The 70,766-nt window shown below is 37.2% G+C and overlaps 6 protein-coding genes and 1 long non-coding RNA gene across 8 annotated transcripts; 4 read left to right on the top strand and 3 right to left on the bottom strand.

Annotated features, from left to right (window-relative positions):
- Positions 1–22,140: 22,140 nt before the first annotated feature.
- Positions 22,141–37,015, bottom strand: LOC107583756 (kinesin-like protein KIF23). The gene is made up of 24 exons (XM_016270059.1): positions 36,882–37,015; positions 36,332–36,395; positions 36,128–36,256; positions 34,023–34,128; positions 33,795–33,931; positions 33,598–33,710; positions 32,652–32,819; positions 32,292–32,336; positions 31,940–32,052; positions 30,561–30,682; positions 26,950–27,052; positions 26,779–26,858; positions 26,580–26,699; positions 26,332–26,491; positions 26,008–26,169; positions 25,425–25,591; positions 24,951–25,124; positions 24,650–24,832; positions 24,073–24,372; positions 23,321–23,554; positions 23,151–23,239; positions 22,980–23,055; positions 22,742–22,812; positions 22,141–22,646 (listed from the first exon to the last, which is right to left on the bottom strand). The coding sequence occupies exons 1-24, from the start codon at positions 36,893–36,895 to the stop codon at positions 22,631–22,633; spliced, it is 2,946 nt and encodes a 981-aa protein (XP_016125545.1). The 5' UTR covers positions 36,896–37,015; the 3' UTR covers positions 22,141–22,630.
- Positions 37,016–37,042: 27 nt separating this feature from the next.
- LOC107583864 (membrane progestin receptor gamma-A-like) lies at positions 37,043–37,964 on the bottom strand. Its single transcript, XM_016270217.1, has 5 exons — positions 37,816–37,964; positions 37,595–37,721; positions 37,420–37,464; positions 37,245–37,341; positions 37,043–37,099 (listed from the first exon to the last, which is right to left on the bottom strand). Exons 1-5 carry the CDS (start codon positions 37,955–37,957, stop codon positions 37,043–37,045), a joined length of 468 nt encoding a protein of 155 aa, XP_016125703.1. The 5' UTR covers positions 37,958–37,964.
- An 882-nt stretch (positions 37,965–38,846) lies between these two features.
- LOC107583908 (uncharacterized) lies at positions 38,847–40,709 on the bottom strand. Its single transcript, XR_001609078.1, has 3 exons — positions 40,541–40,709; positions 39,096–39,322; positions 38,847–38,928 (listed from the first exon to the last, which is right to left on the bottom strand). It is a non-coding gene; the product is annotated as an uncharacterized lncRNA (long non-coding RNA).
- Positions 40,710–41,147: 438 nt separating this feature from the next.
- On the top strand, positions 41,148–46,613 carry LOC107583755 (DNA damage-binding protein 2-like). 2 transcript variants are annotated; one of them, XM_016270058.1, is made up of 12 exons: positions 41,148–41,291; positions 41,398–41,559; positions 41,712–41,833; positions 41,911–42,102; positions 43,841–44,007; positions 44,355–44,454; positions 44,541–44,718; positions 44,824–44,969; positions 45,097–45,252; positions 45,893–45,938; positions 46,027–46,303; positions 46,503–46,613. In XM_016270058.1, the coding sequence occupies exons 2-11, from the start codon at positions 41,412–41,414 to the stop codon at positions 46,278–46,280; spliced, it is 1,509 nt and encodes a 502-aa protein (XP_016125544.1). In that variant the 5' UTR covers positions 41,148–41,291; positions 41,398–41,411; the 3' UTR covers positions 46,281–46,303; positions 46,503–46,613. The 2 variants fall into 2 exon arrangements, with proteins under 2 accessions (XP_016125544.1, XP_016125543.1); XM_016270057.1 differs by lacking the exon at positions 46,503–46,613 and having other exon boundaries at positions 46,027–46,496.
- A 5,025-nt stretch (positions 46,614–51,638) lies between these two features.
- LOC107583754 (kelch repeat and BTB domain-containing protein 4-like) lies at positions 51,639–57,264 on the top strand. Its single transcript, XM_016270056.1, has 5 exons — positions 51,639–51,738; positions 52,233–52,697; positions 52,794–52,935; positions 53,039–53,145; positions 55,386–57,264. Exons 2-5 carry the CDS (start codon positions 52,245–52,247, stop codon positions 56,244–56,246), a joined length of 1,563 nt encoding a protein of 520 aa, XP_016125542.1. The 5' UTR covers positions 51,639–51,738; positions 52,233–52,244; the 3' UTR covers positions 56,247–57,264.
- A 1,390-nt stretch (positions 57,265–58,654) lies between these two features.
- Positions 58,655–63,985, top strand: LOC107583863 (43 kDa receptor-associated protein of the synapse-like). The gene is made up of 8 exons (XM_016270216.1): positions 58,655–58,659; positions 58,763–59,007; positions 59,861–60,199; positions 61,768–61,926; positions 62,590–62,739; positions 63,112–63,165; positions 63,333–63,532; positions 63,608–63,985. Exons 2-8 carry the CDS (start codon positions 58,783–58,785, stop codon positions 63,678–63,680), a joined length of 1,200 nt encoding a protein of 399 aa, XP_016125702.1. The 5' UTR covers positions 58,655–58,659; positions 58,763–58,782; the 3' UTR covers positions 63,681–63,985.
- Positions 63,705–66,040, top strand: LOC107583862 (43 kDa receptor-associated protein of the synapse-like). Its single transcript, XM_016270214.1, has 4 exons — positions 63,705–63,752; positions 65,187–65,240; positions 65,408–65,607; positions 65,683–66,040. Exons 1-4 carry the CDS (start codon positions 63,705–63,707, stop codon positions 65,753–65,755), a joined length of 375 nt encoding a protein of 124 aa, XP_016125700.1. The 3' UTR covers positions 65,756–66,040.
- The last annotated feature ends 4,726 nt before the right edge of the window (positions 66,041–70,766 follow it).

The raw sequence follows: 70,766 nt of genomic DNA, 5'->3' as shown, positions 1-70,766 counted from the left end.
ACCCTACATTATCTCTTGGGACCGCAAAGGAAAACTATAGGTCACATCAAAATGCGAACCTGTTTTATCATGCCATAGAATCTCTGTTTTGATTTTATACAACCTCTTTTTAACTCTGTTTTCATAAGAGATTTCAGTTATATTTTATCGACTGATCTGCTGCGTGCTGCTCAGCTTTGTTCTCCTTTATCTTTCATCTCTAGTCTGTCAGTCGTCACTCATCCGAGGGCTTGCGGTGCAATTAAGACTAATGCCAGTGGCCATTACACATTCCTGACCTGTGACAGCCACTTATTATACACTTACGATGTGTAACAAACCATTGTCTTAAGATTTATTTCCCAGTCTCACTCTGGGGGAAATGCCAGAAGATGTCTTTCACTTTACTCAGACTGAAAGCAAGCCAAATGTGTAAAAATTTAAGCTGCATTTGCAGGTAATCTTAGCTTTTAGTGTCTTGTTTAAGCAATAACACACAAACACGAGCTGTTGTACAGAACACGGCTGTGATTTGGCCATAGGTAATTCAGCACTGCAGCATGTTTGCTTTTATACAGTTTTATACAGAAAAAAATCTTGAATTAATATTTTTCATGGAGCTTTTTATATAACTTTATAATAGCAAGCATTCTGTAGAGTATTGAATATTGACAGGCTATCAGTTTGTGTGTTCGTGGTAGGAATTTTTAGTGGCTCTTTCTGCAGGTAACAATAATACTTTATAAGTGAGTCTTTGAATCATTCAACTAATTTTTTCAAAAACACTGATTTGTTTAGAAACTAAACAAGTGACCGGCTACATCCAAAATCACATAGTCTCTGAGTAGGTACTTCTTTTGAATAAGTAATTACTTTGTGACTGTTAAAAAAGTATGTTCTATTCAGTATAAATGTGTATAGTATGAATATAATCCGGACATACTACATTCATCATGTTGTCATTGTCATGTGATTTATGGTGTTGCATTGCTTCTCTGCTATTCACTAATCCGTGGGTTCATGGGAGTGTCCATAAGATGAGCACTACAGGATTTCTCCAGAAGTAGTAGGTCATCTGGGTGCATTTCACCTACTGGTTTTTTTTATGAATACTGTGAATTTGGACATACAACTCTTTTTTTTTTTTGCCTACATATACAGTAGAGAAGTATGCATATCCAGTTTGTTCAAAAACACTAATTTGTTCAGGATTGAACAAGGGACAGTCTTGAATTATTCCAATAGTCATTGAATTATTCACTCAATCGATTTGTTCAAGAGATTAAGTAGTGCCACTGTTGTGTGTTGCCTGCTTATGCAACAGTAAATTGTGCTGTGCCTTTGTTTGAAACTATTTTTGTTGGAGCAAAAAAAAGTGTCTAAAATGTAAGTTACTCACTATTAACTTTCGTTTTAATTTAACTTGTATAAAAATCTATATCGATATCACAAAAAATCTGCACTTTTTGCATGTGATATTGCTTTACAGATCAACAGACATGAGGTATCCTGACACAGTGAAAATTAAATCAGGTTAAACTTTAATCAGGAGAAACAAAAGGTTGTAATATGATAGACAAAACAGCCCCATGCAAATATCTCTGTAGATCTGCTTCCCAATACGTCTAACCAGTGCAAGAGCTGATAAACACGCATGACGCATGTCAGTTTTTGCATGCCCGGAAATAGGAGATATAGAAGAAACTTTTTCTTGGCACAGATCTAGAGATGGGGAGAAAGATATAAACAGGTGTTTATGAGAGCTACTGAAATGTGGTAACGCAGGTGAAGTGAATTACTTGTGTTTTTACTCTAGGTTTAAATGAAGCCTAGCGAGGAAAAGCCAGTAAGCCTGGAGGCTTCCTACGCCCTCTCTCTACAACACAAGAGTACACACACCCAACCCTGTCAGACAAGCACTTCATGTAACTGCACATTCGCACGCACACACACACACACACACACACAAAGATACACAGAATGTGGGCCTGGACGGATCTCTCATCATAGACTTGTTGGTTATTTTGGCAACAGCCATATAAGAAACGCAAAGACGACACACTTGATAACAGACAACAGCTCACAAAGAGACTTGTCATAATGATAAATCTTAGCATAGTGTTTTGGCATCTGCTTCCGACAGCCTCTTCTGTTTGTGTGTGTATCTGTCTGTCTGTCTGAAATGGCTCATTAGGAACTAGCCCACATATGAGACGCTGCGGAGATGCATTCCATCACACCTGGAGATGGGCAGCACTGAGTAATGAGTTTGTCTGAGTATTCAGGTGGTCACAAAAGAGAGTGCCAACTGCCCTTGCCTCAGGTTGGCTTTCTTCAAGAGTGTACTTGAGCGTGTCCGAGCCCATCCCTGGCACTATATTTAGCAAACTTTGACTACTTATTGTGGAGCATGCATTAGTTTATAAAAGGTATGTGTGTAGCAGCACTAATTGTGCAAGGGGAGTTACGAGCCAAAGGGTGGTTGTGAAGGTATTTATTACTCACCTGAGACATCAGGTGTGTGAGAGAGCTTGAAGCCTCGGCACTTGGTTGAGCCAAAGGTCTACTATGAAATTGCATGTAGAATATTGAAGAATTTGTCTCTGTCACAATGATGTATACTAGTTTTGATTTTTGTTTTCCTGTCTGTTAATTTATTTTTTTAAATTATACATACGGTGACTTGAATACCTGTTATGTTTAAAAATACATTTTTGAATATAATTTTTAAAAATTCTGTCTAAAATGTAGGTATTATTAGTTATATGGATGTATAATTATATGAATGAATAACTTTTAGAACTAACAAGAAAAATACTTTTAAACATTTATTAACCATTGTTAATTTTAATATAATATTAAAATGTTAATGTAATTTAATGGAACTGAGCTGACATGAACTAACAATGAACATTTGTATTGTTAACTATCATTAAGAGAAATTAATAAATGCTGTAACAAATGTTTTGCTTCTTTTTAGTTAATGCATTAATTATTGTTAACTATGGGACCATATTGTAAAATGTTACACTATCATTATGAAAAAAGGAATTTGATTTTAGGGAAAAGGGTCGTTTTTAAGAAAACGTTGTTTGGCGTAGTCCATCATTGTAGTTTCAAAAAATATATATTTTAAAATGTATATAGAAAGATATAAAGGTGTATATATACACATGCACATTTTAAAATACATTTATACATTTTTTTTTCGATTTTTCTTTATCATGGACACATTTATTTGTCACTGACCCTTAATCTTCTTGCTAGACATAAGTGAATGTCTTTGAAGCTAATGGATGCAGACATATTAAAAAGACCTCAATAGGTTTTATGGGATAAAACAAAATTGTGCACTATTTGGGTCAGAAGCCCTTGAGTGTATAACCATCCTGTAATATAGAGGAATAATAGGGCCGGAGGGACAGAGAACAGAACTAATGGGCGGGCGTTGATCTGTTGGCCCCAAGAAACCTGTATTTAGTGACGTGTGAGCTACGTGATTGAACAGAACACAGCGACCCAGCTGTGCCACCGCATCATTAGGGAGGTATGTAATCTTAGATTTCATCAGATCGCATAGTCTGTGTGTCATAAACTGTGTGCCTCTCACACCTGTTTTCCCAGGACACACTGAGCGCGCAGGCCTGTAAATCACTTTCTAAAGACTTTCATTTGTTTAGGACTTTAAATGTTGCTGTTTGCTTCTGGCTAAGCCAGTGGCTGTCATAATGAAGTTAGTATACACACATTTCAGCATGACTTGATGGTTATGTTGTCCTTCAGCTATGGAAGGGATATATGGCAATTGTTTGGATGGAAGTGTGGCTGTGATTGTCAGGTGAGAAGATTGTTCCTCAAACAGACATGTTTTTACAATGCTGTGGGATTTTTCATGCCTGAATGACGGAGCAGTGATTCAATCTAATCCTCATTCCAGAGCGGTTGTTTTTTTGTTTGGAAACTATCCTGAGTTCCTGTTAGTTCAGTGAAATTAATGCTCTGTGTCATTCTGCGTTACACTTTTAAGTTTGCAACTTACAACCAAAGTGTTTTGGTTTATTCTAGGCCACAAGCACTAATTCTTATTTGGAAGAAATAAATGTGCCACTTCCTCTTATAGTCATTTATCATCCATCTGAGGTAAGGATGATGATGCACACATACACAAATCCACCCAGCATGCTGTTATTTCACACACACATATTTCACAAGAATCATATTTTATTGGAGGAGACATTTTTCACACTTGTATGTAGCCAACCGATTTAATTTCATAAACACTTTTGCCAAATCATATATTGCTTTGCACAGGTAAAGTGCAATTTTTCCCACAACGCCTCTTTATTTCACAGTGGCTCTTTAAATAAACCACCTTGCACAATGATAACACTGTTTCAATTATTTACCAGGACAGATTAAATTGTGGCCTACAAATTCTGTAGCGTACTGTTGTAGCATGGAAACCAAAAAATATGAGATACATAGTTACAGTGGAAGTCTATGAATAGACAAGCAAGACTTGATGTCCCATAGACTTCAGTTAATAAGAGTATTTCTGTACACACATTTTGTTGTTTGTTTTTATAAACTGGAGTACAACTTATTTAGAAAGTATTTAATTTATCAGTAGATTATATTTAACCTGGAATATTCTTTTAATTGTTCAGATATAGTTATAGTTCATTTAATGTGTCCTGGTGGAATATTTCTTTACTAAGAACAGAACCATGATCTTGGCATTTTAAAAACATTTAATTCCAGAACCAAAAGCATTTGATATGTCCACTCAAAGATCAAAAGTAACAGCTTGGCTGATTTAAATTTTCAATGAAACATGAACATCGGCTCTTTCGTTTCTCAAACCTCGACACTTAGGTATCAGATGGCACTGTTATTATTGTATCTTGGTGAGACATACAGGCTTTTCCGATTAATCACATCAAGCTTTGAAACCAGCAGGCGTGTGAGAACAGGGCAGTAGGCGTTGAAGAATTGTTGAAGATTAGATTAAAAAACATTTGAACTCTGTCGTCTAGCTTGACATTAGAGAATAAGTTGTGGAGAGGCATGTTGGCTCATGGTCAGCGTAAATCCAACCCTGTTTTTCCTTCTTAGCGAAGTTCCATTGCTTTGAAGAGGTAGAGAAGCATATTATTCATAGTGCCCAACCACACCATCTGCCAGCCCACATCCTGCATATTACACCTCTCCATAGAGAAAATCAGTTTGCTTACCTCACTACAGTCTCCTCGCACTTAAATTAGTCCTTTGGACATTATTGTACTGTCGTAATTCATTGTAATAATTTGTTGAGTTGGCTCATGCAAAAGTGTAGCTTAATTTGTTATTCAGATGCTTCACCACCTGTTTGCGAGCCTGTGATTCTTGGTGCGCTGCCATGCAAGAAAGGCATTTTAGAACACAAAGGAACCTTTCGTCTGTCACAGAGAGCTAGTTATTAGCGTTTCAGGATGGGAACAGTCTGAGAAGAGGCCAAAGCCAACCAGTTTACCAGGCTGGAAAATAGGTTGGACACCTGCAGCCAAAAACCATGGTGGCTATTACTGTATGTGGGCGAGCAATTGATCCAAAATAGCACCCATACACCACCAAAACAAGGGGAGGTATGGTATGAATCAAATGATTTAAGATGTATTTAAAGAACAAAAGGGCATGTCATTAAACACTTTCTCAATTAGACATTAGTTACAATATTGTATTTATACCATTCTAAAATTAGAGGTTGGTAAGAACTGTTGAAAGTAATTAATACTTTTATTCAGCAAGGATGCATTAAATTGATTAGAAGTGACAGTAAAGACTTTACATTGGTACAAAAAAAAATCTGTTTCCAATAAATGCTGTTTTTTAAAAACTTTCAATTCATTAAAGAATTCTGAAAAAAATGAATCATGAATTCCACGAAAATTAACAAATCTTATCAGCCCCAAACTCTTATTTGTTTTTAAGTTAGTTAGATCGTCGGCTATAATGCTCTTTGATCATTCTCAAATCGTTCTGTTTGACATGATCACCAGGTTTTTCACAAACTTGTGGAGTTTGTGCATCTCGATTGCTGCTGTCGTTAAAGCAAAAAAAGAAATTGTAATATTCATTATAATTTTTCAATTGAACTTTTCACCTTAAATTGTAATGATGATAATAACATGCTATGTAATGTAAAAAATGATATTAAAAAGAATGCAAAGCATTATGTACTCAGATTGTATATGAATTAATGCCTGTAATTTCTCAGGATCAGAAATCATCCTGCCCGTACAGGCTTTTGGGGAGTCTCAAACATTCGGTCTCGGTCTGAGACAAGCCTGTACATCTGAGGAAGTGGAGCTGATCTATCCGTCCCATCAAAACAAAACACTCAGTTAAAAAGCCCTTAAGCATCCGAGCCAGGTATGGCATGGAATTCAACTTCAACCGCAATGCCACCCACTCGCTTTACCAGCGCAAAGACTGTGAATCAAATGAATTCGGAAATGTGCAGTTTTGTGGCTGAGCTATTAGTGGCTTTCGGAGCTGGCAGTTGTGGAGATAGATGGATTAGCTGACTTTAATAGCTGGCACAGCAGCATTAGGGCCGAGCTGAAGCAGAAGAAGAGGAACAATACGGCACATTAGAGAGGCAGCCAGCAAACATGAAGCTAGTTCTAATTAGCATTCATTAACTGTAGGGGAAAGAGCGATTATGGTCTTTAAGATGTGCATTAGCTAATGTTGCTTTTCACATGTCAGCAGATCTGAACTGGGACCGTGTTGCTACATCAAAAGGTATTTGCGTTACGCTCTCGAAGTTGGGTGGTGGGGGGGTGTTTGTGCGGTTATATCAAACAATGCTCGGCCTTTGTTTATTTGGTTTTAAAGCTTCATATGCAACTCAAGCTTAACTGGAGGCTTAGGATTGACCCCCAACTTAAATGTTACACCTGCTTATCCATATCAAATGACCCAAACCAAACACACATGCAGGAAAAACGAAAGCAAGACTTTGCGGTACCTGTAATATTCCACACCTCCCAAAGCCGGACCAATTATTTGCCCCAATTAGCCCCGTCTGACTTATGCATATCAGAGCAAACCATTCGCAGTTTGCCCCATGCTAAGAAAATATATTTTCTTTTGCGTCATGTTGACAGTTTTCCAGTGCCTTGAGGAAATTGCTTTGGGTGCATGTATTGCTGAGTGAGGCCTATTCCCAGACGGTCAATATTTGTCTGTTTGTTTGCCAGCAAGACCCATAGATTAAATGGGACAGGTTAGCAAGCCTCATCTAAACAGTGAGACACTGTCATTTGAGAAGTTAATCTTTTCTCCTTATTCGTATTCTCTAATGAGACGCAAGTCAAACATTAGTCAGTCACTTGTTGTTATTGGCGCTTTCACCTGCACAATCACTTCTATGTTAGATTATGATTCATGCGGAAAGCTTTCGGTGCGTTTAGGGTCACATGACAGCCACTGTTGATTCTACCAAACCAACTGTTTGCACAGCTCTCAGGGCACAAAAGTGTCTGTGATTACGGAGCAGACGTGTTGATACGGCCGTAGGTGCGGGGGGCGGGGAGCTAATGATTCAGTTACCTTTGTAAAGACAGACAAAGAGCTGACCTTGGGTCTGTTGTTTGGTCTCCTCGACAAATTGACCTTCCCCTGCAACCCTGAGAAGACACAACCCTCATTAATCCCACAGCACCCTTATAATAGGTTGTAAATAAGTGTGATCTAGATGGAACAATGGGAATCTTTGACCAATCTTTGTTGGATCACTGGCTCCTTCAGCGAGAGCCAGGAGCAAAAGAAGGAGAAGAATGCTTTGCTAAATTCCTGTCATCTCTTTATCCCATGCTTTGTTGCCTCTGTTGTGAACGGTCAAGGTTCACCAAGAGCGCACACTAGGCCCCCTCACACACACTCACAGATGGTGCGCTCCCCTCCCCCACCTTCCTCCCGCCCTGTGTGCTCAGCTAATATTGACTCTCCTGGCTAACACTGCCTCTATTGAGCTGAGCCATTCACAATAATGTTTGACCAGCATTAGAACATCATTGAGATAACAGGGGAGGCGAGGACCAGGCCTCGCTAAGGTTACATGGCTAATGAAAACCAGAAGGGGAGTAAATGACAGGGGAACTGGGGGGGAAAAACCTCAAGATGAATATGGCTTCAAAACCATACTATATTTGCAGTGTTGCGTACTGCGGCATTTCATTGAACAATAATAATATACAAACAGTTTTACAGTGGCTTTTCCATCCCATTCCATGTCATTTGTAGTTGTGTATTCACATTTCAGCATTTAAACCAGGTCACAGTATGCTTCCATTGCCCTCTTGGACATATTTCAAAGCGCTTCTTATCTGTAATATTGGATCATCATGTCATGTTTTTTTTTTGCTCTAAGAATCTTAAATAGGATGATTCACTTGGTGCAAGTCACTTTAAGGCTACTCAGTTCACTTGGGGGCCACCTTGGTATTGTTTACAAGCAGCTGTTTTTAGGTAATTCATAGAATAAATCAGTGTTATTTTAGTATTATTTATATACTGTTATAGAATTTATTGATATTTTGAATTAGCTTTTATTTAAATATTTTCAGTTTTCATTTTAATGTCAGTCCAGTAATCCAATCCTGTTTTAGTAATTTTGTTCTGCTTTTATCATATTTTGTTAGGAAAAGAAGGAAAGATTGGACTGAATTCTCCAAAATAATAATAATAATAATTTTTTAACCTTTTAACCCAAACCCTATCCTAGGTGGGTAAAGTTAATTACGGGGAAGAAAAGAAAGATGATTGAATCTTTTAACTGAAAAGCGGGATTTCTATTGCTTTCAATTATAATGAGCATTATAATTTCCCTGACTGAATTCAGAATAGCATATGAGCAGCATACTAGCTTTTTAATAGCATACTACTCTTACTATTGCTGCAATATGGTAGTATGCTATTCTGAATGCCTCCCATTCATTTTTATACAAGTGGTCCATCTCCTCCCCCTTTCAATGTTTCTACCCAGCAGAGCAGAAATAAGGAGAGGAGATGGAGGAGAGTTCTGCCATCTCATGGCCACATACGGTCTTGCTCCTGACTGCTGCTGGGCCCCAGTTCATACCGTGTTTGAATGGCTTCAGGTTATATTTCCTCTCAGCCATGTAAGCTAAATGAAGCATATATAATGCAGATGAGAGACTGAGCGAGGGAGAGAGAGAGGGAAAGAGGGGAGGTGTGGAGGAGAGTGATAGCACAACAGCCGTGTGTGGCGTAGCTGGTTGAGGCAACAGAGGGAGATGTCAGCATCTTTTTGTTTGAAAATGTCATTGTTTAGGGGGGAAAAATACCTTTTAGGATTATTTATTGAAAATGTATAATTTATATTTTCTAATAATAAAGCCATTTTATTATGACATTAATAAGACCATAGAAGATTTATCTATAATCTAAAGCATTTGATTAATTTCAGTTCTGATGTCATGTTTTAGATTTCTTAACACTATATGGCACAGGGAGTTTTATATCTGAATAGACAGCTTGAAAACATGGGAATAATCTGGAATGGCTGCGTGTCAGCTCAGGTGATTGTTATTTAACTTGACTTGGCAAGGCTTCCTCTGTGATATTTAGAATTAATTATTCTAAATGTCCGTCAGCAGTGTTGGCAGACCATATGCGTGTATTGGACAGGTATCTTGCGTAACAATGCAGATTTGGCCTCGTCAACAACCAAGTTTGTCAGTTTCTGAGATTTAAGAACTGACTACAAGATTCTAACATAGCCCTATGCACACCATGCAATAATACAAACTGAACACACAAAATTCTTTATATTATATATTTTATAATAAATAAATAAAATGAAATAAAACCAAATGGAAAACAGAAATACACTAAGTAATAATTATGAACATTAAGTATTATGAATGTACTTTTTATTGCTGGTATTTTTGGATATATACACAGTACCAGTCAAAAATTTTGAATAATTACTTTATTTTTATTTTTTTTGAAGTTGCATGCTCACCAAGTCTGCAATTGTTTTTATTAAAAATACATTACAATTGTGAAATATTATTACAGGTTAAAATAACTGTTCTGAATATATTTTAAAATGTAATTTATTCCTGTGATGTCCAAGATGAATTTTCAGCAGCCATTACTCCAGTCTTCAGCGTCACATGATCCTTCAGAAATCATTCTAATATCCTGATTTGGTGCTCAAGAAACACTTCTTATTATTATCAGTTGAAAACAGTTTTTGCTTAATATTTTATAAGATTAAAAACAAGAAGAAATGTATCATTTTTTCAGCAAGGATGCATTAACTGATCAATCACAATATTACTGTTTTTGTTTTTTGATCAAATAACTGCAGCCTTGGCGAGCATAAGAGACTTCTCTCAAAAATAGTAATTATTCCTAACTTTTGGTCAGTAGTGTATATTCTATTTTATTGTAAAACTGATTTTATATTTAATATATATTTTGTAGTGCATATATAGCAATACATGGCGAATAGCTTATACTAGCTATTTGAAATGTGTTCAATGGACCCAAAAAAAATCTGGCAGTGCCCCTGTATTGGCTTTGACAGAGATGAGAGATAACAGAGAGACATTGGCTGTTCTTCATTAGATTCTCCTCTGCCCCTCAGCAAACAGAAGTAGCTCCAGCCAAACAAGCTCAATCAAAAGAAGGCTTCACTGGACAATGTTAGCTCAGCAAATCCAGCTCTACACACACGGCTTCAAAGAATAGGCCCATCTCCTCCTAACCTTTGATGTATTGTGTATTGATCTCGAGGAGAGCAGGGAGAGAGTGATGCGATGGATGCCCTAAGAGGGATTAGTGGAGGCCAGACCAGGCTCAAATACAAATGTTCCTAAAGAGCAGCTTGGTCTCTGGGGCTTGGCCAGCTGCCCTGTCCTCTGACCAGCTCTATAGGAGTGGGTGCTTTAAAAATGCCGGATTAAAAAAAAAATAAATCTTTTAATTAAAACGGACATGCACTGGTGGATAAGAATTTGTTTGGTCTAAAGTGACTTCAGAATTGCTTGAGTGTGATTATAGTAACGGTATTACTCCATATATCATATTATTTTGCTGGTCCACTCCAAAGTGCTTCATATTCTCAGAGACTATCATGAATAAAGAGCTCTTGAAATGTAAAGGCCCAGTGATGTAACTGTTCTGGTGCCATGCAGTCATGCTTGGACAGCGCAGCACTTGTCTCCCTACTGCAGATGTCTTTATACCTTGTTTCCTGTCTCTCGTCAACGAAGTTAAGTTAGAATGGCATTGTGATTGTTGTTTCTTTGCCACCACAGACAATTGGAATGGCCCATGTTGGAACATTTTGCTCACACCTGTAACCGACAGCCAGTGTGACAGGTCTCTTCAAAGTCTGTGTTTACAGAACGGCTCTTCACGACTACATGAAAGAATGGAAGCGATGAAAATCCTCTTTGAAAGACACGAGCTGGGTATCTAAGCAGCAGCTTACGACATTTCATGGAAATAATATTTTTTATTGATAAATGCTCCCGGGGAAAGTACACCGTGCATGCTGCAGCTCGCTACTGCATACATTTTTTTTTCTGTATAGTTTCAATAAAATCAAACAGATTTCAACAGGCATAAAAAGCAAGGCATGCAATAAACAAGCATGCCAGACACTCCCAGCCTAATTTTGAGGAATTAAATACCTCCCAATACTACTTGGTAGTGCACACTACTTAGTGTACATACTAGAGGTAGTGCATATAACATTTGTAGTACAGTACATTAGCCCCCTTATTTTGCGATGCAAAAGTAAGCTATTTCCTGTAAGTGTGTGGGACTTCCGATTCACTACAGGTAAATATCTAGAGGAATAACAAGAAGAGCATTTGTGCTACAAACCAGTGTGTCTATAATTCTGATAATATATAAAAAATGTGATAAAAAAAGGTCAAGCTGAGTAATGACCTGTATTGTACAGCCTCGTACATTCAAATTACAAATCCGGTTTTATGTTAAAAATAAGGTGAGTAGAATGTTTATGATTTCTCAGGAAACTCAAAATTTTTGGGCATATATTACACCAGTACTAAACTAATTTTGATCAGTATCCTGTGAAAAGATGGGGGCTAACTTTTAGGCTATATAACACTCTTGCTCTATAGTAGCATTGTAAAGTCGGATTCATTTTTTGTAAAATGGTTCATTTGATTAGTTTGTTTTGATGAACCGGTTAAAACCAGGATTCACTTATTTGGCATTAATCAAAAGTTAAGTTCCTATGTGGTATACATGTTTGGTTGAAATTGCGATGTAGCAAATGAGGCAATTTTTTTTTCTTTCTTATCGCAATGTACATACAAGTGAAACACTTCAAATCCATCAGTTGTTGATTGGATGGAGGCAGATCTGAATACATGCTCAAAGGTTTAAGTAGACTAAATAACTGGAGAAATCTGGCATAAAGCAACAGAAAGTCGAGTTGACATTTAGATTCATTTTTTGTAAAATGGTTCATTTGATTAGTTTGTTTTGATGAACCGGTTAAAACCAGGATTCACTTATTTGGCATTAATCAAAAGTTAAGTTCCTATGTGGTATACATGTTTGGTTGAAATTGCGATGTAGCAAATGAGGCAATTTTTTTTTCTTTCTTATCGCAATGTACATACAAGTGAAACACTTCAAATCCATCAGTTGTTGATTGGATGGAGGCAGACCTGAATACATGCTCAAAGGTTTAAGTAGACTAAATAACTGGAGAAATCTGGCATAAAGCAACAGAAAGTCGAGTTGACATTTTAAAAAAAAAATTCTGAGCACCAAAAAAAAAAAGGTGCATGGATGAATCGTTCACAGTAGGATCAATATCATGCATTAACAAAAGATTTCATGCTGATTTTAAATGTTTTTCTTTTTCTTTTTTTAATCAGTTTTTGTGTAGATGCATTCCAGTTTGTTGCTATCACTTTAATTGAGATTCTGATTAAGATTTAGCCAGATAAAGAATTTCATTTAATAGTAGAATCGTATGTTTGTTGAAGGTAGCTTGCATGCTACCATGCAAACAGGTCTCTCGCCCACCTGCAAAAAAGTAACTGGATGAAACCAACAAGCCGTGTAACCATGCAACTCTGTGAAGGGCTCGCAGTGTTCAGCAAAAGTGAGTCAACGGGAATCAGTTCTGGCAGACTGTCACCGCTGCGAGGTCACAGCCTGTTAGAGTGTGGGCTGCACATGCACTAGACTTCAGCTGCAGAGAGTTAAAGCACTGTCAGAAACAAAGACCCTGAGGGGAAAATAATGAACAGTTCATTCATCCTCATATTGTGATACACATGAAAGGATATTTATTCTGTGGAAACTACTTTTCATATGTTGCTTATGCTGGAAGACATCCGTGTTTTTATTATGAGTTTTTGGCATTTGCACCGGATCTGTCGATTGTAACGTTCCTCTTTTTGAACAAATATCCTTCTAGTAAGAGAATCGCTGTCTCATTTTTACAAAGATAATTACATTTCAAAATATAATGAAAAGTTCCATACAGATGTCTGGCAGGAACCCATTAGCTCCATAAAATAATATTTACCAGTATCTGTTTAAGGGATAGTTCAACCAAAAATGAAAATTCTGTTCATTTATTCACCCTCATGTCATTAATTATTTAAAGCAGAATAGTTGCGTTTTTTTATAGTGAAAGTGAATGGTGACCACGGCTATCAGGCCAGATGAATTTTATCCTGTTTCTTAAACAAGCTATCATGACTCCCAAACACTTGGAATATAATGCATATGGACTTATTTTAGGGTGTTTTTGTTGGAGCTTGACAGCCCTCTGGTTTCCACAATTTAAAAAAAAAATTTAATATAGAAACAGTTTTCACTTAGAAATGTCTAGAAAATGTTATTAATAATTACAAAGAATCGACAAGTAACATTAAAGTGAGATTTTGAAGTAGAAATACTAAAATATATATTTTTTTTTGTAATACTCCAATTATTGGCGCAATATTCAAGAACAAGCAACTTGCAAGAAATTGGTAGTGAATTTGACAAATATTTATAAAGAATTGACAATTAACACATTGATTTATAGTGATTTTTTTTTGTAGAAATACTGAAATAGTATATTTTGTCTGTCTCATTTTTACAAAGATAATTACATTTCAAAATATAATGAAAAGTTCCATACAGATGTCTGGCAGGAACCCATTAGCTCCATAAAATAATATTTACCAGTATCTGTTTAAGGGATAGTTCAACCAAAAATGAAAATTCTGTTCATTTATTCACCCTCATGTCATTAATTATTTAAAGCAGAATAGTTGCGTTTTTTTATAGTGAAAGTGAATGGTGACCACGGCTATCAGGCCAGATGAATTTTATCCTGTTTCTTAAACAAGCTATCATGACTCCCAAACACTTGGAATATAATGCATATGGACTTATTTTAGGGTGTTTTTGTTGGAGCTTGACAGCCCTCTGGTTTCCACAATTTAAAAAAAAAATTTAATATAGAAACGGTTTTCACTTAGAAATGTCTAGAAAATGTTATTAATAATTACAAAGAATCGACAAGTAACATTAAATTATAGTGAGATTTTGAAGTAGAAATACTAAAATATATATATTTTTTGTAATACTCCAATTATTGGCGCAATATTCAAGAACAAGCAACTTGCAAGAAATTGGTAGTGAATTTGACAAATATTTATAAAGAATTGACAATTAACATTGATTTATAGTGATTTTTTTTTGTAGAAATACTGAAATAGTATATTTTGTAAAATGTACCCCCAATTATTGGCACAATATACAAGAACAAGCAATTTACAAGAAATTGCTAGTACATTTTTAAAAGTAGAAATACTAAAATAGTATTTTTTTGTAAAACGTTCGCAAATAATTACAAAGAATCGACAAGTAACACATTGAATTAAATGTAAAATTTTGAAGGAGAAAGACTCAAATAGCATTTTCTTGCAATACTCCAATAATAGTTTTATTCACTATAATGACAAAAGGAGCATAGAGAACTTCCACAGAAGAACGTTAGTGCTATATACGGGTTTGGAATGAGGAGTTTAGTAAATAATGACAATTTTAATTCTGGACAAATTATCCATTTAATAATCAGTAAAAAGAGTGGTGGAAGTGTTAAACTTACACCCTTTTTGTTTCATGAGAAACTAGAAATAAAAATAGAGCATTTTTAGATGGTCACATGCAGCAGAGGCAGTTCAGGCGATACAGAACACATTTTCAGTCAGCGCTCTGAACGCGCCTCAGGACAAGGCAAAATAGACTGACCCGGTGCAGCTCATATTAAAATGCAGCTCATATCTCAATTTACCCTGCATATTGGTATGCGTGATGATGAGCAGGAGCCAAAGAGGAGTGAAGCACCACAGTAAAGTGAGATGAGACCCCGAGGAGGACATGAAACGCGCTGAATGACAATTGCACCCGACTGTCAACACTCATCTGCATTTTAACCTCCCTTTGGACTGACACGCTGGCTCACACGCAGCCACGGTCCTGACATATCAAGATGTAGAGCGGGTACCCTGCTCTGGGTCTTCATTAGCAAAGCGCCGGGCTCATGCAGTATTTACGGAGTCGTCCACTAATTGAGTTTTAATGTCAGTGACTGCTCCCCAGGACACATCAGATAGGTATATGGGCCTTTAAAGGGCAGCCTCATCTGCGGTTCAACCGCCACCAACCACAACATGCCTTTCTAAACAACACCGCCCCTGATAGGAAATTGCCATCATGATATGAGAGAGGAAAAACCGGCTCTCCTCATTTAATTCAGCTAAAAGGCTGCTAGAAAGCCTCCTCAGCTGACCACCATAACCAGCCTTTGTGCCGGTGGTTAAATGATTAACAGAGTCAGCATGGCAGACTTGTTTACAGCATGTGAAGGAAAATTTCCACTGCATAATGCCAAACACTGAGTGTTGACAACCCACTCCTTGAGTGTCTACATGATTCATAACATCAGCCAAAAATGGGAAAACAGCAACAGCCTGTGCGCCAGAGACGACTCCACTGACGTGACAGGACGTGAAGCTCAAGGTTTACACCTGGACACCTGGTTTACATGTCAGACCAAACGCCGATCAAGTCAACAGGACATGATGAAAATCTTCCATTTTACCTGCATCTGTGGCACTGGTTGAAATGGGAGAGGAGTGATTAAGGGCAAACTGAATATTTAAACTGCAGTCATGAGAAAATAAACAGAGTACACAGGCTGATTACATACACTCTCAGAAAAAAAAGGTACAAAAGCTGTCACTGGGGCAGTACCTTTTCAAAAGGTACACTTTTGTACCTTTTAGGTACTAATATGTACAAACCCAATTCCAAAAAAGTTGGGACACTGTACAAATTGTGAGTAAAAAAGGAATGGAATAATTTACAAAATCTCATAAACTTATATTTTATTCACAATAGAATATAGATAACATATCAAATGTTGAAAGTGTAGCAATAAGAGGCCGGAAAAGTTAAATGTACATATAAGGAACAGCTGGAGGACCAATTTGCAACTTATTAGGTCAATTGGCAACATGACTGGGTATAAAAAGAGCCTCTCAGAGTGGCAGTCTCTCTCAGAAGTCAAGATGGGCAGAGGATCACCAATTCCCCCAATGCTGCGGCGAAAAATAGTGGAGCAATATCAGAAAGGAGTTTCTCAGAGAAAAATTGCAAAGAGTTTGAAGTTATCATCATCTACAGTGCATAATATCATCCAAAGATTCAGAGAATCTGGAACAATCTCTGTGCGTAAGGGTCAAGGCCGGAAAACCATACTGGATGCCCGTGATCTTCGGGCCCTTAGACGGCACTGCATCACATACAGGAATGCTACTGTAATGGAAATCACAACATGGGCTCAGGAATACTTCCAGAAAACATTGTCGGTGAACACAATCCACCGTGCCATTCGCCGTTGCCGGCTAAAACTCTATAGGTCAAAAAAGAAGCCATATCTAAACATGATCCAGAAGCGCAGGCGTTTTCTCTGGGCCAAGGCTCATTTAAAATGGACTGTGGCAAAGTGGAAAACTGTTCTGTGGTCAGACGAATCAAAATTTGAAGTTCTTTTTGGAAAACTGGGACGCCATGTCATCCGGACTAAAGAGGACAAGGACAACCCAAGTTGTTATCAGTGCTCAGTTCAGAAGCCTGCATGTCTGATGGTATGGGGTTGCATGAGTGCGTGTGGCATGGGCAGCTTACACATTTGGAAAGGCACCATCAATGCTGAAAGGTATATCCAAGTTCTAGAACAACATATGCTCCCATCCAGACGTCGTCTCTTTCAGGGAAGACCTTGCGTTTTCCAACATGACAATGCCAGACCACATACTGCATCCATTACAACATCATGGCTGCGTAGAAGAAGGATCTGGGTACTGAAATGGCCAGCCTGCATTCCAGATCTTTCACCCATAGAAAACATTTGGCGCATCATAAAGAGGAAGATGCGACAAAGAAGACCTAAGACAGTTGAGCAACTAGAAGGCCTGTATTAGACAAGAATGGGACAACATTCCTATTCCTAAACTTGAGCAACTTGTCTCCTCAGTCCCCAGACGTTTGCAGACTGTTATAAAAAGAAGAGGGGATGCCACACAGTGGTAAACATGGCCTTGTCCCAACTTTTTTGAGATGTGTTGATGCCATGAAATTTAAAATCAACATATTTTTCCCTTAAAATTATACATTTTCTCAGTTTAAACATTTGATATGTCATCTGTTGTATTCTGAATAAAATATTGAAATTTGAAACTTCCACATCATTGCATTCTGTTTTTATTCACAATTTGTACAGTGTCCCAACTTTTTTGGAATCGGGTTTGTACTGTTAAGGTACCAAAATGGACTCTTTAGGTACAAAGGTGTGCCTTTTGAAAACGTACCACCCCAGTGACAGCGTTTGTACCTTTTTTTTTTTTTGCACAGAATAAACGAAGAAATGTGCATCTGTAATGGTGTGGTGAAGAAATGATGAGAAGCTCATTAGACAGTCTGCCATACTCTGCCATAAGCTGACTAATTAGTGTGAATTCAAGCAGGCAGTTCTCCAGTATTTCTTTGTGTATTCTGCAGGTTAAGCAATTAAATAGAGATCACTTTCACTTTGTTAAAAGAACTTCCTTCCTTAGAAATGAGCCAGATAACTATGGTTGCATTCTTATTCTGAATAAAATATTGAAATTTGAAACTTCCACATCATTGCATTCTGTTTTTATTCACAATTTGTACAGTGTCCCAACTTTTTTGGAATCGGGTTTGTACTGTTAAGGTACCAAAATGGACTCTTTAGGTACAAAGGTGTGCCTTTTGAAAACGTACCACCCCAGTGACAGCGTTTGTACCTTTTTTTTTTTTTTCCTGAGAGTGTATATGCACAGAATAAACGAAGAAATGTGCATCTGTAATGGTTCGGTGTGGTGAAGAAATGATGAGAAGCTCATTAGACAGTCTGCCATACTCCAAATTATTTTGTGTCCGTTTCTCCTGCGGCAAGCGATAGACTCACAGAGGACAAAAAAAAAAAAGACTCTTTGCAGGAATTAATCATCCAAATAGCAAATAAACCATGCAATCATTTATTTTGAAAAGCCAAGCTGACTAATTAGTGTGAATTCAAGCAGGCAGTTCTCCAGTATTTCTTTGTGTATTCTGCAGGTTAAGCAATTAAATAGAGATCACTTTCACTTTGTTAAAAGAACTTCCTTCCTTAGAAATGAGCCAGATAACTATGGTTGCATTCTGGAAAGTAGTTCTCTGGCATGGTCCAATTTGTTTTATCATAGGAAATTAAATTTCTCAAGTACTTCCATTTCTTTTCTTAAGTCAACACAAAATAATTTACTTTCTATTGTGATTCATTTGTGCACATTATTGCAAACAACCTTTTATCTTGGTAATCTTTAATCAAAATATAAGAATAAGAGCTCTTCTGCTGAAATCATTTTTCTCTTCCACTTAAGTCACTTGGCTTGTTATTTCTGCATTGTTTTAGGAAACACACATTCAGGTCTTACTCTATTCTTTTATGTAAATGCCATTTTTAACCATCCAATCAGTTCGTGATTAATAAAATTAAGAATGCATCACAACACAATAATTAGACAAAATATAAAATTCTAAGTTTTGTTTTTGCAGTGAGAAACCTTTCAGACCAAATTAACTATTAGCAAGGTTAAAACATTGAGTATCAAAGGGATTATTTATTTTAAAGGTACACTTATTTTATTTATTTAATGATCTTTTCACCATGTTTCCCCATGTATTTTATTTATTTGTTTGCAATATTTGATATTTGCTGTCAGCCGTGATTCATTTATTCCAGAAATGAAAGTTACAGTAACAGGAGATTGCTGAGATAAAGTGAGTAGTAGATTCGTATAATCGCAACACATCAGCCCAATTAGACAATCCCCTTCATTTAAATTATCAATTTACTGAGTTTTTTTTTTTTTTTTTAAATGAAGGAAACATTACATGCAACTATCATAAAATTGTTTTTCAAATCTACCTTACAACATGCATAAATCAATAAGCTCACCATAATAGTGAAGGCTTTTTACAGTGCTAATAGTTCCTTTCACACCAGAGCATAAGTGAGCAATCAGTGCTTATTGGCTTGAAATTGCTATATTTTCAAGCGAGGTGCTCTCTGAGTGGTTGTCTTCTAGTCATTGCTCATGCATCTCTCTCTTATTCTTTCTCTCACTTCTTTGGATCATAATCCTAATGCAGTAATCTAAAGCTCTATCATAGCATAACGTTCTCGCTCCAGAGCCATTGCCAGCCGAGCCAAATGATTATATTGCAGTGTGGCTCATCGAACTGCGTATGGTCAAAAAGTAGAGCACTTGATGGCTTGCACAAGTGAGTTTAATGTCTACTCGTTGCTTGGAGCCCTTGACCCTCTCTTGGAGGCGCTCCATGTTGGTCAATATCTAGTGCCTCCAAATTGAAATAGAGTCAGAGGTGCAGATGAGATATCCACCATCAGGATTTGGCTGTGGAGCTAATAGAGAGAGAAACAGGGCCCATGAGCTGCTCTCTTTACAGAACTGAGACTTAGATGTGTCACAGAGGACAGTTATTGTACAATTAATGGCCAGATAGTTTAATCTTCTGAAATAAGACTAGGTTTTTATTCTTGGCTAAAAAAGAAATCCTAAACACTGCAGAAAGACATAAGAGCAGACTCGGTTACAAAAACATCCTCGAGTCAGTAGAAAAACCTTTGCATAATGTCCACTAGCTTGCTGTTGGAATGAGTGGTAAAAGTCGAAATTCTTTCTAAATAAAATTTGCAGTTCAGGCCTTGTAAGCAATCTTTTTAATCAAAAAGGTAAATCCAGGAAGGAAGTTGAAATATCGGGGAAATATTTTGGAGGAAGTTTGCCTCATTTGAAATGGAATGTCTGGGCTCCAAACTCTTTAGACATGGTCCACTTCAGGAGAACTGCTGCCGCTCCGATCCCCTTGACCAGTACGCACAGGCACACTTTTAACCTGATACAAAATTGCTTCTGCTCAAAGCAGCAAACACTCAATCACCCTCTAACATCTTACTCCCAACCAAACACAACCAACCGTAACCCACCAAACACAACATACATGCAGGATGACTGGAGTCTTACATTTTGGAAAGCTTGATGGAAGGTAACCAGAGCCAATGACCATTTGTTAACCATTTACAACCTTTTAACCGTTTAGCTATTATGCTAAAGTCTATTATGCAAAAAGGCAATTTCTGCAATATAATTCAACAATCTTAGTGTGTGAAGTACTGTTAAACTCTCAGGGGGAGCTTCATTTTCCTCAGAAACTGGTGATTTTAGTGTGAATTCTGCAACTGATCCAACAAATGAATTCCATCATAACCATCATAACATGCATAAATGTTTGTGTTCATAATATCATATATGGGAGATGTGTGAACGGTTAGACGATTCTTATTTTGATCCAATGTCTTTGTGAAACCGATACCGTATTAAATATTTCATCAAAAAGAGAAGCATGGCACCATCCAAACACAAAGAGCTCAACGACTCAAATTCCAACAAAGAAAACTGTTCTAAAGTTTTTTTTTTTTTGTTAGTGCCAAATGGGGTGAAATGGCCAAATCAAAGCTAAGCATTTAGAATCTGTTTTAGTCATACTCATGTCCACTTGTGGTCATGGTCAAACAACAGTGCATGATTTCAGTAAAACACTGATGACAATGTCTGGCACATTCACATTTCAGTGATGCATTATTTAATAAATACAATTTTATAATTTTATCAGATTATCAACTTAATTTAATCATAAGAAAAATCTGCTTAATTCTTTTGGACTGGACCTTAGACTATTATAATAATGACGTGCATGTTGTTGCTCATTAAGGCAGAGGCAACGAAAAGATATTTTGTGAGCAGAATTACAAGCTAATAACTAATGCATTTAATTAAATATTCATCCACTGACAAGTCATTTTAATACTTTCTTGCACTTATGTTCTTAATGAGTCTTACATGGGTCCTTGTAAGTCACAGTAAAGTCAATAGGGTACCATAAAAGTTTCTTCAACTACTGGCTGTGGACTAAACAGCTCTTAAAACACTTTGTCTACTAATAGTCACTGCACACACATGGACAACTAAACATGACACTTCCACCACCTCGCAGATTATGGATATTTTATGAAAATATTTTGTAATGGAAATAACACTTATACAAAATATAATAAAATTGCTAAAGCTAATTTCTTGGCCAGTATTTTATGCATATAAGATTCACACTTTTAGCGTGAAATACCTCTTAAGAAATTAAGTCACACCTTTTACATGATGACAGTTACACCTTGATGACAAAAACATTCCATTTGGATTTTTTCCTTTATTTTTCACTGTTTACTTCACAAGTCGCATACTTCTTAAAGTATCCATTATCTACATGAAACAATACTACCCATGGCCGGCCCGCTATATTTTAAACACTGCTGCCATCTACTGCTTCCTTATGGAACCATATTGAGTGCTCCGAGAACTACACCATTGCAAATGGACCAAAATGAAAAACGGAATAGCTAATGTAAAAAATAATCCACTATATGAACCAAACAAGTAGATCACATGCTGTTTATTAACAGTTTTGTCTGCAGCAATATCATACAAGTGAAACTACATGGAAAGAGTGCTTTTCCAAGGTGCTGCCTACTAAAGTCATGAAAATGACTTTTACTAAAGGATTTTTAAAGAAACACCAGCAAATGCTTTGACTGTCCTAACTGCCCAAATGCAAGAGAGTATACATACATATATAAATACACAAATACCTAATGTGCTTGACAGTTAGAAAACAAAACATTTGTAACACTTTGTTTGGAAACCCACCCAGACCCACACTTACACAAAATGTGAATTTTACATGGCAACACCCTGGTAGAAAATGCAGTACAAAAACAGCTTTGGTGAACTTGTGTAGTCCTCTATAAAAAGAATTTCCATAAAAGCATTTTAAAAAAGTTAAATATTATAAAGTGAATTTGCTATTGCACACAGTGATAAGAGGCTTCGAGAAGAAAGGACTCTGCTGTGATGGCAATACTAGAGCAGTCTCAAGGCTTTCTGCGTCTACAAAATAAAATTGAGGCACATTTTTTTTAAAAAGCTGGTTTTCACCAGTGTGACTGGAGACAAGTGAAACTGTATGCAAATAAAGAGCTTACTTTGGATATCCGTGATGTTGGTATCCAGGTCCTAGGTTTGAGCCAGCTCTCATCTCCACTGCCACAGAGCACTAGATAAAGACAAGAGACAGGTTAGGAAAAACATTTATATTATAAAATACATAAACACACACCCATTCAAAATAGCAAAAAAAGTATTTGTTGACCTTTAAATATGGGCAATTAAGTCTTTAAGTGTGCAGTGCCTGCGCCTGGCTAGAGGATATCAGTATCTTACCCTTGTCTCCACATTAGTCCAGTTTCTTTCCATAGGCTCACCATCCGGACCAGTCTCTGATGATCGTCTCTTACGGCTACAATCAAAAATCACAATACAGAACATTCACTGTGAGACCTAGAAATAATATATGCTGTCAAGTTTGAATTGTATTGGTGGTCATACAATTACCTGGCCGCAACAGGGTTTTCCTGCTTAAGCGTTTCGATATCCGTGAACTGAACAGCCTGTCCTCCACCTCTAGTTTTGAACACTTCACCCTGATAAAGAGCAAAAAAAACTTTAGTTTCAGCTGACAACCAAAATCAGCCAGAGGAAGACCACTAGAAAAAGGAAGTTACCTTGATTAGCTTGGTCTGAATCTCTCCATCTGATGCAAACTCCTGGTGTGTCAGAACGTACTTGTCACACTTGGATAGAGCTTTCTCATTGGGAGCATTCACTTTGATGGCATTGGGGATGTTTGGCTGCAGAACTGTATCCAAGTCCACATTAGTGGTGGGTTTATGATCAACCCACCTCTCCCCACCTGCGGAGTGCGAGCGTCTGTGTAGAGGCCGAACCAGCGGCCCAGTCTATTCAATTAAAACACAAGCACAGTAAGACAAACAGAAGGCGGTTCTTAAGCATGCTGAAGTGTGAGTGTGTTAGTCAATCTCTACAGAAGCACAAACTAAACGTACCAAGCTGTTAAGAGGAAAGAAAAAAGCTGAAGATACGTTCCCATTCAAACAAGCTCCAAATGAAAAAAATGCTTTTCAATACACAGATATTAAAGCTGTAAATGTTGACAATTTCAACTTTTACACAACTCAATTGCTTTTCATACACTTTAGACAAGTTAAATTATGCGAGGAGTAAGAGATGACATTGAGAAGATGAAAACTCAAATTTATTTGTCTAAAAGTGCAAAACAAAGCCATTACATGGTTAAAATAAGCAGCACACAATACCTTATTTTACATATAGATCTTCTGGGTCATAATTAATACAGCTGAGAAACGGATCAAAATGTCTATATTAGGCTACAATGAGTCTATATTAATGTCTTGTTGAAGCTCTTCCTACAACTACAGCAAGATACTCTACTGACCCAGTGACCCGTTTCCTCTAGGTCTACCTCTGCTGGCTGGACAGGCACCTCTCTGGCCCAGCACCTGCCTCTCCTCCTCCTAAGACTGTCGGGAAGGCCCTGAGCTCTTTTCCTACTGTCTGGAGGCGACTGGCTACCCTGCCTACGAGAGTGCGGGACACCCTGCTCCCACTCGGAGATGCAGGAGGCCACAGACACACTGCCTGGTCTGGGGAAGTGAGGATCTGGCCTGACCGTCTGAGAGAAGTTATATATGGGCTCCAGGGAGGAGAGAGATGACTGAGAGCCATTGTAGAGAGACTGTAAGCGACATGAGATTAGTACACACATGATTTGCATGCAACACACACCAGTACATTTATATATATATATATATAAAAATAAAAAAAAGCATTCAAATGGCATTAAAAACAGGTGGGAATCAGGAAAAAAAAAAAAAAAAAGTGCTCAGGGTAATTTTACACAGACACAGAGCATAGCAGACCATGAATGGACATATAAAGATGAGGTTTGTGGATTAGGTTAGGCATAAATCTCAGGGTCAGGCGGTCTAGAAACGCATGTCAGTTAAACGTACAGGAACAGGTGACGGGGAAACAGATCTCTTGGCAGGCACTTTGTCCTTTTCTCTGGAGGGCCGCTGTGGCTGCCGGTTCTCCGTCTTTCCCTCAGTCACAATGGCTTTGAGCTGTTTGAGTTTCTCATCCTTCACCCACAGCTTATTCTGCATTTCCAGCTGCTTAGCATTTACCCGCCTCTCCTGTGGAGCACAAACAAACAAATCTTGCATTGTATCACACCACTAACAAATTAAATTGTACAAAAAAAAAAAAAAAAGCATCTTGTTCCACATATATGGTCTATGGGAAGACACTCACACACTCCTTCTCCCACTTAAGCTTGGCGTCAGTGACGATGCCCTGCATGCGCGTTTCCATGCGTCTCTTTTCAGACATTTCCCTCTGCAGCCGCTGTTCTCTGCTCTCCAGTTCGTGCTGTAGAGATCGTTTGTCCTCCTCATAGATGTTGGTGGTTTTCTGTAGAATGTCAATCTGCATACAGAGTAACATTGAAGATGCATTACAGAGGCCACATTCAACACTTTTGTTAGTCAAGATTTGTTGGAAAAAACAGTTGTCATTCAAACCATAATTATCATAGCTTAAATTGTATTGTGAATGCCAGACTGTGTAGACAAACGCTACCGTTCAAAGTTCGGGGTTTGTAAAATGTAATCTTCAAGGGGACTCTTATGCTCAACCAAGGCAGCATTTGATCAAAAATACAACAAAAATAGTAATATTGTGAAATATTATATATTTTTTATCCTGACTCAATGATGGTGCAAATACCTTGTACTCCAGCATTTTGGATTTCTTTTCCAGACGATCAATCTCATTCTTCTGGTTTTGGATCATTTTGTCCTTTTCACCAAGCCGGCCACGTTGCTCTTGGATGAAGTTCTCCTTGGAGAGAAGGTTGCTGTCTTGCTCTTGAAGCACAGACTTCAGCATGTTGGCTGAAACAGAATTGCCACCAGAAATTTGCAAAAATGTTGCAAAGACCATTTAAACAGCTCTCAATAAAGTGATTTTACCAGTTTTATTGTACTCCTCAACCATCAGCTTTCGAATCTTGTGTCTCTTCTCCAGGGCGTCAATGAGTCTGGGCAGTGTAACATCATCATTAGGGCCAGAGATCTCACAGGGAGGAAGTGGATGGAACGACTGAAGTAGTTGGTTCAATACTGTTGGAGACTCTGTAACAGAACACATCACATAATTAACATTACCCCCCCCAAAAAAACTAACAATATGAGACTTTCGGATGGAGTCCGGCATGTTAAAGAAAATGCAAATTTTGCAGAATTGCCACCAGAAATTTGCAAAAATGTTGCAAAGACCATTTAAACAGCTCTCAATAAAGTGATTTTACCAGTTTTATTGTACTCCTCAACCATCAGCTTTCGAATCTTGTGTCTCTTCTCCAGGGCGTCAATGAGTCTGGGCAGTGTAACATCATCATTAGGGCCAGAGATCTCACAGGGAGGAAGTGGATGGAACGACTGAAGTAGTTGGTTCAATACTGTTGGAGACTCTGTAACAGAACACATCACATAATTAACATTACCCCCCCAAAAAAACTAACTAACAATATGAGACTTTCGGATGGAGTCCGGCATGTTAAAGAAAATGCAAATTTTTAATGTTAACGCACATTGTGAGAGAGAATAATATGCAAGCACACACACAAAAATACCTCCATCTACAGGACCACCACGTTCTTCCAGCCTGTGGGTAAGCTCATCTTTGAAGGCCTGGTTTCTCTGTCGGCGACCAGCAGCAAAGCCACAGATGGGCCTGTCAACAGGCCGGGCCACTTCAACCTCCTGAGTCATCTCAGCAAAGCGCATCACCAGCTACACAGATGAGAAACCAAAATGTCAGTGCAACTAAAATAAATCTGAAGTGGAACAATGCACCTTTTGACCTGTTAATATTGCTTACTAAGGTCTCCTCATAATCATCAGCTTTTGGATTTACACACACGACCATCCTCACTTTGCCTTCCCCATCAAAGTAGTTCTTGAATAGATGGGTCACTTTGGAGTCCCTGTACGGAACCATCTGAGGACAAAAGTCAAGAGAGCCTATGAGGTTTCTAACATTTTTAACCAATCATATGGTCAGTTAATCTCTCACATACCTTGTTTGTGCCACACATCTGATTCTCCCTCAGTACCTCAATACATGTGCGCAGAGTCATTAAAGATTGATTGATGTTGCCTGTGAGAAAAAGAAACCCATACCCATCATATAAACCATAACACTGAAATCCTGAAGGTAATAAAAGTAGTTCTTTGTGCTGCTGCCTGACCTGCTTCACGGAGACGGTTGCCCTCTGCTCGGGTTCTGCTGGTGCGTTCACTGCCAGCCAGATCCACCAGACACAACTGGCTCACATTTACCTGACTCTTATCCTGAAAAAGGAGCAACAAATCTTTAAGTGTTTGTCAGTGGTTTCGCTGTCACAATTGAGAGCCTAACATCTCCACATGTAGGGCCAAAATGTCACATTTGAAGGTGTAGTTCTTGCAAAAATGAAAATTGTCAATTACTCACCCTTGCATTAGACCAAATTCATAAAATTTGCATTAATGTTTTCAACACAAATTCAGATATTTTTAGCGAAACTTTATATTTCCATCACTCCATTCCAACAACACCTCAAAGAGTTCATAAAGACATTGTAAAAGGAATCCATATGAATCAAGCAGTTTAATCCAAGTTTCCACAAAGTGACAATCACTTTATATGAAGAGATTTAATTTATACATTTATTCACATATGAGCATTAATTCATGCAAACAGATGATGCAGTTAAAGAGTCATAGTTTCAGTGGAATAAACTTTAAATGGAGAGACAAAAACCATTCAGGTTTCATTAAAAATATCTTCATTTATGCTTTGAGCCTTGTGAGTTTGGAACATGGGTGACTAAATTACAATTAAAATTTTTGGGTGAACTATTTCTTTAACATCTCATGAATAATTTAAACACTTTAAAAGAATCAAATAAACAGGATTCATTCAAATGCTTTATCAGACTTAATGGGTTAGTTCACCGAAAAATTAAAATTAGGTTCTGCTGGTGCGTTCACTGCCAGCCAGATCCACCAGACACAACTGGCTCACATTTACCTGACTCTTATCCTGAAAAAGGAGCAACAAATCTTTAAGTGTTTGTCAGTGGTTTCGCTGTCACAATTGAGAGCCTAACATCTCCACATGTAGGGCCAAAATGTCACATTTGAAGGTGTAGTTCTTGCAAAAATGAAAATTGTCAATTACTCACCCTTGCATTAGACCAAATTCATAAAATTTGCATTAATGTTTTCAACACAAATTCAGATATTTTTAGCGAAACTTTATATTTCCATCACTCCATTCCAACAACACCTCAAAGAGTTCATAAAGACATTGTAAAAGGAATCCATATGAATCAAGCAGTTTAATCCAAGTTTCCACAAAGTGACAATCACTTTATATGAAGAGATTTAATTTATACATTCATTCACATATGAGCATTAATCAATGCACAGAGCACATCAAATATGGCAAAGGGAAGCCAATCTTGTGCATCATGCAAACAGATGATGCAGTTAAAGAGTCATAGTTTCAGTGGAATAAACTTTAAATGGAGAGACAAAAACCATTCAGGTTTCATTAAAAATATCTTCATTTATGCTTTGAGCCTTGTGAGTTTGGAACATGGGTGACTAAATTACAATTAAAATTTTTGGGTGAACTATTTCTTTAACATCTCATGAATAATTTAAACACTTTAAAAGAATCAAATAAACAGGATTCATTCAAATGCTTTATCAGACTTAATGGGTTAGTTCACCGAATTAAAATTAGGTTGTGTTTTACTCACCCCAGAGCCATCCTAGGTGTATATGACTTTCTTCTTTCAGACGAATCCAGTCGGAGTTATATAAAAAATTGTTTTTGATCTTCCAAGCCGTTTAATGCCACTTAGCGGGTGTTGCATGCATCAGTCCAAAAGAAGAGAAATAAAAAGCACCAATCCATAAAAAAATTAAAATAAAAGTCTCTCACATGACTCCGGGGGGTGAACAAAGGCCTCCTGTAGTGAATCGTAAGCATTGCGTTTTGTAAGAAATATATCCATATTCAAAACGTATCCAAGTTTCCACAAAGTGACAATCACTTTATATGAAGAGATTTAATTTATACATTCATTCACATATGAGCATTAATCAATGCACAGAGCACATCAAATATGGCAAAGGGAAGCCAATCTTGTGCATCATGCAAACAGATGATGCAGTTAAAGAGTCATAGTTTCAGTGGAATAAACTTTAAATGGAGAGACAAAAACCATTCAGGTTTCATTAAAAATATCTTCATTTATGCTTTGAGCCTTGTGAGTTTGGAACATGGGTGACTAAATTACAATTAAAATTTTTGGGTGAACTATTTCTTTAACATCTCATGAATAATTTAAACACTTTAAAAGAATCAAATAAACAGGATCCATTCAAATGCTTTATCAGACTTAATGGGTTAGTTCACCGAAAAATTAAAATTAGGTTGTGTTTTACTCACCCCAGAGCCATCCTAGGTGTATATGACTTTCTTCTTTCAGACGAATCCAGTCGGAGTTATATAAAAAATTGTTTTTGATCTTCCAAGCCGTTTAATGCCACTTAGCGGGTGTTGCATGCATCAGTCCAAAAGAAGAGAAATAAAAAGCACCAATCCATAAAAAAATTAAAATAAAAGTCTCTCACATGACTCCGGGGGGTGAACAAAGGCCTCCTGTAGTGAATCGTAAGCATTGTGTTTTGTAAGAAATATATCCATATTCAAAACGTAATAATTACTTTAATCTAGCTTGCGCCAAGCCGTTTATGGATGGGCGCTTATTTCACTTCTTTTGGACTGAAGCACTGCAACACCCGAAACTTTAAATGGAGAGACAAAAACCATTCAGGTTTCATTAAAAATATCTTCATTTATGCTTTGAGCCTTGTGAGTTTGGAACATGGGTGACTAAATTACAATTAAAATTTTTGGGTGAACTATTTCTTTAACATCTCATGAATAATTTAAACACTTTAAAAGAATCAAATAAACAGGATTCATTCAAATGCTTTATCAGACTTAATGGGTTAGTTCACCGAAAAATTAAAATTAGGTTGTGTTTTACTCACCCCAGAGCCATCCTAGGTGTATATGACTTTCTTCTTTCAGACGAATCCAGTCGGAGTTATATAAAAAATTGTTTTTGATCTTCCAAGCCGTTTAATGCCACTTAGCGGGTGTTGCATGCATCAGTCCAAAAGAAGAGAAATAAAAAGCACCAATCCATAAAAAAATTAAAATAAAAGTCTCTCACATGACTCCGGGGGGTGAACAAAGGCCTCCTGTAGTGAATCGTAAGCATTGCGTTTTGTAAGAAATATATCCATATTCAAAACGTAATAATTACTTTAATCTAGCTTGCGCCAAGCCGTTTATGGATGGGCGCTTATTTCACTTCTTTTGGACTGAAGCACTGCAACACCCGCTGACTGCAATGATAGAGCTTGGAATAGCCAGGACAATTTTTAACCTAAATCCAACTGGATTAGTCTAAAAGAAGAAAGTCATATACACGTAGGATGCCTCGGGGGTGAGTAAAACACAACCTAATTTTCATTTTTGGGTGAACTAACCCTTTAACTTTGACAAACTTATCACTACGGGGTGCCAAACCCCTACAAATGTCACATTCATCAGTCCAGCAGCAAGATCAGAAACAGGAACACTGCATGTTTTTTTTTTGGTACTAAACTTCTGACACTTCATATGTATCTGAATAACAGAGGTTAACCTTGAATCAAATGGCATTAGTATTAAAATTTATATTTTTAGTTTACAAAAATGTTTCTTCCAAAAAATAAAGTCTTGAAATCTGACCTGAAGCACATTGTCTCCATCTGCATCCAGAGGTGCTTGTGCCAATTTAATAATGAACACACTGTGAGAGCGGCTGGACTCACGGTTCAATTGCGTGTTTGCAATCCTGCGCTTCTTCTGACCTGTGTTCAGAAAACAAAAGATCTCATACTAAAATAGCCATGTGCGCTAACTACAAATAAAACCATTAAAGGGGTCATATGATGTTGCTAAAAAGAACATTATTTTGTGTATATGGAGTAATGAAATGTGTTTATGCGGTTTAAGGTTAAAAAAAAAATAAATAAAAAAATTTTTTCCACATACTGTAAATTGTTTCTCCTCTATGCCCCGCCTTTCTGAAACGTGTCGATTTTTACAAAGCTCATCGGTATGAAAAGCGAGGTGTGCTCTGATTAGCCAGCTATCTAGTGCGTTGTGATTGGCCGAATACCTCAAGTGTGTGACAGAAATGTTACGCCCCTTACCATACTGTGATGTCGTGTCCCGGCTGTAGCGACGAAACAAAAACCATTAAAACCCATTATAAACGAGGCATTTGTTACATCCAGTGGGGACATTATTACGGATTATAATGACTTATACCAGGGGTGGCGAACGTCGGTCCTGGAGAGTCGCAGCCCTGCAGAGTTTTGCTTCAACCCTAATCAAACACCTGAACAAGCTAATCAAGGTCTGAAGGGTTACTAGAAAGGTGACTACAGGCAGGTGAGTTTTAATTAGGGTTGGAGCTGTACTCTGCAGGGCTGTGGCTCTCCAGGACCGGAGTTCGCCACCGCTGTCTTATACTGTCTTTTTTTCACGTTGGGTTGCATCGCACCACGTAAGCATAAAACCATGCCTTGGTGGGCCTGAGTGAGCGGCGGCGGGCCCGGCAGATTCGACGAAGGAGCAGCTGGTGGGCTTGCGGCAACCACATGAGACCACCCCGGGCTGGACCCCGCTTCGTCCACGGTGAAAGCCGATCCGGCGATCCACAGCATGAAATTTTGGAAGGCCAAAGTAGTTTTGCTTTCACAACAAAGCACACAGAACCACTTCTCAACATGGCGGCAGCAACAATACTACAGCGAGAATAAAAGTTACGCCTTCTTTCTTTGTGTGAACATTTGGGCGGCGTTATGCAAATCTTCCCACATAGTGACGTAGACATGTGGGTGCGTGTTAGAACGAGCCGTTTTATGTAGGCGTGGTTGACTCTTAACTTTCATAAAGAAAGATTTGGATTTGAGACTTTAGTCTTTGTAACTTTACAGATCTTCTTTATGCACCAAGAGCTTGTAGCACTCCAAAGAGAAAGGAAAAATTGAAAGCGCATCATATGACCCCCTTAACATTTAAAAAAAAAAAAAAAAAACTTAACATCTACATCAGCTTACCTCTCCAAAAGACTTCAAAAGCTTCCTCTGTTGACTTGACTTCAACTTCAGTGCACCCAGCCACATACATGTTGTGATTTTGATCTTCACGCAGTATTTTGGATTGGGGTGGTCTGAAATGCGAAATACAGTATGATAACATTTCTGTAACTACAGAGTAGGCAACAAAGCTCAATCTCTGCATGGGCGCCTACCAGCAAGTAAAACAAAAGCACAAGACAAAGCGCATACAGACACCCTTGAAGCACTTGAAAGCATAAGCCAGGACGCGCAGAACAGCTACACAAAGGAAAGAATATCATTATCAAAAGGCAGCAAGTCCATCTATGAATGGATTTCATTGGCCACGTACATGAACTCAATGGTGTTTCTCAGAGGTGTGCCTGCACCATTCCACCTAATGAAAAAACAATTAATTCTAAGTGCATAGATAACTAAATGAAAAAAATATTAATGGGACTAAACCTAAATCATTTTGGTGTCAGTTCTCAATGTAAAAATTTAATGGAGTAAATATTTAAGTAAAGAAGTATTGGTTACCCACAAATTGGTACTACGGACACAACCAATCAAAGTAGATCTGAATTTTTTTATATAGACTATCATTCAAACATTTGGGGTCGATACAATTTTTTGGAAAGAAGGCTCTTATGCTGACAAAGGCTGTATTTATTGAATCAAAAATACAGTAAAAACATATTAGCCAACTTACTTGGGCTTTATTGGGTCAAAGGGAGTCTCTTCCAGGAGATCATAGATATAGTTGTTGTAAATCTCAATGTAAGAGACAAAGACACTGTAGCTGCTATCTTCATCCACTTCACCTGCCTTACAAGCCTCCTCTGGACTGATCATGTCAGCAAACTCAGGGTCAATTCGCCTACAAAACAAGAACAGCATATAAACTCACTATATTTAATTTAAAACAGATCAGGCAATTTGTAACTTTAAAGGTGCAATAGGTGATGGTCTTCAGAAATTGTTTTTTTGTAATGCTGGTTGAAAGTCTCTTCACATCCCGATAGCAATCATTAAATTAAGTGGTCTAAATGTATTTGTCTGTATTTGTATATTCTGTGGAAGGCGCAGGATCAAGAAATGTTTGTCCAATCAAAACTCGCACTGAGCGTTTTAATATGCTTTCCTACCTGCCCGTCAACGTATGTATTAGCATACCTCTGAGCACCCTGTTCGCAGCAGACAGGATACATCATCAGCGCGTTTACGCATGCTGTGCAGACTGCAGACAGAGCGAGGATGGAAGGCAAACATCAACAACCCGATCTTCCTTCCTGGTATTGTAGTACTTTTAAAGTTAAAAACCAGCGGTTAATCCAGTCCTCGCGCTAGCTCGTTAGAAGTGAGCTACCTGCATGAACTGTGATCGATATGATCCCTACAGTGTTCATTGCTCCCTACTCCCTGAGCGGGTGAAATCCGTTTAAGTTTACATCACTTCGGAACATGGGCTGGAATTGGGAACTACTGATGTAGCCTATTGTAGGAATGTTGTCTCTGGTCTGAGAGCGTAAATGCGTTCGGGGGCGTGGCTTTGGACGGCGATTGCAGGGAGGGTGGGACGTTCGCTTTCAGTGCTGTCAGGCTAAAGTTAGCATTTTCCAAGATCTCCTACTGCACCTTTAATTACTTGAATTAACCTTGTTGTTGGGGTCTTTGGTACAGATGTCTGGCTGTCTCGCTTCTGTCGGTCCAAGAGCGCATCTACCTGATTCTGTACCTCCATGCCATTTTTATCATCAGGCTTGAAAACCTGATGAGGGAAACATCAAGATAGCTCAAGGATGGAAAATTAATTTTACATAACTGAATAAAAGTACTTGATGAATTTGCTTACATATCTCTTGGCCTGGTAGGGGCCGATGCTGTTGAAGATCATGTCGAGTGAACGTGGGAGCAGCCCACCTTGACCAGGTGAGCCAGTCATTGTGTAAGTTTTACCACTGCCAGTGACACCGTAGGTGAACAACAGACCTAGTTTAAAAAGAAAACTGCTGTCAGTCGGAGTGTTTTTAAATAATAAATCATCATCATCATCTACAAGCACACAGAAAAGTATATTTACCATTTTTACAGTGAATGAGGTCTTCTACTAGAGGTTTGGCAACATCTGCAAATAATTCCCTCTGTGTCGTTTTAATTCCAAACACTTTTTTGAAGGAATATTGTGTCTAGAAGACAATTATAGTTCATCATAGTTAAAGGGATTATAACACATCAATATGTAAATGAACATCTAGGAAGCACATAATGAGTTGTATTAGCAATATTTCAAAGTATAAAAACGCAACCAACAAACCTCCAATACTTCATTTCATTGTACAAAAATTAATTGAAAAAAGAGGCTTGAATAACTGTTCCCAACCACTACAATATGGAAATAACCATAACTTTTGCTGTACATGCAAAAAAAAGTTTAAAGATTCTTACATCAAAATACATTTACTTAAAAAGCAAAATTACATGTCTTGTTTTGAGAAATTGTGAGTTTATGCTTAAAACGAACAAATATCTGCCAGCGGGCTCAGAAAAATACACTTAATTTAACTAGTTTTAATACCCCATTAAAAGATTTGATTAAATTATCTTATTGTTCAATTCCTCAGAAAACAAGGCTTCATATCTTTATTATGCATCTGCAAATGTAATGCCACAACTTTATGAATTTAAGACTTAAGGCCAGTGTTGGGAGTAACGCGTAACAAAAGTAATGCATTACAATAACTGATTACTTTTTGCTGTAACGCAGTAGTGTAAGGCATTACTAATTCGTTTTCAGTAATATTTTACTCGGTACATGTTCAGTAACGCATGCGTTACAACGCACGTTTAGCCTAAAATTTAATTGTTCAAAGAAAATAAAAAAACAGCAAGACTGCGAGATATTAACGAATCAAAAATGCCGCAAGTAAGTTCTATTTCCTGTTCGTGGTCAGTCAATAGCCGCGTGTGGTGTCTAAGTTTGTAAATAAAAACTAATTCTTGTCATGGCATTAGAGTTTACATATAGTCCTGTTGTGTCTAATATGAATAGACCCAAGCTATTCACAGATATTGCCAGATAATCACTTTACCTCTACCATACTTTTAACAGACTTGTATCGTTTGCGATTCTGGCTGTCATCCTTTCTTGCATTGTCTTGAGCCTTCACTTGGCCAATTATAGCTATATTGTTAGTAGCCTGGACAGCCCACAGTCATTATGCTACACCATATATCCTCTACTGGATATAAAATGCTCTGCAGTACATTTTGTCATTTTAGAATGTTAAGTTCTACTTCTGTAGTTATTTTGGTGAAAGCAACTCAAAAGTAATACAGGAGTCATGTAACGCATTACAGTTCTGAGACAGTAGTGTTGTAAGGTAAGGAATTACTTTTAAATAACAGTAACAAGTAATCCATAATGTATTACAGTTTGGAAGTAACTTGCACAACACTGCTTAAGGCCTGTTCACACCAAAGACGATAACAATAAAGATATAGTTCCAGAAATCGTTCTCAATTTTAAAGAATAGCAGAGTCCACACCACAGCTATAACGATAAAGGCACAGAGAAACAACATCATTGGAATCACTTTCAGAACATTTTTTTTCTCCAGCTGATGAACAATAAAAAACTAACAGCCAATCACAATCAATCCTGCTATAATGAGCTTGATGTTAAAGCGGCAGACGAGCGTACACTTGGAATAAACAGACAATATCGTCCGCTGGTGTGGATGCTAATATAGTTATCGTTCTTGGTGTGAACGGGCCTTTACAATGTAAGATCTATTTAAGGCCTTAGTTTATGGAAGGGCAAATTAACACCAAGACCCACATAAACCCTGCATAAGCTTCAAAGGGATAGTTTTGTTTTCATGTTGTTCTAGACCTTGACCTTTTCAAGCAGCACAAAAATGATACAAAGTTTTGCAGACTCAAAACAGCAAACAAGTCATACTGACCATGTTTATGGTGCTTTTACTGGCACTTTTAAAGTTTAGCAACCCCAATACTTTCATGATATAGAAAAGTGCTACCAATAAACAAAATATGCCTTTGTGTTGCACAGAAGAATAAGGCAAACAGGATTGGAGAGGTATGACATAACTCCTAATAAAAATTAGAAGAAAACTGTGTTTTAAATCATCCTAACTGGCAATATGAGAGCAGACAGGCACTCACCTCTTTGAATTCACCATTTCTGTTGGCTTTGAGCCCATCAGGGGCATGTAACTGAATGGTGGTGTTGCTTATAACCTCGATACAGCATTCCTCATCTTCTGCACCCAGTGGCCGCACGCGACAATACACCTGCAAACACATATCGAATTAATATGCTGATCATGACTGTCATTACCCTAATGAGAACAAAAAGTTACAACATACTCCAACAGGGTCCTTCTGGTTGTTGGAAGGCTTTTTTGGAGGGCGGCGGGGGGTCTTGCCCTTCCTGTTACAAACCGGAAAATTCATACATCACTCAACAAACAAGTAATGTTATAGTTCAAGTAAAACGAGCATGGTTGAAAGAGAATCCCAACTATCTATACACTTTCGGAGTTATGATAGGAAAATGCAATAAGCTCATTACATCACTGATTTTTACCAACATAAACAACATAACGTAACGTTAAACAACATAACGTTAGTTGATAATAATAGGGATAACAAATAATCAAACTACTGCTATAAACAGAAAACGTAAGACGTAAAGCGGGATTATGAGCTGAGCCTGAAGTACAAACAATGGATTAATAGCGTGAAAACGCGACGGGCGGTGAGTAACGTTAACACTAACTAGTTAACAAATGTCTGCTAAAACCACTCAAAGACTTTCATATGAAAACAAACTCGCTTATATGTTAATAAACGGGTCTTTAAAAATGCGTTATCGGTCTAATATAACTACAGTAGAAAATGGGTATAAAACACTTACGCTTGCCTAATCATGTTGAGGTGTTTTAGTTTAATTCCGCGACGCCGTTGCCTATACAAAATTCGATGTTCAAACGTTCCCTCCACTGCGTCAGTAACAGATTTTTCAAATGTGACCAATCAGCAAGCTCAGCCACGCTTTAGACGACCGGATGTCCCGCCCTAAGCTCCGCCTGATATTCTGTTGACAATTTCCGGTTTATCCGGAGAAACAGCATTCTACAAAAGAAGGCAGGAAGTCCAATCAAAAGTACTTTCAATAAATTACCAATTCAATAAATTTCAATTTATTCACATTTCACATACAGCCAAAACAATGAGTTAAGTTTTTCCCAAAAAATTTGAAATAACCCAAAACACTTACTCTATAAAAGAGAGGGATGTTGTCAAAGAGATATGGATAGATAAAGGCGATTATCCGTAGACATTTACAGAGTTTCTGATTTAATTTCCCAGAACACCTAAAAGAGAATACAGTTTATTTACTGAATTTTTTTTTGATGTCAAGACTAAGCTGCAAAGTGAAATACAGAAATTACCTTTTAATGCTGTGATAATTATAATCAAAAAATGGTAAACCAAGTCTAAAAACGAAGAAATACAAGTGTTTAGTCCTTAAAATGTTTTTTTTTTACCATTTAATACTATTGAGGTCAAAATCCACAAAGCAGGTTAGAATATATCAACTTTTGATTTATTAATTACTTATCCTACCTTGAGTAGCAGGCCAGTGCAGTGGATATTACAGAGTTGACAACAGCTATAGGAACATAATATTTGTGAAATGTGCTATTAACCCATTTATCTGGAAATGAGTAAGAGGAGTAGGTGATGGCAGACCCTGTTGTTGATCAATTACACAAATAAACAAAAAAGTTAGGTAAATTAAGACATAAGTATATAACTATATTTTACCCAATAGTTCCTCTACATACCAAGGCTGTAGAAGCTGAGTGCTCCATAATCAAAGAAGAAGCCGATGTGCCTGGCTCGTTCTGACATGGTACTGAAGGTATAAGCACAGCTGGAAGCAAGTGGGTACACACAGCATGACAACAGGAACACCAGAAAGGGCATCCTTCACCAACACTACCGTCAGCAGTTTCCATAAGAAAAACCTTGCTAAAAAATAAATTTCTTTACATTCTAAAAACTCAAGCATGAGTGCATGAAGCATGAAGGCATCAATGCTCTTGCAATAAAAAGTATTTTTAGTAGAAATGGACTTTTCTACTAATTAATTCATAGGAAAACCTTTCTTTGAATGAACAGTGTATCCTTCAGGTCATGGTGTATGTTGTCTTTGATATTTTTAGACTATTTTATGCATGCTTATAATGGAACCCATTCCTGTCATCTTGCCTATATGTAACTGTTTGCTCATAACTGGAGTCACTTAATCATGCAGATTTATTACAGTAAGAAAGTTATTTCCCTTAACCAGGAAATTAACATTCTTAGAATTGACAGACAGTTGACCCTGAGAGGTCAAGTAAATATCTACAGCGGATCTAAATGTTTATAATTAATTATTCATATTTCCCTTATGAGCTGATTCGCAAAGAAAGGGGCTTTCTTCTAGTGGGTATACCGTTCCCCATAGCAACCCCTAGAGGACGCAGCTCGAAGTTCCCATGAAAGGGAATGTCTCAGGTTACTTATGTAACCATGGTTCCCTGAGTAGGGAACGAGACACTGCGTCCTCTAGGTTTCTTGCCATTCTGCAGATGCAAGCTTCAGACGAAGAAGTGAATGATGTGTGCTCCCGGCGCCTATTTATACTATAGTCGCACCGGTAGTGACGTCATGGCTGTCGCCGGCCAACGAGTTGGTGTTTTTTCAATGTATGCTTCAGACACGGGTCACGATGAGGCGTTTCCCATAGCGACCCCTAGAGGACGCAGTGTCTCGTTCCCTACTCAGGGAATCATGGTTACATAAGTAACCTGAGACGTTTAATTTGTTAGCTGGAATAGACAAAGCACACAGTCTTTCGCAGAGCTGCATGGGTGGCGATACCCTGAAATGATACCATCCTCATGGAAGACCTATACAATGAAACAAATAGTCATTTGAAAATCATATTTATCAATTTAATGTATCTGCTTTAATAGTTCAAGACTGACATGATAAGTATACAACCAGTATACAACACATTCAACATTGCAAAACAATGCCATTTCTTGCAAATTAACATCAGCATTGAAAAACTTACTTTTGGAACTTGGTTGATGGTGAACACTTGAGGTAGCTTGATGAGATTGAGCATAGTAGAGAAAGGCTCCAGAAATCACAAGGTGGAGAGACCATCAGCCATCTAAAGAGTTCCTTGATTCTTTGTGACTGCTGGACTTCTTCTCTTTAGTGTTCTTCTTTATCATAATATCTCACAGTCCAGTCACCAACTCAGGATGTTTCTATAAAACTCCTCCCTAAGTGTGCCTATGAGATTTAACCATTTCAATACAACATTTGAAATCCATAAATCTTAAATATAAAGCTGTTTATGTGGAAAAACACATGAAAACTAATTCAAATGTAAGAACGTGTTGCTGTTTAACTAAACACTTCTCCAACAGCCTTTCATTAAGCTGTTATGAGCATCAGTGCAATAGACAGGGTTATCTAACCCTAGTCATAAACCTTGTGGCCGCAATTTTACCTGCCTGAATAAACACAAATGTAATCATTAAACTCTATTATTCTCATATTTATTCTGACTGAAGAACGGCTACCTGAAAATCACCATCTCTACCTCAAAATCAAAAGTGTTAGTAGAACATTAACTTAGACTGGGAAGGGGAGCAGAGGGGGAAAAATCACATAAATCTTTACCAGCTGAATATACAGTAGCTTGACACTTTTATTGTTAGGCAGTAAAACCTTCAATAGATTAATCATTGTTCAACAGAAAATTGAGGGATGTGTTAAATCCTAAAGATAACATGTGACTGGTGTATCAGAGCTCATATTGTGGGGAAAATGTATTCCATAGAATACATGAATATAAATAAACCTCATATTGGGTCCCTAATCTTTGTTGTGTGCAAAGAGCACAAAAATACTTAAACTGATAATATAACAAGTAAATGTAACTAATTACCTGCATCGGGCAATATCATTATATAGTGAATAATGATGAAGTACAGTTTTGTTGCATTTGGTGGCTACAGTAAACTAGAACACTATGAACTTGGCACAAAAAAGTCAAAGCATACATGTTTATGTGTGGAAGAAATGTTTTAACCTTTATACAGGCTATGGTTTTAACTAGTGAATCCAAACAAACATGTACTTCATGAAAGCAGTGATTGTTTTTAGCATACGCATTTCAAATAGGCTACTGATTGTTTTACAGAGAGAGAGAAAAAGTGTTAACATCACACCAAAGCTGATATATTACAAAAATATTATTTCTGTGCACACAACAGTTTATACACTTTTAAAGTAAAGCTCATCAATCATAATGAATAACACGTGGATCAAGTTTACACTGAAAATGCCAGGCAAAATTATTGAATAATTATTTGTCCTTCATAGCGGTTGTAAAATATAAAGACTGCGAATCAATGACATAGCCTACCTAATAAAATGCCTACCTACCATTCATTAAAAAACTTAAAAAAATTCCCCAAAAGACAGCCGTTTTTATTAATATACCTTTAGATGTATATGTGCTTTCGACGTTTAGTGTGTTAACTGAATAAACAACATACAGTGAATGTTTGATTTTTCCCTCCTTAATGAGTAGCGAGTGGGAGGGGAAAACATGCCTTTCTTTGTTTTCGTTGGCTGTAGGTCCCTGTGGGCTTCTGTGATTGGCCAGCAAACACTCATGAACGCGCCGTATCCAAAACGCTACAAGCACAACGCTACGCCCATCAAAGAAGTGGTCTACTTTTGCAGATGTTAGTAGTGTCTTTTTAAAAAGATTTTTTTAATCTAAATTATATTGGTATATATAAAATATTGGTTTGAACTGAGACGGTGATCAACATTCTATAAAGGTTAAGCACCTTTTTCACTGACCAATTGCAGTTGAGTTTTTAGGCACTATGTATGTTTGTACACTAAACAGCGAAGGTGCCAGGAATTTATGAATATTTCTAGCGCAGTATATTTTCGTATCTTTGAAAAATAAACATTTAAATAAACTAAAGGCATATTTAAAATAATAATAATAATAATAATATATCATGTGCATGATTTGCTCAAAGCATGTGAATACTTGCCAACATTTAGTGGCATCTAGTGGATACATTCTGTATTGCGCGCAACGATTACAAAACAGTCGGTTTCATACGTCACTGAATGTAGTCAAAATACATGTTTGTGCACATGTCGCGGTGTTGACCTCTGAGGATTCCCCGATCTGGCGGTGAATGTAATGCAGATCGTTTTACATTTGCAGGTAAGCAAGAAAGTGCATGATTCCAGTCGATCGGATCGTATCTACAGTTTATCTTTATGTGTAACAGTGGTGCATTTGACATGTTTTGTTGACCTCTTTCAAGCAGAAAGTAGACTTTAAATGGCGCGAGGAAGGGCTCGGACAGATTCCTCTGCATCGAAGCAGACGATGAACGTCAATGCAAAGAAAAGAGCGAATGAAGAACAACATCAAACACTCTCCAAGAACCTGAAAGCCAAACAAGAAGGCAAGACAGCATCAAAAACGGGTGAGCAAATCTACGAGTTATGAGTAATTCCAAAGTTTTGTTTAAATATGCAAAAAGTTTCATTTATGAATGGAAAAAACGTTTTCCATTCACCAACCAGTCACAAATATACATTTTCTAAAGAGCTCATCTGTATTTGTGTAATGTAACAGAAACCTACATACAAGCAAGTGTCAAATGGATTGGAGGTCAAAAGAAAGTAGGCCAAACAAGTATCCTTCACTACATTTACAAAAGCTCCTTGGGACAGAGCATCCATGCTCAACTGCGCCAGGTGATGACAAGCACATAACACAGGCAAACAACTTCAAACATTACAGTACTATGTAGCAACTCTTCCTTGTGTTATAGTGTCTGCAAGAGCCTTTTGTACGCTCACTTGGAACCTACAAACTTCACCGCACAGCAAGTCCCTTTGATCGGAGGGTCACTTGCCTGGAATGGCATCCCACCCATCCCACCACTGTTGCAGTGGGCTCCAAGGGTGGAGACATCATCCTGTGGGATTATGATATGCTGAATAAGAGAACTTTCATACAGGGGGTGAGATTAAGCTGAACTGAAGTGAAGAATATACTGTTCAAAAAGAAGACAAAAAGTATTTGGACACTTCCTAGTTGAATCTGCAAGCATGACTCAGGAAAGTGAAGTTACTTTTTAAAAATGTCTAGCGTCATTTGTTTGCAGATGCAACTTGGTTTAATATTTATCTAATGCAATGACATACATACAATTTAGGTGTCAGTTAAGTGTCCAAATAAGGGCTCCAAGGGTGGAGACATCATCCTGTGGGATTATGATATGCTGAATAAGAGAATTTTCATACAGGGGGTGAGATTAAGCTGAACTGAAGTGAAGAATATACTGAATATACAAAAAGTATTTGGACACTTCCTAGTTGAATCTGCAAGCATGACTCAGGAAAGTGAAGTTACTTTTTAAAAATGTCTAGCGTCATTTGTTTGCAGATGCAACTTGGTTTAATATTTATCTAATGCAATGACATACATACAATTTAGGTGTCAGTTAAGTGTCCAAATACTTTTGGGATTTCAGTAATATCAAATTATTTAGAAATGTATACTGTTTTCCTCTGCAGTATAGTTTACTAATATACACAGTTTACTCACTTAAAAATAAATGCATAAATAGCTAAATTATATACTATTAAACATCTTAAGTAAGAGTACAGTACACTCAGAAAAAAGGGACAAAACTGTCACTGGGGCGCTTTCAAAAGGTACACATATGTACCATTTAGGGGTAAATAAGGGACACAAATGTACCTTTTAGCTTTTGTACTTTAGGGTACTGCCCCAGTGACAGCTTTGTACCTGTGTAAAGGTAAATTTGAGCATTTGCATATATACACAGATTGCAGTAGATAATTGTAAAAGATGCAATTTTGCCAACTACTGAGATTTTCTCCTCTGTTCGTCCAGATGGGACCTGGAGATGCAATATCAGGCATGAAGTTTAACCAATTCAATACCAATCAGCTGTTCACCTCATCTATTTGGGGTGCTACCACCCTTCGGGATTTCAGTGGATCGGTTGTACAAGTCTTTGCCAAAACAAATTCATGGGAGTAAGCAAGTTATGGCTGTTCTCCCATTTGCTTTCAAAGAAACATAGACCAGACAGAGATTTGAAATGCTTTAAACAAGCATTTTTCCTTAATTTGATCTGATCCTTGTCCATTTCTGTTTATTCGCCTGAATTATAGTACAGTAAGTGTGCAAGTTCAACATCAGTTATCAGTGTTTGATTCAGTTGGCTCTTAAATATGGAGGAACTTGCCTGTGTTTGAAATTTAACACAGTTTTAGTGTTACCAAGATATAAAATTGAGTTCCATGCCATATATAAAGAGGGCATTAAATGTATGTTCTATTCGTGCATATTTTGGTCTCCTGATTGGTATAAAGTTAGATAAACGCTGTGATAGATCAGAGGATGAAATCATGTGATTGTATGTGTGACAGTATGCTCATTGTGCTTTGTCATTGATTATTCTGCTTTTAATTAAACGTAATGTTCTATTAGACTTTAGGTTATCTAAGATAAATCTGTTTTGTCATTAACGTTGTCCTTCAATGTGTGTGGAATGTATTGTAAATGTTGGTATGTTATTGGCTGTGTTGAAGAACATTGTTTGTCTTTATTTCCTTCATGTTGTTGTGTCGGTTTAGTTGCTGTATAAATCTTTAATCATGTTCAACCCATAGTCCTCCCTGTATGTAGATCTAACAAGCCTGTGTTTGTCTATTGTGTCCATGCAGAAGGGAGCTGGTGACTTTATAGGGGGTATGAAGTTCTGCCTCACAGATGTTTCCAAAATCTTTGTTGCTTCTGGTGATGGCACAGTAAGCGTGCAGAGTTTTGAGGGCCTCCAAAGTCAGATATTGTCTCGAACCCCAGATTGTGGCCATGACCACCATGATCTTTGGTGAGGACAGTACTTGTGTGAACTCTTGTGGATTGCCCTGCAGTGTTGGGAAATCAAATATACTTTACATATTTACATAATGCATGTTTATGTTCAGTATTTCATATTGCTGTTCTGTATAGTATAGATCGAGTGTTGATTTGTCTGAGATTGTTTGCCACATTTGTCTCTCAGAAAGTCTCTTGCTTCTTTGAAAAGGTGTGATCACTGGCATTTTATATATATATATATATATATATGTGTGTGTGTGTGTGTGTATTTCACTGCCATTATATCCAGTATAAATTGGATATTATGTGAAGATGTATTTGTGTATAGTTTTAATGCCACAAATGTCACTCTCCCAGTTACTGGTACTGCTGTTTGGATGTGTCTGTTAGTCGTCAGATGCTCGTGACTGGAGATAATACTGGACGACTTCTTCTGCTTGGCCTGGATGGACATGAGGTAAGTGAGGGAAATGTCTAAATCAATTCTTATAGCCAAAATCAAGAATAAAGCTGTCTGATATATATATTTTCAAAAACATTTAGATTTTCAAAGAGAAGCTGCACAAAGCCAAAGTGACCCATGCAGAATTCAACCCTCGTTGTGATTGGCTGATGGCTACATCCTCTGTCGATGCTACAGTCAAGCTGTGGGACCTCAGAAATATTAAAGACAAAAGCAGTTATATCGCTGAATTGCCTCATGAAAAACCAGTCAATTCTGGTGAGAGGCTATATAATCAGTAAAAAGGGAGGGGAAGAAGTAATAAAAATTGTCTCTCAACTGTACAATGCAAATAAATTGAAATTAATTTTCTTTTTCTTTCAGTGTACTTTAATCCAACAGACAGCACCAAGCTCCTTACTACAGACCAGAGGAACCAGCTCAGGGTATATTGTTCATATGACTGGTCTAAACCTTATCAAATAATTATTCATCCTCATCGACAGTTCCAGCACTTAACATCCATCAAGGTAAGAGTTCCTTTAGCCTAAACTGCAAACTTTCCAAGTTGTTATGTAATCAAGTTTACAGGCATATTAGTGATCCAGGACTATTGACATCATAGAGTTTAGTTTGTCTCATTTTTTTTCCCATCAGGCAACCTGGCATCCCATGTATGACCTCATCGTGGCTGGCCGTTACCCAGATGATCAAGTATTAGTCAATGACAAGAGAACTATTGACATTTATGATGCCAACAGTGGTGGGATTGTGCATCAGCTGAGAGACCCCAATGCTGCTGGTATCATATCTGTACGAATGTTTTTACTTCTACTTTTAAATATTTAAAAAATATATAATGTTAATGATTAGGATTCCTAAAATTATAATTACTACTCAAAAGTTTGGAGAAATTATTAATTTCTTTATGAAGTCATAAAGAAATTAATGCTTTAATTCAGTGAGGATGCAGTAAATTGATCAAAAGTGAGAGTGAAGACATTCAGAATAATACAAAAGATTTCTATTGCTGTTCTTTTGAATTTTCTATTCATCAAATAATGAAGAAAAAATTATCATGATTTCCCCAAAAATATTAAGGCACAGTTGTAAACATTGATAAAAAATGTTTCTTGAGTACCAAATCAGCATATTATGTTTTCAGAAGGATCATGTGACGCTGAAAACTGAAGTAATGACTGCTGAAAATTTAGCTTTGCCATCACAGAAATAAATTAAATTTTAAAATATATTAAAACAGAAAACAGTTATTGTAAAATATTTCACAATATTACTGTTTTTAATGTATTTCCATAAAATTATCATAGCCTTGGCAACCATAAGACACTTCTTTAAAAAATGTTTTGAACGGTAGTATATATATATAATCGTAGGTGGACTTGATATCTGATTGCAGGCACTACTATAATATCTCATGTTTATTTTATTTCAGCTCAACAAGTTTAGTCCAGCTGGAGATGTGCTGGCTTCTGGAATGGGTAAAATATAATTTACTGTTTATAATCATAGTAGTCGGGGCTGATAGACGATTGAATTAATTCAGAAAGTTGTAAACTTTAATCACAGGCTATAACATTTTGATCTGGAACCGAGAGGACACACTGAACAGTGTTAATCAGAAACAGACAGTGGAGAAAGTGGAGGACAGTGGAGGCAGACCTGGAACCTCCAGATCCCAGCGTCGTACTCAGCAGCATACGAATAGAGACAGAAGAGCAGCTGCTGATGATGCCAAGCTCAAGAAAAAGCTGTCATCACTGTCATCAACAGAGACCAAGAGCAAGACAGAATGCAAGACATCAAAAGCAAAGAAAAAGTGAGAGAGAATACACACTGCGCTTTACACACTGAGCCCCCAAAAAGCCCCGGATAGTCGAAAGAAAAAGAAAAAGAATAATAATAATCCTTAGAAAAACAATAGGCCCCTGCGCCTTAGTGGCTTGGGCCCTAAATATAGCTGCAAGGAGCGTTGGCGGGCCCAAGCCATCAGTGCAAATGCCACCCGGGTGGCATCAGGAGAACGGTGCATAGCGGGCACATGCAAACTAGATACTTAAGGTCTCAGGCTCATGTCAATATATAAATCCTGGAACAACAAAAATTAATCTAAGGACTTGTTTTGTTACCTTTTATAGGTCCTAAAATATGTATATTCTGATCAAAATAAACTTTTGTACTTTTTTACATTAAAATCTTCGTTATGTGTCTTTATTAGTGTAATAAGAGGTTCATATATAGGTTCATCATATAAACCAGATACAAATAATCAGGATGTTACTTTAAATTATGTTTATTTAACAAAGTTCAGGAGGAACACCTTTTTATATATATATATATATATATATATATTATAGCCGACTAAACCTCTGTGCCTTTACAGTTTTCCAGCATCCCTCTTGACTTTTCCTATCCCAGCCTAGGATATGGGGGAGTACTCTGGGTTCGGGCCAAATTCCGAACTCAGAGTCCTCCCCTCGGATAGTACGCCAAATATGCACACTCTTCATCTGATTTTCTGAAGTGTGAACTTGTGAATCACTGGTATGTTTATTGCTAGTTAAGACTTGCGTAGCTGAACGAAAGTAACATTTGCAAAACGACCAAGAATATCCATCCAGGCCTGCTGCTCTGACTCCAGCCTCTGATTTCGTGCCTGGTAGGCTGAATAGATAGTCCCGAGGAGGAGGGTCTCAAAACGGGCCTGAGTGAAAGACTTGTCTTGCTCTTCCAGCATAGCCAGTAACTTCTCCATTGCAGACACAGTCTTTGGGATACTGTCGTTTATGAGAGATAAGAAAGCTCGCCCTTGTCGCATAGATGCAATTTCTTGATCCTGCATTATTGTCGACATCAATCTCCAGTCCTCTCCATAAGAACTAGGATTTTTTTTTAAATAGTGAGCTGATCTGTATGATATGGAGCCTGTTAAAAGATGTGGTGATTGGAAAAAAATGAGCTTCTGTTTGCTTGCAAAACATTTGTGGGGTTTTTTAAGTATTGTGTTCAAACGTGCCTTTGCTCACAACAGCACTGAAATTTAGTTTTTTTTTCTTCCACCTCATATTAAAAATGTCTTGAGGAAATGCAAAAGTGTTTGAGAGTGAATGCAAAGTTTCTTGGGGAAACAACATTCTTGTGAGTGAATGCAAAGTTTCTCGGGGAACACAAAAGTTTTGCTTGCAAATTCAGAAAATATAATTACATGAATATAATTATATATATTTTTTAATTCCTTCTATCTCTTTTTTTCCATCACCATGTGCCCTTCGGGGCTCCGTAGAGCTGTGTCTTCAGCATTTGTCTATATTTGTAGTTTAGTTAGATCGTAAGATTATAATCTTAGTATTTATTTGCATTTTGCTTAAATAGTCCTGGAGTGTGAGAACTGATTAAATATTCCATGTAGTCTCTCAATACAGTGTTATAAAATCTGCATGCATAACAATTATGTACAAATTAGAAATTTTTGAAATATTTTAGATGAAATGTAGAACAAATATCTGCATAGCATGTTATGTAAATCACTAAAGTCTATTAAGTTTTATATTAAAAATGTTCATACACAAGCGTGTCAGAGTGTATTTAAGATAAATTTTATCATTCCAGTGACACACTTCCATAGCCTATAGTTTAACTGATCTTTGAAATAAATCTGTGTTTTCCCTACAATAGTGAATTCAATTAATGTACATTAATACATGGTCAAATTAATTGTGGCTTGTAGTGCTGTGTGGAATGTATTATGGCTATACCTTCTTACCTCAAACATCAGGTTAGCATCACTTACAGATCTGATAAACCCTTGATGTGCGAGTCCTCCGTGCAGAACAGCTGAAACATCTGAATGACAGCACACAGACTCATGAGTTAGGTGGAAAGCAGTAAGACAAACAAGCCTGAGCTATTGGTCAGTGCTATGTGAGCAATACCATGATAAACTGAATATGAATAATACAAAACCAAAGTTTTAAGCATCAAGCTAGCAGAATTTAAAGAGGAAAATAGTCCAAACATGCCCCAGAAGTTCCCAGTGCTGGAATAGCTAATAAAACCAAGTACTACTACTATGATCACAAGGAAAACAAGTCTGCACATATGATTACAATCTAAATAAAAGTGTACAAAGACAACGATTTAAGTATTTAAACAGAAGCATTGCACATGTCCTCACGTTAAGTTCAAAAATCTTTTTCCAGGGCTCCCTGAAGCCAATGAGACACAGGACAACCCATACAACTTTGATCTGAGTCAACAACATTGCCACAAAAATAAAACCACTAGATTCACGCAGCTTTCAGTCATCATCCGTTTTAGCCCCACAAAAACGAGATTCCAGAGTCAGTCCTTAGTGCGTGGCATTTTTCCACCTGCGGAAAAAGACCATTTGAGCCAAACTGGGAGAGTAAAAATGCGACTACAAGTGATAGTGACTTACATCTGTTTCCTTTTTATTGTAAATAATTGTATGATATTGTGTAATAGAGCTTAATGAAATGCTAATTAAGTTATTTGAGAATACGTTTAAAATATTTAACGTTAAAAATATATATATTGATATGCATTGCAATTACAGGCCTATTTTATTTAATTTTTTTAGTTTAGTAAGATTATTTTTTTTGTCCTCTTATTATGAAAGGGTAAACTTCGGTTCACACTCCAATACAGTAGGTGGCGATAATGCACCTTAACATTGGTGCTACCCGCCATAAAACCGACGAAGAAGAATTACAGGCCTCCAACGCAGGCGGCGTGATTTTTTTTCCCAAACCAGTTGGGCGCAAACCCCACCCCGCAGCCATGACTCATGTCTCTGGTTCGATTTCATTGGTCAATTATATCACAGCGCTGATTGGCTACACCGCGTTGACACAAACGAACTCATTTAAGTCTTAGACCACTAGTATTTTCACCAAAAAAAATGGTTTTAAGCCAGTTATTTCTGTTTTTTTGCTGTAGTGTGTCAGTAGGAAATCAGTTTACATTTCCAAACATTCATTTTGCCATTAATTGTAATAATGCAGTGAGATTTTTGTCTGACAACAGCCAGTGCTCCACAGAGAGATCTGATCTGATCATCATCAGTCTGTCTGGAGTCACATGAAGAAACAGAACAAACTGAGACAGACTCAATCCAGAAGAACTGATGCTTCAAGATGCTTTAAGAAACCTTCCTGCAAAGCTACCTGAAAAGCTATGTGCAAGTGCACCGAGGACAAAAGCTGTTTTAAATGCAAAGGGTGCTCACACTAAATGTTGATTTGATTAAGTTAATTGATAAAGAAAATCTATTTATCACAATATTTTTGAAAGCATCCTCACTTTTAAAACTTTTAACAGCACTGTAGTTTTGCAGGTAGGTTTTTAAAAGCACCTTGAAGACACAGTTCTTCTGGATTGAGTCTGTCTCCGTTTGTTCCGTTTCTTCATGTGACTCCAGACAGACTGATGAGGATCAGATCAAAGAATCCTGAAAAAAAGTATCCCAGGTTCCCAAAAAATATTAAGCAGCACAACAGTTTCCAGCACTGATAATAAATCAGCATATTATACTGATTTCTGAAGATCATGTGACACTGAAGACTGGAGTAATCTAAATAAATTAGATTTAAATGTTTTAGATTTAAATGTATATTAAAATAGAAAACTTTATTTTACATCATAATAATATTTCACAATATTATTTTTTTCCTCTGTATTTTTGATCAAATAAATGCAGCCTTGATGAGCAGAAGATACTCCTGTAAAAAAACAAAATCGTTCTGATCCCAAACTTTTGACTGTTAGTGTATATATATATATACACTAACAGTCAAAAGTCACCAACAATATATATATATGTATATATATCCGCCTAAAATGCAATATTCTCATCAGTTGTCTATTAGATGTGACCTTTAAATCTGTGTGTTTTAATATTTTATCCAAGGGCATTTTTTTTTCCTTTATAGAGGGAATTTTCCCACTAATCTCATTAATACTTTCATTTCAGATTCTTACATTTGATCTATAAATTCAATTATAATAATGTGATTATCTATACGTTATCAAATTAAATCATTTACACTGAAAAATACAACTGCATTAATAATATTATGAGATTATTTTAAATATTTTTGAATATACAAACAAGAAATGATGGTGGAAATGATACTTTTCAACGAAATTAAAACGCCAGCAGGTGCCAGTAGTGAGCGTTTAATGAGTGAGTCATTGAGTCGTTCATTCAAACGATTCATTCACACGGAAGATTCATCAGATGTTTATGCATGGGCTAATGAAACTTTGATTCAACCAATTCGTTCAAAACACGGAATAAATCAGCAATGAATCGTCTGGTTGTTGTGAGGTGCGCTGTTTCTGCCTAAAATGTAGCCTAAGTGACCTAATATTATTGTATTTGCTTATTGAACTGTTTATAGAACTATTAAACAGTCGTAATGGTGAAAATGTTGTGTGATGTTGCCTAGCTAACTGTATTTTAAACATAAAAACTTTTCATTTTGAATTTTTACCTCAGGACGCTGAGTTTCTTAGTGTTGCGCGTTTTGATTTCTCCTGGAGAGGCAGCGCAACCTTATACTGTCAATAGATACATTATATACAGTAGCTATATCCACTATTCGCCACTTACTCTAAATGTAATAAAATCAGAAAAATACTTGCGTTTTGGTGTTTACATAGTTATTTTTGGTTACTGATGTTTTAATCATGTCACTTGTTTGGCGTTAATGAAGCCTTAATGTCGAGCCCTGGAGTTTATATGTGCCGGACGGCTCGAGCCCAATTTAAACCTTGTATATATATATATATATATATATATATATATAAAAAATTCTAACTTAATTCAAATTTTTACCTTCAGATGTAACGTTACGGCTTGGTCTTCTCCACAGCCTAAACATGCGTACTCTCCTGAGAGCGAACGAAATGAATAAGATAAAGATCAAAGTTAAAATGAAAACTATAATGATAATTTTAAAAACTCACATTGAGACCTACAAATACTTCTAATAATAAAATGTTATTGAAAAGAACTGTTTACCGTTTGTCAGCGACGGATCCATCAACGACCTTGTCCAAACATCTTCTCAGGTGACGTAACAGGGTTGACCAATGAATTCGCGTAGGGGGCGTGGTTTGCGCCCAACTGGTTTGGGAAAAAAAATCACGCGGCCTCCAACACACGGGCGCAGCAGAGAGACACGTAAACACGCGGTGACGTCAACTCGAAAAACGTTCTGTTTACTTCCTGAGGCTCACAAGCAGTCTTCTGTTCTGGTATGGCAAAGATTTAACACATGCTAACATTTATAAACGATAACGCGCATGTGCTGTCTACAGTTTTTCAAATGACACGTTGGTTTCTCCTGCGTTCGCTTGTGGATTCATTAGGATGGTGAACGTTACCCAGACCTTAATCTAGATGGCTTTAGTTAGCATTAGCTGGCCAGTTAACCATAGATGGGCATAATTTGACTGAGCGAATTGCTCAGTTTTAACGCTGATTTAAGTACCAAGTCGGTTCTGGTGGGTACCGTATCAATGCAAAATCATTATAAATATCTCATTAAACTGTATGAAATATTTTTTGTGTAGATGGCATGCAGCAGTTTCATAAATAATTCTACATATGGCTTTGCATCAATCTGACAGCAATTTTAGAGAATTATATCCCAAGGCAAATCCCATCCTGTCATTCAACAATTAAAACTACATGAGAGACAGCTGACCCAGCAAGTCATTCATCTAGTATTCAGGTGAAGCTGCTTTAGATTAAAGGGGCCATGGAGTCCGGTGAAGATGGTGTTGGAGGACCATCAGGGGATGAAAACTACTTCCAGGGCTACACCTTCACCGATCGCTCCCATTCCAGTCGTGTTGTGAAGAGCATCATGGACTTGTGTCTGGAGGATGGGTTGTTTGCAGACGTCACCATCACTGTGGACAGCAAAGAGTTCCAGCTTCACCGCCTGGTGCTCTCAGCACAAAGCAGCTTCTTTAGGTCCATGTTCAGCTCTAACCTTAGAGAAGCGTTTGAGCGTAATATTGAGCTGAAGGATGTCAGTGCACTAGTCTTCCAGTCACTGGTGGACTACATCTACCATGGGACCATCAAACTAAGGGTTGAAGATCTGCAGGACACTTATGAGATGGCTGATATGTATCAGCTCACCGCCCTGTTTGAGGAGTGCTCTCGCTTCCTGTCAAGAACTGTGGATATCAAGAACTGCCTCCAGGTGAAACCTTCGGTGTTATTAACTACCATACACAAAAAATGCTTTGATAAAAGTCAGCTGAATCAGTAGAAAACTGTTGACCACTTTTTATTTCAGGTGATGTGGTTGGCGGACCGACACAGTGACCAGGAGTTGTATACAGCTGCCAAGCACTGTGCGAAGATTCACCTGATTCAGCTGCACCAGACAGAAGAGTTCCTGAACTTGCCGTTGTGCCTTCTCGTGGATATCATTAAAGGTGAATGAATGGCAAATTGGTTTCACTTTAGATGAGAGATTATGATCAGAAAGAGTCAGAAATGATGTTAACTTGTGTCTGTAATTTGTATCTGCTTCTTTAGATGGTGTGCCAAGCTCACAAAATCCAACTGCAGCTATTGAATCTTGGATAAATCACAACAAAGTCGAACGAGAGGAATATTCTGATATGCTTCTAGACAGCCTAAAGGTTAGTGATGGATAAAATGGGTATTACACAATATTTTAAGCAATAATTTACCTTTAATGCTCTATTGATATTCTTTAGATGAAAACATATTCAGGGCTCAACTGTTTTAGTTATATATTTACCAAAGTTTATTTGTTTATTTATTGATTTTTTTTTCACTGGCTCAGTCAGGTCTATAGTTAAGATTTCTAGTACTCATCCTCCCAAAATTTTCACTGGTCCTAACACAAAAAAAATTATAAATTTAATTGAATTTGAATTTTATATATATATATATATACACAGTCATGGGCAAAAATATCGGCACCCTTGGTAAATATGATCAAAGAAGGCTGTGAAAATTAATCTGCATTGTTAATCCATTTGGTCTTATATTTAAAAAAATCACAAATATCTAAACTTTCATTGGATAATAAGAATTTAAAATGGGGGGAAATATCATTATGAAATGTTTTTCTCAAATATATGTTAGACACAATTATTGGCACCCCTAGAAATTCTTATGAGTAAAATATCTCTGAAGTATATTCCCATTCATATTCACAATTTTGAGCAATCCAGGGTGATTATGAACATGAAATTATCCAGCCATGGCTTCCTGTTTCACAGAAATATAAATAGGAGGGAAAACAAAGCCAAAAGTCCCTTAATCATACATCACATTGAGAAAAACCAAAGAATATATTTCTGATGTGCAGCAAAAGGTAATTGAGCTTCACAAATTAGTGAAGTGGCTTTAAGGAAAATTCCCATTTCCACCATCAGGGCAATAATTAAGAATTTCCAATCAACACAAAATGTTACGAAACTGCCTGGAAGAGGACATGTGTCTGTATGCACGGTGAGGAGGAGAGTTTGAGTGGCTAAAGACTCTCCAAGGACCACAGCTGGAGAATTGCAGAAAATAGTTGAGTCTCGGGGTCAGAAAACCTTTAAAAAAAAATTGTCAAACAGCACCTACACCACATGTTGTTTGGGAGAGTTTCAAGAAAAATTCTCCTAGCTCATCCAAAAACAAACTCCAGCATATTCAGTTATCAGACATGACTGGAACTTCAAATAGGACTGGCTTCTATGGTCAGATGAAACAAAAAAATGAGCTTTTTAGCAGCAAACACTCAAGATGGGTTTGGTGAACATAGGGATAAAAAGTACCCCGTGTGTACAATGAAATATACTGCTGTATTTTTGATGTTGTGGGCCTATATTTCTGCTGGAGGTCCTGGACATCTTGTTTAGACGCATGGCATCATGGATTCTATCAAATACCAACAGATAAAAAAATCAATAAGTGACTGACTCTGTTAGAAATCTTATAATGGGTCATGTTTGGATCTTCCAACCATACAATAATCCAAACACAAACCTCAAAAACAACACAAAAATGGGTCACTGAGCACAAAACTGACCTGAACCCTATAGAAAATGAGTGGGGTGAACTGAAGAGAAGAAGCACCAACATGGAGCTGGAAATCTAAAGGGTCTGGAGTGATTCTGGATGAAGGAATGGTCTCTGATCTCTTGTCACGTGCTCTCTAACCTCATCAGGCATTATAGGAGAAAATGTAGAGCTGTTAAACTGGCAAATGGAGGTTTCAAAAAGTATTTAATAAAAGGGTGCCGTTAATTGTGGCCAATGTGTATTAGAGAAATTTTTTTATTTCATAATGATATTTCCCCCCAATTTTAAATTCTTATTATCCAATGAAGGGTTAGATTTTTGTGAATTTTTTTAATGAAAGTTCAAAAGGATTAACAATGCAGATTAATTTTCACAGCCTTCTTTGATCATATTTACCAAGGGTGCCGATATTTTTGGCCATGACTGTGTGTATGTGTATATATATATATATATATATAATTGTAAATGTATAACATTTGCATTTTTAAAATAATGTATAATATTTTGATAATTTTTTTTAATCAATTGTTAATTTTTTTTTTTTTTGCAAAGACAATTAACAATTATAGCTGAAAATTATATAGTTATTATAATTATACAAGAAACTCCATAAATTCCTAAACACTTTACTGGAAAATTATGGCATGCATGGTAAAACTTTTTCCTACTTTGTGGTACTATCAAAAATCATTCTTGAAACTTCCAGAAAATCTATGTTAACCAGCTAGATCATTTTACCTAGCTGGTCACTTTAAAATATTGACAAGTAGAATGCACAGCTGTTGTTTATTAGTATAATATTGTTTGCATGCTCATTGTTGACTTTGTTGTGTTATAGGAGATTGGTGAAAAAGTGCACATATACTTAATTGGGAAGGAAGACACACGCACACACTCTTTGGCAGTGTCTCTTCATTGTGATGAGGACGACGCCATCAGTGTCAGTGGCCAGAACAGCTTGTGTCACCAGATCACAGCTGCCTGCAAGCATGGGGCTGATCTATATGTTGTAGGGGGCTCCATACCGCGACGCATGTGGAAATGCAACATGCACACTATGGACTGGGAGCGCTGCGCCCCTCTGCCCCGGGACCGTCTGCACCACACGTTAGTGTCTGTGTCCACAGAGGATGCCATATACTCATTGGGAGGCAAGACCCTCCAGGACACTCTCTCCAACGCTGTCATTTACTACACCGTACAGGACAACATATGGAAAGAGACCACTCAGCTAGACACAGCTGTGTCAGGTGCAGCCGGAGTCAATTTGGGAGGTACCATTTTCCTTTTGGGTGGGGAGGAAAATGACATGGACTTCTTTACGAAACCGTCTCGCCTTATCCAGTGCTTTGACACAGCCACACAGAAGTGTCAGACCAAGCCCTACATGCTGCCTTTTGCCGGATGCATGCATGCCACCGCCCATAAGGACCTTATCTTTGTGGTGGCAGAGGGCGACTCTCTGGTGTGCTATAACCCACTGCTGGACAGCTTCACTCGGCTGCGCTTCCCTGAAGTGTGGAGCTGCGTGCCATCTCTATGGAAAGTGGCCAGCTGCAACGGATGTATCTACGTTTTTAGGGACAAATGCAAGAAAGGTGACGCAAACACTCTGAAGTTGAATCCTGCCACGTCGGTTGTCTCTGTAATCAAGGGAATCAAAATCCTCCTCACAAACTGGCAGTTTGTTTTGGCCTGAGATGTTCTATGTAATGCATTGGACCATGATAAATGTACTATGGTGATATCAGTTATGGTCTGTGATATTGATTTAATAGACAGCAGTCATGTAGAAGTTGTTACTGTGATACAGTGGTACAAGCTTTATAATGTCATGTGAAGTGTAACACAGGACACCGTAAAGTGTTAATGAAGGCCAAATGTAATGTGTGATAATTGTAATTTGCAGTTGACCATTGAAGTTTGTCAAGCTTTGGTGAAACCTTCCAATATGCTTTTCATTTGGATTTCAAAAGGAATTTATATTTAAATTTTCTTTTTAAACTTAACATTCCACAACATGCATCTTTAATTTAAATCCACAATAACTAATCTGTACACAGCACTTACTGAATTAGTTGAATACATCAGCAATGTATACAGTTGTGAATTGGATATAGTAACTACCTTCTAATGAGTGATAATGTGCAATATATGGTGTCTTACAAATGTCTGCAAACATTCTCAAAGTAAGAAAATATTTTCAGATTAACAATGCAAAATATCCTCAAGACCGCTAACAAAAAAATATTTTAGTACAATTGTCAAGGGGCATTCATAATAAAAGTTTGCAAGAAATGCGCTCTTATTACATCTATCTCGCTTAATGTTAATTTCTCTGTCACCTCGGATCTCGGTTTCTCAGTGGTTTGTGACTGGACCGGAACTTCATACCACCTCAAGCTGGTTTGAAAGTTGTTTGATACAACTGTTTACATTTGACTTCATCATGTAGTATATGAAGAAGCAGTCCATTTTTATGTCTGCCAGAGATACAAGTTAGCTTATTTTTTTTGACTTTTGTGGCTGGTTCAGAATATTGTTAGTTACAATGACTTGGCTTTTGAAGTCATAGACCAATAAATGTCTGTTTTGTTCTACTCTGTACTTTTGGTTAACTTTTCTCTTGAAATAAAAGCTAAAAATAAGTTACGTATTTGATGTTTTCCCCTTTGCCTAACCGTTACGATAATGTCACCCTCACCTCCCTGTCATTCCGAACCTGTATGACTGACTGTCTTCTGCAAAAAGCACAAAGATATTTTGAAAAATGTTTGTGTTTTTGTCCATACAATGAAAGTAAGTGGGGTCCAATGCTGTTTTGAAACATTCTTCAATGTTTCTTCTTTTTGTGTTTCGCAGAAAAAAGTCATACTTGTTTGGTGAAACATGAGAGTGAGTAAATTATGACAATTTTCTTTTTTGTGTGAACTATACCTTTAAGGAGACATTAACACCTAAAACACAATAAAAGATTTGTAAGAAGTGTTTTTCTTTTTCTCACTCTGTTTTAAAGTAGACTTGACAGCTCACAAGTATTTATTTCAAGCGATATATTTCGGTTTCCCCAAAATGTGCTGAGGCAGTGTGTTAGCATTTCAGGAATTGTGTTATAACAAAGACGTGACTTACAACCACTAGATGTTTATCTTTGGAAAGATAAGGCATCTTGTGAATGGCAAGGCGGTAAATACTCCCTATTTGTATCCATGAAGCTGTAAAGGGGTCAGGAAGGGCTGAAGAAAGCCAGGTTCAGTTGAGAATCCGACAATTCAATCCCATTGATGTGTTTCAAGAAGCAGCGGTACTGTAACTCAAGACAAATACCATGTCAGAGTTTGTGAACTATTCTAAGCATCAGTTGCTGACACCGGGGCTGGGAGGTGGCACACCAAGCGGCTTAACAAGGCCCACCCACAGGAACTGCCACCCTCTATGTGGACCGTTGACTCGCTCTGCTTCACCGTTGTGAAATATCTGGCTGTTTTTAGACATGTTCACATGATGTCCAAACCTCTGCTGTAGCTCGGGACTGAATATTTCCTAAAGTTGTTCTTCTTTGTTAAGAGTCCTTCACAGCCGTGGTGCTTGAGCCTCTTGATGGTGTGTGGATGTGGAGGTGAACAGCACTGCTCTTGGTTTGAAGATTTACGGATAACCGTCTTTTGTGACCTTGGATCTTTTCAGAGGCTGAAGCTGGATTCCACCAGAGACACATGGTCCAGAGTGACAAGGCCATCTGCTGTAGCGCCAGCACTGCAGTGGGAGGGAGGGGAAAGATGAAGGGGTGGTTTGTGGGGGTGTGAGTGTACAGAGAATTCCTCCCCCTCGGGTGTGGAGGGAGTAGATATTCTGGGAGATCATTGCCAGCACCTTGGATTGAGACTTATTTCTTTAGTTTCACATTTTTTTACTTCAGCTTTCTTTCCAGGCTTTCTGGAGCAACTGAGGTTGGGTCTTTAATGTCAAGAGATCATGGTTTTGTGATTCTTCTGTGTTTTCAAAGTGATGAGCAATGGGGATCTGGACTCTGAAGACCTTGCAAGCAGTGGATCCAGTTTCTTCAACATCTCTTTGCACCCAAAGCTGAGAGTTGTGGATCGGCGACGCAAGTGGGTGCAGATCTCTGGGGTGGATTTTTGCTAACACGTCTTTTGTTTTGGTGAGTTGAAAAGAGAGTGAAAGACAAAAAACTGTACTCTTGCGTTTCCCCAGAGGGCCGAAGAGCCAAGCGGATGGTTATTTTTATGAGGGACTTTGTAGCAGAAATGGGTCAGGACCAAACCAAACAGCAGATTGAGAAGGGACTGAAGCTTTATCAGTCAAATGACACAGAAAAGGCTTTATATGTCTGGATGAAAGTGTTAAGGAAGACATCTGATCCTGGGGGGAAATTTCGAGTTTTAGGTTGTCTGATCACAGCACATTCAGAAATGGGGAAATACAAGGAGATGCTACAGGTAAGAGCCAATTATGCATTCAACCTCCTGCTTCCTTACATTAATATTTTTTCACTGTCAAAAAAGTTGATTTATATGTATTCCATCAACTGACATGGAGTGGAGTGAACTGTTAAATGATCGTTTTTATGTTGTTCCAAACTTGTATGACTTGATTTCCTCTGTGGAAAACAAAAACGAGGACAATTTTGAAAACTGAAAAACTGTTGTGTCCATATAATGAAAGTCAGTGAGGTTGAAAACATCAATGGACCCCATTTACTTTTTTTGTGTTCCACAGAAGAAAGTCAGTCATACAGGTTTGAAACAAAATGAGGTTGAGTAAATGAACTATCCCTTTAAAAGATGATATCTGCTATATGATATGCATATGATTTGCATTAATTTGTCTGTAACCTCAGTGACGAAGATTTCTGATGTACAGAAATATATACCAATTCGAATAATGCGGAACATGCATATAATATGTAACTAGTTACATGGAGGGTAAGGAGAGACGCATGCAATATGATCCTCAGCACCGAGCATCTTGTTGACATAAACTTCCTTGCAGAGGGACCTGCTTTCCCGAGTTCAGCAAAGACTTCATTTGCACTATGATGTGTTTAAACAACTGTAGTTCTCACATAATAATAATAAAGTATGCTTGATATCTGTTGTGGTATGAAGACCATTTTAATTAAAATTTTTTGTCTTGTCTAGCATTATATCAGGTTGTGACAGGATGGGGAATACCAGAACTTTTTTATTTTGAATGCTAACTATCTGTAGTTTTAGATTTCTGTTAAATAGTTTTATCAATTAACACATTTTTATTGTTTTATGTCCCCATGTACATGCAACCATCCATTAGTACTCCCTAGCTCAGATAAACACAGCCAGAGAGATGGAGGATCCGGACTACCTGACGGAGGGCTACCTGAACCTGGCACGCAGCAATGAGAAGCTTTGTGAATTCCAGAAGACGGTCTCATATTGTGAGACCTGCTTAAACATGCAGGGCACCACTGTTAGCCTACAGCTCAACGGGCAAGTGTGTTTGAGCATGGGCAATGCCTACCTGGGCCTTAGCGTTTTCCAAAAGGCCTTAGTGAGCTATGAGAAGGCCCTGCGATATGCTCACAACAACGATGACAAGATGCTGGAGTGCCGGGTCTGCTGCAGTTTGGGCAACTTCTACATCCAGCTTAAGGTATCAATACTAAAACCTACTTAAGTTTGGAGAAAAAATTACATAGGCATATAATTTGGGCTTGCTACCACTCTTATTTTGCTTGTGACACACCTACTAATTACTATTACACATTTTACAATAATAGTGAAGTCATCAGACCTAAGAAATTACATAAAAATCTTATACTTAAGCTTCTTTAAAATCTGTCACAACTCTGTCTAGATTAAAGCTTTGTACACACATTCTCTTAACCAACTTCAATAGGTGCGTTCTAGGATGCTACAACAGTATTGAAGGACACCAGTTGGGTACTTTTTGCTTGACACTTGTTGTCTACCTAAATTAGAACTAAATTTATATAAATAAATAGTTTTGAATGGAAAATCATTTGTACAATTTATATTTGTCTAAAAAACTAGCCTTTAGATCAGGTTTGAGATCTAGTAGCATACTGGTACTACAGTTCAAATGTCTGGGGTTGGTAAGATTTTTTATTATGTTTTAGAAAGAAGTCTCTTTCTAAAGAGTCAAGGCTGCATTTATTTGATCAAAATGTTTCTCATCAACTGCTTTCTATTTTAACATATTTTAAAATGTAATTTATTCCTGTGTTGCAATTTGAATTTTCAGCAGCCATTCCTCCAGTCTTCAGTTTCACATGATCCTTCAGAAATCATACTAATATTCTGATTGGGTGATTGATGTTGAAAGCAGTTGTGCTGGTTAATATTTTTGTGGAAACCGTGATTCTTTTTTTAGGATATCGAGGAACAGAAAGTTTAAAAGAACAGCATTTATTTGAAATAGAAATCATTTGCAAGTCTTTACTGTGACTTTTGATCAATTTAATGAATCCTTGCTGAATAAAACTATTAATTTCTTTGAAAAACATTTTACTGACCCCAAACTTTTGAACTGTAGTGTATGTATTTACTGAATCAAACCCAAAGTATCCTCATTGTCTGCCAAAGACTGTATACTAAGTATTTGTTTAATGCCCCTTTGGCCTGCAGTCATTTAAGTTCTATTTAAGTGACAGAGTAAAGCCGTTTTTACATGACTAACAAACTACCTACATGTTATGTACAATGTATCCCATGGCTAGATATAGGCATGCCGCATTTGTACTCACCTTGACACCAGAGATTTGAAGAAAGCAAATCCCCAGGAAGGCCTGCTGTAATAAGTATGTGATGGAGAGGCATGCAGAGAATGTCAGCACTACTAGGAGCAATAATAAGACAGCCTCTTTTAGCAGTAGCGGAGCTATATCTCCCTGCCACAGGGGAAATGATCAACTTTGAGTGGTTGGTTGCTTTGAGCATCTGATTTACATACTCTTATATTCATATGTATTTAATTAAAAAAAAAAAATTATTAAGCATTTATGCATTTTAATATCTTACTAGTAAATGCATCAGTCAGACTCCTTCCAGAATTGTTGAGTTATTTGTGGAACTTTTTACTAATATTTGGTAGCTGTTTTGTATCAACGTTCTTTAAAGACCATGCATGAGAGTTCCTATGTTCAGCTTGTTTTATGCTTCTAATAAGTGTCCATAACTGCATATTTTGTGCTGTTGCAGGATTATGAGAAAGCGCTCTTCTTTCCTTGCAAAGCAGCTGAACTCGTGAATGACTATGGTAAGGGTTGGAGTCTCAAGTACCGTGCCATGAGCCAGTATCATATGTCAGTGGCCTACAAGAAGCTGATGCGCTTAGCAGATGCAATGGAATGCTGTGAGGTACAAACATCTAATTATGATACGTCAACCATTTTTAAATGACTAATGAAGGTGCATATATGTTGTACTGTGCACCAAAAACAAAAAAGGCAATGTGGAAACAGCTTGTGTCAATAGTCACCTGGACAAATTTAAGGCAGCATCACCTTAATCCCCAGGATGTTGCATGTTGATCATATTTATCAGTACCCTTGGCGAAACCCTGGCCTCTGACTGTCTGCTACTCGAGCCATGGCACAACTGACAGGTGCAGTTATTTGTAGGACTAGTTGTGCCAGCCCCCTCAACCAGCCCCCTTTACTATGGCTGATAAAAATACGCCAGTCCATCCTGCTGAGGTGCCGTCTGAGAGGAGTGTTAATGAAGAGCAGAGCTTACCCTTAATTAAGCCTCTCGCTAATGACGAGGAGAGAAATATCACAGTCAGTCATTGCTTTGGACTGTGAGCGTCACAATGTCCTGTCTGCAAGAGTGATTTAAAGACGTCTAACAGTGGGGATTAATGCAGGCCATGTTCCAGCTGTCACACAACTTTTTGATTTGTATGTTGTATGAATGGGGGCTGTTGGTTCATACACTACCAGTCAAAACTGTAGAATAATGAGGTTTTGTTTTTTTTACAGAACTCTCTTATGCTCACCAAGGCTGCATTTATTTGATAAGTTCTTTGTGTGCTCACCTTCAATACAGAAAGCATTCCCTCGCTATGAGTCCTCCATGTGCATAATATCAGAGATTGGCAACCGCCTTGGACAAGCATCCATCTACGTTGGTGTGGGGAAGTGCTGGATTCTGCAGAAGGAATACGATAAGGTCAGGAAACTGATTTGATTGTGTAGTTTCCCTAAAAATAAAGATTCTATATTGGCAGTTATGGTTCCACGAAGAAGCTTTAAACACCCATGGAACCTATCCATTAAACAAAAAGTTTCCTTAAAATGGAAAAGCTTCTTCAGATTATTAAAATATTCTTCACACTAAGAAATAAAAGGCTCTTTTAAGAACTATTCACAGAAAGGTTCTTTGGGGAACCCACAATGGTTCTTCTATTGCATCACTATGAAAAGCCACTTTTGAAACCTTTATTTCCTCTATTGTATAGATGAACATTTGTGATCGATGTTTTATATATATTAAATGGCATCAGTTTATGATTATTTCTTTATAATTTGAATACTGTCACAGGCTTTGGACTCATTGCAAAGAGCACATGATCTGGCCGAGGCGATTGGAAACAAGGTGATGCATCTATTTTAGAATAAGAGACGAACATTTAATTTTCAACACTGCTTCTGAAGCAGTGACGCTTTGATGACATAACATTAAACCCGGAAGATAAAGACACGTTCTCTAATAGTATTAGCATTAGCGTTGTATTTGACTATCTCTGTGCACTTCTCTTCCAGCTGTGTATCCTGAAGGTGCACAGTCTGTGTGAAGGCATCTACCGCTGTAAGGAGCAGCAGGATGAGTTGAGAGAGCAGGTGGTGAAGTTCCTGCAGTGTGTGGAAGAGCTAGAGCTCTACTGTGGCATGTGTGGGGAGTCTATCGGAGAGAGGAACCAGCAGCTGCAAGCCTTGCCCTGCTCTCACATTTTCCACCTCAAGTATGTATTTGTATGTTTATTACTCTCTGTGGCCATCAGCTATCATGTTGCTCACTGTTCTTTTCTCACATGCAGGTGTCTGCAGACAAACGGCACAAAGGGCTGTCCAAAATGTCATCGTTCCTCAGTTAAGCTGGGTTTTGTATGAGATTACACTCCCGCCTTGGACAAAATGGCAGAATCCCATCACAGTGACCCGTCTGGGAGCAAAAGTTCCAGGGCCTTCTTTCAGGAAGCTTTCTAACTGGACAAAAGGAGAGTTTCCGGTATATTCCATCCTGTCTTTATGGTAACTGGGAATAATGTGGAAATGACAGGATATGGGAATAGTTCAACACAGAGACGTCATGAAAGACTACAGATATTTCTCTGAACTGACCTTATAATGCTGCATTGGTGTAAGACAGAAACATTAAAAACAGCTTTTTGGACCATGCAGCATTGCTGTCCTGTCAGTGAGGATATTCATCAAAGAGGTGAGAGCTTTACATATCACATGGTTTCCTAATGGACATTATTGCTCTATTATCACAGCTGAACAGAACAAAACATGTATATTTTAAACATTTATAACTTTCTAAGGGATTTTCACGCAAGTTTCAAGCTCTAATCAATTTCTTCAAGATTGTGTAAATAATTAATAAATGCTATGAATCAATGAAATTTAAAAAAGATAAAGGTGTTCTCTGTCAGCGCTATAAGATATGCTGAGAGATGCTGTTCTGTTTGAGTTTGTTTGAGGTTTGTTTTGAGATTGTAGTAAACTCAAATGTCTCTAACTGCCTCCTGTTCGTGAATTGTAATATTCTGAAGTAACAGGGGCATGTGTTCAACTTATTAACTTGACCAATTATGAATTTTGTTCATTATTTATGACAATTATTTATGTATTTTAATAAGGACAGCATTACTATGTTTCTGATAACAGCTGAATTAATTTATTTTACGTTGAATCAACAAAATGTGAAAAGTAGTTTCTTTATTCAGTACATTTATAGTATGTGCAGGTAGAAGTGTAGTTTGCTGATATCAGCTTTAAAACCTTATAATTAATCTCCTTTATTTTCTTAAAATCTTCAGAGATTCACAAACTGTTTATACCTTTTTTTCCAACATGTTTAGCACTAAATTATTTGAGTATGTTTAATCAGAATAGCCCAAAGTTGGTTTTTATCTTTATTTCTTTGTGGGTACTTTCATAAAATTTTTCAATCAAAAATAAATGTAAGCAAATTGCCATATGTATTATCAGTTTAACATATATCAACATATATGATGACGGGTCAGGAAACTGATTTGATTGTGTAGTTTCCCTAAAAATAAAGATTCTATATTGGCAGTTATGGTTCCACGAAGAAGCTTTAAACACCCATGGAACCTATCCATTAAACAAAAAGTTTCCTTAAAATGGAAAAGCTTCTTCAGATTATTAAAATATTCTTCACACTAAGAAAAAAAAGGCTCTTTTAAGAACTATTCACAGAAAGGTTCTTTGGGGAACCCACAATGGTTCTTCTATTGCATCACTATGAAAAGCCACTTTTGAAACCTTTATTTCCTCTATTGTATAGATGAACATTTGTGATCGATGTTTTATATATATTAAATGGCATCCGTTTATGATTATTTCTTTATAATTTGAATACTGTCACAGGCTTTGGACTCATTGCAAAGAGCACATGATCTGGCCGAGGCGATTGGAAACAAGGTGATGCATCTATTTTAGAATAAGAGACGAACATTTCATTTTCAACACTGCTTCTGAAGCAGTGGCGCTTTGATGACATAACATTAAACCCGGAAGATAAAGACACGTTCTCTAATAGTATTAGCATTAGCGTTGTATTTGACTATCTCTGTGCACTTCTCTTCCAGCTGTGTATCCTGAAGGTGCACAGTCTGTGTGAAGGCATCTACCGCTGTAAGGAGCAGCAGGATGAGTTGAGAGAGCAGGTGGTGAAGTTCCTGCAGTGTGTGGAAGAGCTAGAGCTCTACTGTGGCATGTGTGGGGAGTCTATCGGAGAGAGGAACCAGCAGCTGCAAGCCTTGCCCTGCTCTCACATTTTCCACCTCAAGTATGTATTTGTATGTTTATTACTCTCTGTGGCCATCAGCTATCATGTTGCTCACTGTTCTTTTCTCACATGCAGGTGTCTGCAGACAAACGGCACAAAGGGCTGTCCAAAATGTCATCGTTCCTCAGTTAAGCTGGGTTTTGTATGAGATTACACTCCCGCCTTGGACAAAATGGCAGAATCCCATCACAGTGACCCGTCTGGGAGCAAAAGTTCCAGGGCCTTCTTTCAGGAAGCTTTCTAACTGGACAAAAGGAGAGTTTCCGGTATATTCCATCCTGTCTTTATGGTAACTGGGAATAATGTGGAAATGACAGGATATGGGAATAGTTCAACACAGAGACGTCATGAAAGACTACAGATATTTCTCTGAACTGACCTTATAATGCTGCATTGGTGTAAGACAGAAACATTAAAAACAGCTTTTTGGACCATGCAGCATTGCTGTCCTGTCAGTGAGGATATTCATCAAAGAGGTGAGAGCTTTACATATCACATGGTTTCCTAATGGACATTATTGCTCTAATATCACAGCTGAACAGAACAAAACATGTATATTTTAAACATTTATAACTTTCTAAGGGATTTTCACGCAAGTTTCAAGCTCTAATCAATTTCTTCAAGATTGTGTAAATAATTAATAAATGCTATGAATCAATGAAATTTTAAAAAGATAAAGGTGTTCTCTGTCAGCGCTATAAGATATGCTGAGAGATGCTGTTCTGTTTGAGTTTGTTTGAGGTTTGTTTTGAGAGTGTAGTAAACTCAAATGTCTCTAACTGCCTCCTGTTCGTGAATTGTAATATTCTGAAGTAACAGGGGCATGTGTTCAACTTATTAACTTGACCAATTATGAATTTTGTTCATTATTTATGACAATTATTTATGTATTTTAATAAGGACAGCATTACTATGTTTCTGATAACAGCTGAATTAATTTATTTTACGTTGAATCAACAAAATGTGAAAAGTAGTTTCTTTATTCAGTACATTTATAGTATGTGCAGGTAGAAGTGTAGTTTGCTGATATCAGCTTTAAAACCTTATAATTAATCTCCTTTATTTTCTTAAAATCTTCAGAGATTCACAAACTGTTTATACCTTTTTTTCCAACATGTTTAGCACTAAATTATTTGAGTATGTTTAATCAGAATAGCCCAAAGTTGGTTTTTATCTTTATTTCTTTGTGGGTACTTTCATTAAATTTTTCATTCAAAAATAAATGTAAGCAAATTGCCATATGTATTATCAGTTTAACATATATCAACATATATGATGACAGATTCTTTGATCATCTGATGAATATTCATATTATTTTGTAAATGGCTAACTAACAATTCTCTAACCTTTCATAACGGCTACATTGATTTCTCATAATTTTACTTTGTAAGGACTTCAGATAGAATCTGAGGTCTTGTGTATGTTTCTTCTGACCTTCTTTTTTTTGCAACTTTAATTATTCCATAACTAAATAATAAAATACAAATAAAACACATCCAAAGACATACATTTATAAATTATAATACATTTTGCTATAACTCTCGTCCCAAGCATACAGGCATTTGCAATGGAACAGTTCGCAATGTTTAATGTGATCAGGCATATTCTTAGAAATAAATAATAAAACAACAAGACATGGAGATTTCTTGTTGAACTTATAAATATATGGGAGCAATATGTAAAAATGCTGCTTATTTATTTCTCTTTTACCTTACTTTCATTTTTTTAGTAACTTTGTCCTATTCTAAGCTAATTTCCCTGTTAACTAACTGCATGCTGTGTAAAGTGGTTTCACATCCTGGTTGTCAACACTTCATAACTACCTCTCCACATTCGTCCCTCACAATACTTGCATGTTTACGCAGTAGAATCTTCTGAAAATGAGACTGAACACATTGTTTAATTGAGAGAAGTCCTGTATATAAATATATATTCAATGGACTTTTTCTAGTAAATATTTAATAAAATATTTTTTTGCAGCTTGTTTTCTGATGAAGTGTCTTTTTAATTAAAAACGGCATGCCTCATCATGAACAAAACACCCAAGCTATAATTAGCTATGAAAACACATGTCCTCGAGTAACACAGTGACATTTGTTTTAGAGAAATCGCTATCTGAAAGTAAAAAAATCAGGTCAAACTGGGTCTATCCCAGTCGCACTGCACTATACTTTCAGCTTGGAAGTTTTCTAAACACCTGAGAAAGACTTTTGGATTTGCAAATTCATCACCGATGGCTGAAGAATGTTCTTTCACTATGGAGGATCTACAGTGTCCTTTGTGCTGTGAGGTCTTCGATATCCCCGTCATGCTGAGTTGCAAACATAGCTTCTGCAAAACCTGCATTCAGACACACTGGGACCGTATGGGAACACGGCAATGTCCTCTGTGCCGCTGTACAGAGCGCTCATCCAGGCCTCTAAAGTTAGCCTTGGATGTCTTCAAAAAGAAGCCGTAGCAGTTCATGGTAAAATCAGTGGAACGTTGCTCAAGACACAATGAGGAACTGAAGCTTTTTTGTCGGAAAGACGCAGAACTTATCTGCATAGCCTGCAAGTCATCAAGGAGTCACAGAAATCATGAGTACTGCCTGATAGCCGAGGCAGCATCGGAAATAATGGTAAGGAAACGTATGCTAACCTGTCTATGAATGTAGATATAAACTAGAGTGTGTGTATCTGTACAACTTGTACCCCACAGAAAGAGCTCACAACTAGGTACAATCCTTTGAAAAAACAACTAACCAGCTTTGAAAAATTAAAGGAGAGCTTGGTGGAACTGGAAACATACATACAGGTGAACTATATGCACAAACCTACAGTTCCTCAAGATAAACTTTGTTAAGGATTATCCAATCCAATTGATTTTTATTCCAATTTACAGAAACAAGCTGCCGAAACTGCTGCAGAAGTAAAATAAGAGTATGAAAAGTTATATACAATGCTGAGGGAGGAGGAGGCAGCTCGACTCATGGTACTTCAAAATGAAAGAAAGAGCAAGACCGCAATGGTCAGAGAGAAACTGGAGGAGGTCAATAAGAGCATTGAAGAGCTCTCTGGGATCATCAATAACATAGAACCCATCATAATAGCAGATGATCTGACATTTTTAAAGGTCAATATGCTTTTAAACTCTTATTTGGTATCGCTTTATAATAACTTTAATTTATAAGTCATTTACAAACATTATATAATGCTTAACAGATCATTAGTTAATAGATATTCACATAGCTAGAAATATGAGAGAATGTTCTTGTTAACTAATGAACTTACTAAACATTACCTAATGATTAACATATGATTATTTAATGTAAATTAAAATGCTTACAAATGTCAGTAAACGTTCAGTTCGTATGATCTTCATTCGTTGGTCTTTGTTTGTTGTGTAGACCTCCATTTACACATCTTAACAAATAATCAATTAATTATTTGTTCATGTATTTGCAGTGCCCAATCTAAAGTGGAAACTATTTGCAAATGTTTATAAATGTTTACTAATTATTAATACCTTTATGAGCAGTCATCTCAATGGTAAAAAGTGTCCCAAAAGACCTGAATTTACCGTACACACATAATTTCTTAATCATTTGTTCATGTATTTGCAGTAGCCAATCTAAAACTATTAAAACTATTCATCATTTGTAAATGTTTATAAATGATTACTAATCATTTAGTATCTTTATGGTAATTGGACTTTTAGCTATGTAACAAGGTTTGTGTAAAGGGTGGCTGGATAAGTTTAGCTAAATGCTTGCTAAAGACATAACAGATTGTAATCTTAGTGCAAAAAAAGTTGTTGTTGCCTCAACACTCACATTAGTATACTACTCTTTGTATATTCCTTGAATCATAAATAAACGGGAAAACAAATCATTAAAAAAAAAAGAAAATACTTGTTCATTTATCAAAACAATATAATATAAACAAATTGAACCATGTTCCTTTATAGTAATCAAATTGACCCCTGCACACTGTTGACCCTTTAACCGACCCTTAAACCTACCCATACCACCCCAAACCTGTCCCTAACCTTACCCGGATCACACCTCAAGAGCAGCAAAAGTGTTGTGCATTAACAAAAGCTTTTAATCATTTTAAAACATCTGTTAAAATCATTTGTCGATTTTTAATAAGTGCTTGATCATATGGAATTGAACGTTTGATGACATTTGTAAGCATTTGAACTTACATGAAATAATGATTTGTTTGAACGATCTAATATTTAATAAGCAAACATTAACAAGAACATTATCTCACGTCTCTAACTCTTTTAACATATATCAACTAATGATCCATTAAGCGTTATATGAAGTTTGTTAATGATTTATTAATGAAAGTTATAAAGTGTAACCCATTATTTTTACGTAAAGGTACTGTGAGCCATGATACCCGTTGATAACTTTACCTCAGCACACAGCAGCGGCGAAAAGCTCATTGGTCTTCTTATTTTCCTTTGTCTTCGTATTCCTTTATCATGTTTGACTGTGTTACAGCTGGTTCACACAGAACGTGTTTTAATTGCCCTATTTTAAACACTTTTTCGATGTAGACATGCGCCTCTTTACACCGCTTCTTCCTGTTTTTTGCGTCTCGCACGTGAGCACCTTGTTTTACGCAGTGTCAAGTGGAGTTCAAGATGTTCTGTGTGAACAGCCCTAAGCCGTTGTTGATGTAAGAAATCGTGAATATTTTGCATTCTACAAAGGCATACAATGCCATTTTTACATTTTCTCTACCTACTGGAATGTAAGGAGGCAATAAAACGGTTCTGTACACAATGGTTTTCAATTTAAGCAGTCTGTCAGTTTTCTCTTTTCACACTAAAATCAACAAATAATGCATTTATTACAGGACTAGCTACACTGCTCCTGAAACAGAATATCCAAAAAAGGCATGTCCTTCAGTACCTTGGATCATTAAAGCATGGAGTCTGGAAAAGAATGGAAAGACATGTACACTACTGTAAGTGCACAATTGTACATCAAGTACTTTGACAATAAAGCAGACTTGACTTGACTTAAATCTGACATTGTTTACTCACTTTTTTTCTTACATGTAGCATAAAATGAGGTGATTAGCATAATTGTCCCCAAAGTACCCCTTTCATTACAAAAGTACATCAAGGGGCTAGTCCATATGACCTTTTCACTATATTTCAAG

This window comes from Sinocyclocheilus grahami, unplaced genomic scaffold, assembly GCF_001515645.1.
Source record: "Sinocyclocheilus grahami isolate Dianchi unplaced genomic scaffold, SAMN03320097.WGS_v1.1 scaffold55.1, whole genome shotgun sequence".
NCBI classification, from domain to species: Eukaryota; Metazoa; Chordata; class Actinopteri; order Cypriniformes; family Cyprinidae; genus Sinocyclocheilus; species Sinocyclocheilus grahami.
The sequence above is the reverse complement of the archived record's forward strand: the minus strand, read 5'-3'. Positions and strand labels throughout refer to the sequence as shown.

Excerpts from the sequence above, each read along its gene's own strand:
- LOC107583756 (XM_016270059.1), bottom strand. Across the intron at positions 26,492-26,579 it reads ATGATTATGAGGAGACCTTA|CTGGTGATGCGCTTTGCTGA; the intron begins GTAAGCAATATT and ends TCATCTGTGTAG. Across the intron at positions 23,056-23,150 it reads GAAAACCCTGTTGCGGCCAG|CCGTAAGAGACGATCATCAG; the intron begins GTAATTGTATGA and ends TTTTGATTGTAG.
- LOC107583864 (XM_016270217.1), bottom strand. The coding sequence starts at position 37,957 with ATGCCCTTTCTGGTGTTCCTGTTGTCATGCTGTGTGTACCCACTTGCT. Across the intron at positions 37,722-37,815 it reads ACTCAGCTTCTACAGCCTTG|GGTCTGCCATCACCTACTCC; the intron begins GTATGTAGAGGA and ends GATCAACAACAG. Across the intron at positions 37,342-37,419 it reads AATTATCACAGCATTAAAAG|GTGTTCTGGGAAATTAAATC; the intron begins GTAATTTCTGTA and ends ATTCTCTTTTAG.
- LOC107583755 (XM_016270058.1), top strand. The coding sequence starts at position 41,412 with ATGGCGCGAGGAAGGGCTCGGACAGATTCCTCTGCATCGAAGCAGACG. Across the intron at positions 44,455-44,540 it reads TTGGCCTGGATGGACATGAG|ATTTTCAAAGAGAAGCTGCA; the intron begins GTAAGTGAGGGA and ends AAAAACATTTAG. Across the intron at positions 45,939-46,026 it reads TGTGCTGGCTTCTGGAATGG|GCTATAACATTTTGATCTGG; the intron begins GTAAAATATAAT and ends CTTTAATCACAG.
- LOC107583754 (XM_016270056.1), top strand. The coding sequence starts at position 52,245 with ATGGAGTCCGGTGAAGATGGTGTTGGAGGACCATCAGGGGATGAAAAC. Across the intron at positions 52,936-53,038 it reads TCTCGTGGATATCATTAAAG|ATGGTGTGCCAAGCTCACAA; the intron begins GTGAATGAATGG and ends CTGCTTCTTTAG. Across the intron at positions 53,146-55,385 it reads TGCTTCTAGACAGCCTAAAG|GAGATTGGTGAAAAAGTGCA; the intron begins GTTAGTGATGGA and ends GTTGTGTTATAG.
- LOC107583863 (XM_016270216.1), top strand. The coding sequence starts at position 58,783 with ATGGTTATTTTTATGAGGGACTTTGTAGCAGAAATGGGTCAGGACCAA. Across the intron at positions 59,008-59,860 it reads AATACAAGGAGATGCTACAG|TACTCCCTAGCTCAGATAAA; the intron begins GTAAGAGCCAAT and ends ACCATCCATTAG. Across the intron at positions 60,200-61,767 it reads ACTTCTACATCCAGCTTAAG|GATTATGAGAAAGCGCTCTT; the intron begins GTATCAATACTA and ends GTGCTGTTGCAG.
- LOC107583862 (XM_016270214.1), top strand. The coding sequence starts at position 63,705 with ATGGCAGAATCCCATCACAGTGACCCGTCTGGGAGCAAAAGTTCCAGG. Across the intron at positions 63,753-65,186 it reads CTGGGAGCAAAAGTTCCAGG|GCTTTGGACTCATTGCAAAG; the intron begins GCCTTCTTTCAG and ends ATACTGTCACAG. Across the intron at positions 65,241-65,407 it reads CCGAGGCGATTGGAAACAAG|CTGTGTATCCTGAAGGTGCA; the intron begins GTGATGCATCTA and ends CTTCTCTTCCAG.